This window comes from Ictidomys tridecemlineatus, chromosome 13 (genome assembly GCF_052094955.1).
Source record: "Ictidomys tridecemlineatus isolate mIctTri1 chromosome 13, mIctTri1.hap1, whole genome shotgun sequence".
NCBI lineage: Eukaryota > Metazoa > Chordata > Mammalia > Rodentia > Sciuridae > Ictidomys > Ictidomys tridecemlineatus.
The window spans coordinates 38900997-38973085 of record NC_135489.1 but is presented as its reverse complement, the minus strand read 5'-3'; the positions used below and the strand labels follow the sequence as shown (position 1 = coordinate 38973085).

Sequence of the window (72089 nt, the reverse complement as noted above, 5' to 3'; positions counted from 1 at the left end):
ATCGATAGTATGAGACAAGAGATAGGAACTATGAGCTGGGAATCTGGACTTGGGAGTTTCCTTGGTAGGGAGTCCATGCAGTTAACGCTTTGGAAGTACAAGAAATCACCTGCTGCATTTTGCTCTTTTAATTTAGTTAAAATTCAATGAGATCCTAAATCCAATCTTCATTCCTGCTACTTACATTTCAAACACTTAAGAACCACGTGTGGCCAGTGAACATTCCATCAGACAGCACAGATATTGAATTTTCATCATCAGAGAACATTCTACTGGACACTGTTAGAAAGTGAGTATTGATCAACAGAGGCAGTGGGAAGAACGGAAGAACTTCCTTGATGGCTTATGTACACCAGAGATAAACTATTCTCACCACTTTGGAGGAAATTCTAGCCATAGTTTTCCAGGAAAACTCAGGAGAAATGAAAAAAAACTAACCCCAAAACCAAGAGAGGAAGGAGAAAGCAGGTGCTCAGATGCACAGGGACATTTAATTTTTTCAGTTTTGAGGTGAGAGAAACTTCAAGTTATTGGATGCCTCCCAGGTGCTACATACCAAATAGATGCTTCCCATGTTGCCCTTAATTCCACCAATCTCTGAAAAAAACAGAGTCTGGAAGCCAGTATCACATTCATACCAAACTCAGATAAAGACATATCAAGGAAAGAAAACTATAAACCAACATCCTTGATGAACTTAGGTGGAAAAAATACTTAATAAAAATATTAGCAAATTGTGTTAAACAACATATTGAGAAAACTGTATATCCCAACCAACTTGGTTTTATTCCAGAGATGCAAAAATGATTTACCATAAGCAAAACAACAAATGTCTAATTCATCACATAAATAGAATTAAAAACCACTTCATCATCTCAACAGATTCAGAGAAGGCCTCTGACAAAAGTGAACACCCATCCATCATAAGAACACTGAAGAAATTAGAGACAGAAGGAACCAACCTCAACATCATAAAAACTATATGTGAAAAACCCAAAGCCAACATCATAGTAAATGGGGAAAAACAGAAGCATTTCTTTTAAAATCTGGGACAAGAATGTTCATTCTCATCACTCCTACATACTATGGTGCTAGAAATTCTAGCCATAGCAATTAAGCAAGAGAAGAAAATAAAAGGGATGAAAATAGAAAAGGAGGAGGATCCAAGATGGCAGGCAAGAGGGAGGCAGCATCCTGTCTCGTTCCATGACCTGGAATTCAAGTAGCAGGAATATTACTTCTCTGATAGAGGACCTCCTCACACACATATCTGCTCCCATGCAGGAATCACAGGCTGCCATGCCGGTGAAGGATTCCAGGCCTCTGTGTCAGAGCAGCACCCTGACTACCCTGACTGCCCACGTAGGACTCCCAGATGCCCAAGTGGGACCACTGGCATCAGCACCTGTGCAGGACTCCTGGCCACCCACCTGAGCAGGAATCCCAGATGTGGATCCCACACGGGACACCCAGCCACTACCCATGCTCAGGAACTCTGGTCATCACTCCCGTGTAGACCCCCATCTCCCAATGTGCCCCTTACTCCGTTCACCTCCATCGTGGGACTCTGCAACCACTGCCATAGTCCCCTATGCATGGTAGCCTGCCTGTACCTGGGGCTATCGCACAGGCTCTGAAGACAGTTTACAGCCATAATACTGGATGCCACAGAGCTACATCTCTGAATACATTGCCAATGCCATAGTCCGGTCCCCCTACCCCCCCTCCCCCGACACCTCATCGATGAAATCAGCTGCTTCCATCTTAGGTCAACTTCGTCACCATCTTTAGGTAGGGCAACTCCCAGTTTGGAACACCAGCTGGCAGGTACCACAGTTCCCAACTCCCCCCACCTCCCCACCCCTGCAGGAATCACAGGCTGCCATGCACAGTGACTGCCCAATAGAAACAGCTCTCCAAGTTAAGTGTGAAGTCCCCAGAGTGCAACCCACAAGACCTTGGAAGAGAAAGGTTCCTAATTAGGAGGTAGAAAGGGAGAGGGTGAGTGAGATACAGTCTAGAGACTAATTTAGAAACCAGAAACTGTGAAGTCTGCAGGCAATATAAGGAGACAAGACCAGGCGCCCACATCAAATAAATGGGCCCCAAAGGAGATCCTTGGTGTACAGTTTCCCATTGGGGACCAGCGGGCATCATACCCCACTTCCAGGTGCCCTCCACCCAATACCAATCCTCCAACCCTGGTAACAATCACCATCCTGAGGGTGGAGATACGACTAACAACAGAAAACCCCATACACTGGATAAGAAAGAAAGCAGGAAAGATACTGATCTCCAACCAAAACAATCCTTGTTTCTTCCTTCAAGATTTTTTTTTTCTTTTCTCTCTCTCTGTTCTTGCTCCCTTACATCCCCAACATATGTGAAACCAAGTACTTTGCATGAATTAGGATACAGAGGACTGGGATGTCTGAATAGTATATTACAGTTGTATAGTATATTCTTTTTTCCCTATTTTTACATTTTTAAATTTTTCTTAATATTTATGTGTGTTTGTTTTAAGTATTCTACTGTCTTCCCACTTACTTGTCTACCCAAAATCACTTCCTCTCTTTTCCTGCTACTCACCATCATCTTTAGATTTCTTTCACACTTCCTAAGATATAATAACTCTATATCCTCCCACTCAGCCCCCTCAGCATCTCATCCTACACCTCACCCCTGGTTCTTTGTCCACCATCAGAAAAGGTAAACCCTTTTGCAAACCTACTGTTTAGATTGTAGATAATAATTGAACTCATCATTTCTATATATGGTGACCAAACTGTAAACATCTTAATAGCAACTATTTGGTTTAAGGTTGTATATTGTTTGCTTTGGGAGCTGTTAACATAGTTTTTCCCCTCAGCGAAGAGGTATTGGAACCCTGCAGGGGCACTATAAGCCTACAGGGTAAAAACAGTAATGCAGTGCTAGAAGGGAAGACACACGAACAACATGAAAAAACAAGGGAAGAAAGTGCCCCAAACAAAGCAAGATACTACATTTTTGGAATACTGGCCAGCACAACAGAAGAAATAAGAGAGGAATTCAGGATATACATAATTAAGTGTTCTGTGAACTAAAGAATAATATAAGAGAGCAAATACAAGGCTGGAGTTGTGCCTAGCATGTGTGAGGCACTGGGTTTGATTCTCAGCACTACGTAAAAATAAAATAAAGGTATGTGTCCACCCACAACTAAAAAATAAATGTTTTTTTTAAAAAAAGAAAATACAAGCAACAAAAGAATACTTTGATAGGGAAATAGTGGTTTTGAAAACATACCAAACAGAAATCTTTGAAATGGAAGAAACAATAAACCAAATTAATAAACGATAGAAAGCATCACCAACAAAATGAGACTAATTGGAAGACAGGACCTCAGAAAATGAAGACAAAATATACAATCTTGAGAAGAATGTAGACCACACAGTGAAGATGGTAAGAAACCATGAACAGAACATTCAAGAAATATGAGATACCATAAAAAGACCAAATTTAACGGTTATTGGGATAGAGGAAGGCATAGAGTTCTAAACCAAAGGAATGAACAATCTATTCAATGGAATAATATTAGAAAAATTTCCAAACATGAAGAATAAATTTGAAAACCAAATACAAGAGGCTTACAGGATGCCAAATGTACAAAATCACAACAGATCCACACCAAGACACATTATAATGAAAATGCCTAGCATACAGAATAAGGAAAGAATTTTAAAAGCCACAAGAGAAGGAATGGGATTACATATAGGGGGAAACCAATTAGAATCTCTGCAGATTTTCCCCATACCCTGAAAGCCAGAAGATCCTGGAACAACATATATGAAGCTCTGAAAGAAAATGGATGTCAACCAAGAATCTTATATCAGCAGAATTAAGCTTTAGATTTAGAATATTTCATCCATCAATGAGCAAATACACTTTCTTCTCAGTACCACATGGATCCTTCAATAAGATAGACCATATATTATAAAAAAAAAAACTTTTTTGATAAACACAAGTTAAAAGAATTTACAACTAGAAAACCTGTACTACAAAATATCCTTGGCAAAATATTCCATGAGGAGGAATGAAAAACAACAATGAAAATCAGCAGAGGGAGGGATTATACTAAAGAAAAAAGGAATCAAAGGAGAAACAAAGTTAAGTTAAATAACAAAAATGGCTAAGAACACAAATCATGTCTCAATAACAACCCTGAATATTAATGGCCTAAACTCACCATTCAAAAGACATAGACAGATTGGATTTCAAAAACGGACCCAAGAATATGCTGCCTCTAAGAGACTCATGTCATAGAAAAGACATCCACAGACTGAAGGTGAAAGGTTGGGAAAAATCATACCACTCACATGGACTTCAGAAACAAGCAGGGGTTTCCATCCTCATATTAAATAAAGTAGACTTCAAGCTAAAGTTAATCAAAAGGGATAAAGGACATTTCATACTGCTTAAGGGAATCATACACCAATAAGACATAATGATTATAAATATATATGCCCCAAACAATGGAGCATCTACATTCATCAAACAAACTCTTCTCGAGTTCAAGAGTCAAACAGACCACAACACAATAATTCTGGGTGACTTTTACACATCTCTTTCACCACTGGATAGAGCTTCCAAACAAAAGCTGAATAAAGAAAACTATATAATTTGATAATACAATCTATAACTTGGACTTAACTGACATATAGAATATTTCATCCATCAATGTGCAAACACACTTTCTTCTCAGCAGCACATGGATCCTTCTCTAAGATAGACCATATATTATGCCATAAAGAAACTCTTAGCAAATACAAAAAGTATAGATACTACCCTGCATTCTATCAGATCATAATGGAATGAAATTAGAAATCAATGATAAAATAAAAAATAAAAGCTACTCCAATACCTGCAGACTAAAAAATATGCTATTGAATTAACAATGGGTTGCAAAAGACATCAAAGAGGAGATTAAAAATTCTTAGAGGTAAATGAGAACACTGATACAACATATCTAAATCTCTGGGACATGATGAAGGCAGTACTAAAAGGAAAGTTCACTGCATGGAGTTCATTCCTTGAAAGAAGAAAAAGTCAACAAATAAATGACCTAACACTACATCTCAAAGCCCTAGACAAAGAAGAACAAATCAACACCAAAAGCAGTAGAAGAGAGGAAATAATTAAAATCAGAGCTGATATCAATGAAATTGAAATAAAAGAAACAATTGAAAAAAGTGACAAAACAAAAAAGTTGGCTCTTTGAAAAAAAAAAAAAAAACAAAATTGACTAACCCTTAGCCATGCTAATGAAAAGAAGGAAAGAGAAAACTCAAATCATTAACATCTGTGATGGAAAAGGAAATATCATGACAGACACTACAGAAATAAGAAGATAATTAGAAATTATTTTGAAAATTTTTGTACTCCAATAAAATAGAAAATATCAAAGGCAAATTTCTAGAGTCTTTTGATTTGTCCAAGTTGAATCGAGATGATATACACAATTTAAACAGATCAATTTCAAGCAATGAAATTGAAGATGCCATCAGAAGCCTACCAACCAAGAAAAGCCCAGGACCTGATGGATACACAGCTGAGTTCTACAAGACCTATAAAGAACTAATACCAATATTCTTCAAATTACTTTGTGAAATAAAAAAAGTGGGAGCACTTCCAGACTCATTCTATGAGGCCAATATCATCCTGATTCCAAAACCAGGCAAAGACACATCAAAGAAAGAAAACTTCAGACCAGTATCTCTAATGAACATAGATACAAAAATCCTCAATAAAATTCTGGCAAGTCAAATACAAAAACATATCAAAGAGATAGTGCACCCTACTCAAGTGGAGTTCATCCCAGGGATGCAAGGTTGATGTAATTCATCACATCAATAGACTTAAAGATAAGAATCATATGATCATCTCAATAGATGCAGAAAAAGCATTCAACAAAATACAGCACTCCCTTCATGTTCAAAACACTAGAAAACTAGGGATAACAGGTACTTATCTCAACATATGCTAAGCCCCAGGCCAACATCATTCTAAATGGAATCAAATTGAAAGCATTCCCTCTAAACACTGCAACAAGGCAGGAATATCCTCTTTCACCACTTCTATTTAACAAAGTTCTTGAAACACTGGCTAGAGCAATTAGACAGATGAAATAATTTAAGGAATACAGATAGGACAAGAAGAACTCAAATTATCACTATTTACTGATGATATGATTCTATACATAGAAGACACAAAAAATTTCACCAGAAAATTTCTAATAAATAATAAAAACTAATAAATGAATTCAGCAAAGTAACAGGACATAAAATCAACAACCATAAATCAAAAGCACTTCTGTATATCAGTGACAAATCCACTGAAAGGTAAATGAGGAAAACTACCCCATTTATAATAGCCTCAAAAAAATAAGAATAAAAATATTTGGGAATCAACTTAACAAAAGAGGTGAAAGACCTCTACAATGAAAACTATCGAATGCTAAAGATAGAAATTAAAGAAGACCTTAGAAGATGGGAAAGATCTCCCTTGTTCTTGGATAGGCAGAATTAATATTGTCAAAATGACCATACTACCAAAAGCACTACACAGATTTAATGCAATTCCAATCAAAATCCCAATGACATTCCTCATAGAAATAGAAAAAGCAGTCATGAAATTCATCTGGAAAAATAAGAGACTCAGAATAGCTAAAGCAATCCTTAGCAAGAAGAGTGGCTTCACTATACCAGACCTTAAACTATACTACAGAGCAACAGTAACAAAAATGGCATGATATTGGCACCAAAACAGACTTGTGGACCAATGGTACAGACTAGAGGACACAGAGACAAACCCACATAATTACAGTTATATTAGACAAAGGCGCCAAAAACATACATTGGAGAAAGGATAGCCTCTTCAACAAATGATGCTGGGAAAATTGGAAATCCATATGCAACAAAATGAAATTAAATCCCTCTCTCTTACCATACACAAAACTCAACCCAAAGTGGATCAAGGACCTAGAAATTAAACCAGAGATCCTGTGCCTAATAGAAGAAAAAAAGGCCCAAATCTCCATCTGTCATATTAGGCCCCAAATTGCTTAAAAAGACTCCTAAGAATTAAAATCAAGAATCAATAAATGGGATAGATTCAAACTCAAAAGATTCTTCTCAACAAAAGAAACAATCAGTGAAGTGAATAGAGAGCCTACAGATTAGGAGCAAATTTTTACTACACACATATCAGGTAGAGCACTAATCTCTAGGATATATAAAGAACTCAAAAATCTTAACACCAAAAAAAACAAATAACCCAATCAATAAGTGGGCCAAGGAACTGAACAGTTACTTCTCAGAAGATGATATACAATCAATCAACAAATATATGAAAAATGTTCAACATCTCTAGTGATCCGAGAATTGCAAGTCAAAACTAAGATTTCATCTCAATCCAGTCAGAATGGCAGCTATTAAGAATACAAACAACAATAAGTGTTGGTGAGAAAGTGAGGAGAAAGTCACACTCATACATTGCTAGTGGAACTGCAAATCGGTGCAACCAATATGGAAAGCAGCATGAAGATTGCTTAGAAAACCTGAAATGGAACCCAGTTATCCCACTCCTCGGTTTATACTCAAAGGACTTAAAAACAGCATACTATAGTGATTCAGCCACATCAATGTTTATAGCAGCATAATGCACAATAGCTAATTTGTGAATCCAATCTAGATATCCTTCAGTAGATGAATGGATAAAGAAAATGTGGTATATATACACAATGGAATATTACTCAGCATTAAAAGAGAGTAAAAATCATGGCATTTGCAGGTAAATAGATGGAGATGGCGAATATTATGCTAAGTGAAGCAAGCCAGTCCCCCCCAAAACAAATTCCAAATGTTTTCTCTGATATAAGGATGTTGATTCATAATGGGAATGGGGCTGGGGGAGCATGGGTGGAATAGATGAACGCTAGATAAGGCAAGAGGAGGGAGGGTAAGGGAGGGGGTGTGGGGGTAGGAAAGACAGTGGAATGAGATGAACATCATTACCCTAAGTACACATATGAAGACACGAATGGTGTGACTCTACATTATGTACAACCAGAGATATGAAAAATTGCGCTCTGTATGTGTAATATGAATTGAAATGCATTCTGCTGTCATATATAACAAATTAGAATTAAAAATAGGAAAGGAAGAAGTAAAATCATAACTATTTGTAGATGATATGATCCTACACCTAGAAGGTCCAAAAAAAAAAAAAAAAACTCTATTAAAAGGCTGTCAGAGCTAATAAACAAATTTGGCAAAGCAGAAGTTTACAAAATCAACATACAAAAATCAATAGCTTTCCTATATACCAACAATGAATCTGCCAAGAAAGAAATAAGGAAAACAATTGCATTCACAATAGCCTTTAAAAAAAATTACCTAAGAATAAATCTAACCAAGGAGGTGAAAGACCCCTACAATGAAAACTATGGACACTGAAGAAAGAAATTGAAGGAGACCTCAGAAGACAGAAAGACTTCCCATGTATAGGCAGAATTACATTGTTAAAATAGCTACACTACTAATAGTAATATACAGACTCAATGCCATCTCCATCAAAATACCAATGACATTCTCACAGTCCTAAAATTCATTTGGAAAAATAAAAGACCCAGAGTAGCCAAGTCAACTCTAATTAAAAAAAAAAAAAAAAAAAAAAAGCAGCAGCAGCAGCAGCAATGCTGACTTCAAACTATACTACAGAGCTATAGAAACAAAATCTTAATGGTATTGGCGTAAAAACAGACATGTAGGTCGATGGCACAGAATAGAAGACACAGAGATAAACCCACCAAGAGTTATCTATGTGAAAAGGTGCCAAAACACACACACTGGAGAAATAACAACCTTTTAAACAAATGGTGCTAGGAATACTGGTTATTCTTATGTAAAAGAATGAGATTAGACTCTTATCTCTTACCCTGCACAATAATCAACTCTAAATGGATCAAAGATTTAGAAATTACACCAGAAACTACGCAATTCCTAGAAGAAAATGTAGAGGAAACAGTCTAGCATAGAGGCACAAACAATGACTTTCTCAACAGAATCCCTAAAGCTTAGGAAATAATGCCAAAGAGTTATTCAATGGAATGGCATAAAATTAAAAAGCTTCTTGGGCTGGGGATGTGGCTCAAGCGGTAGCGCACTCGCCTGGCATGTGTGCAGCCCGGGTTCGATCCTCAGCACCACATATAAAGATGTTGTGTCCGCCGAAAAACTAAAAAATAAATATTAAAAAATTCTCTCTCTCTTTAAAAAAAAAAAAAAAAGCTTCTGCACAACAAGAGATACAATTAGGAATGTGAAGAAAGAACCCACAGAATGGGGAAAAATCTTTGCTAGGTACTCTTCTGACACAGGATTTATATCTAGAAAGAAGTCAAAACACCAAACCACCAAGTTAATAAATGAACAAATGAATTAAGCAGACACTTCTCAACAAATGGACAACAAATGCCTGAAAAAAATGTTCAATATCATTGGAAATTAGAGAAATACAAATCAAAACTATAGTGAAATTTCATCTTACACCAGCCAGAAGAGCAGTCATCAAGAATACAAACAATAAAAGCTGAAGAGGATGTGGAGAAAAAGGAACACTTTCAAAAAAAGTTGGTGAGATTATAAATTTGTAAAACCACTAAAGAAATCAGTACAGAGGCTTCTCAAAAGAGTAGGCATGGAACCACCATATGACACCCCAACCCCAATACCACTCCTGGGTGCTTATCCTAAAGAATTAATTATGCATATTCATACTTACAGCAACACGATTCACCATAGCAAAACTATGGAACCAACCCAGATGTCTATCAACAAATGAATGGATAAAGAAAATGTGGTATATATGCACAATAGAGTTTTACTCAGCCATAAAGAAAAACAAAATAATCTTATTTATGTAAAAATGAATGGAACTTGAAAGTATTTTGTTAACCAAAATAAGTCTATCTCAGAGGGTCAAGGGTCATCGTTTTCTCTCATACACAAAAGCTGGAGAATAAAGAGAAAAAGAAAAATGTGTGTATGGAGGAGTCCTCATGAAAATCAAGGGAAGATCAGTAGAGGAAAGGGACCAGAGGTGGGAGGTTTACACGGAGGGGTAAGTTCTGGGGAGTGATATTGGCCAAATTATATTGTTATCTTGTGTGCATATACAAGATATATAAACAAACGTACAATAATGAATCATTCTTATGTACAACTATAACACACCAATAAAACAATGTGGGCAATAATGTCAACTTTGGGATTACAAATGTGTTTGCAAGTCACACAATAAAACTTAACAGGTGAAACTATAAAGAGGGCTGGGGTTGTAGCTCGGTGGTAGAGCACTTGCCTGGCATGTATGAGACACTGGGCTCAATTCTCAGCACCACATATAAATAAATAAATATATATAAAAATGTATTACATCAGGGGCTGGGTGGTGGCTCAGTGGTAGAGCACTTGCCTAACATATGTGAGGCACTGGGTTCAATTCTCAGCACAGCATATAAATAAATAAAGGTCCATTGACAACTAAAAATATTAAGAATATATGTGTGTGTATGTGTATATACATAAAATTAAAGTATCACTGTAGTGACACTTGTATATTCATACTTACAGCAATACAATTCACAATAGCCAAATTATGGAACCAATCCAGATGTCTATCAACAAATGAATGGATAAAGAAAATGTGGTATATATGCACAATAGAGTTTTATTCAGCCATAAAAAAAACCAAAATTATGTTATTTATATAAAAATGGATGGAACTTGAGAGCATATGTATATATGCATATACATATATGTATTATATATATATATATATATACACACACACACATATATATACATATATATATTACATCATTAAGAAAGAAACAAAAGACCCTGATTAATATTTGCCACATTTCTTCTCATTACTATACTGACAAATTTTTAACTATGTACCTTTGCCAGATTTATTGTTTTCATAATTTCATATCATCATCACTGACTCAATTTCCTAGAATTTGAGAATGCAGCATTATTCTTTAAATATTATCCAGAACAATTTGCACAAAAGAAAAGGTGGAAACTAAAGGTGGAAACTGACTTAATATGAACCATGTTTTTGTTCAATATGAGGCACTGTGCTAAGTGTTCGATTAGGGTTACCTTGTTGAATAATTTCAACGATCTTCCAGTTGTTCCTATCAACCTAGATTGAGAGAGCAGGAAACAGAACTATAAAGCTTTCAATTTTTACTAATTTCTCACAGATAATGACAGGGGAATCCCCTGAATTCAATTCAAATCAGTCCAACTCCTAAGTCTTAACTTACTATTCCAACCTCACCTTCCACGGTCCTCCTCAAAGTTTACTGCAAATTGTTAAGGCCCATTGCCAAAAAACATTTCAACTACCCTTCTGAAACATATACCCTTCAGCTATACATTTATAGCTGAGAAATATTACATGCCTGGAGAAAAGCTGTTCAATAAACACTGCATTAGTGAAATACAAAACCGATGTTTTACATGGGACACAAACCAGCACCTCATTAGATGGCATGCAGTTTCCACTCCATAGGTTCTGAAAGAACAAAGGTGGTAAATACCAGTAGATAAGAGTGTTCGATACTGCTTAAGATCCTCCAAAGCACAGAATCTCACTGATAAAACTGGGAAGATTAAATTAGCAATGGATTTCAAGTCTATCAAAATGTTATAGGAATGTGTTAAGAAAGATTCAAGTTTTATTTTTCAAACAATATAATTGCAGAACAGATGAGTGATCACTTTTTTTTTTCCTGAAACTCACTTACATCAAGTAGAATAGCACATGGTCCTTAAGAGCCTTCTCCAAAACACATTTTTGTCTAGAATACACTCACAAACTTTAATACATGTATTTAAAGAATATATGTAAGTGTGTGTGTGTATGTGTGTGTGTGTGTGTGTACATGGTTATTATATTGAGTTAGCCTGTTCCATCAGAGGACATATTAGTACCATAAACAGGAATCTAGGGCAGACTAACCAAATTGAATTTTATGATTTTAAATGATTAAGTGACTGAACTATTATAATTTAACAACTGGCTTTACGTGTGATATATAGTGGTCATATCCTTATAGATCATGCTATGCAAAAAAAATTAATAGTACTTAGAAACAGTAAGTTGATAAAAGTCATGATCTCACAATCTAGCCCAAGTACTCGTCTTTTAAATCTAGTCTCTTAAGTATTTTCAAGATTTGCCTTAAAGATCTTCTTGACTACTGATAGCTGAAAAATGAACTGTCCATAGTTAATGTCAGCTTAGTTTTCTGAAATTCTGCAGGGAGAAGAAAATTTATATTTAAAGTGAATTCTTAAATATTTGCCTTGATATAACAGATTACCAACCGTACTAATGAAAATATTAGTCTTTTTTGACGTACAAGCTATGATGTGATCGCTAAGTGTATTTAACTATGGCTGCTTTATACTCATGTTGCAACCCTAAAGTCAACCAAGACTGTCATCAATAACTCACTGGATATTCAAGAAAACAAACAAAAATCACCAGCTAAGCTGGGGGAAGGGGGAGTTCCTGAGAGAAAATAATTACATCATCACACAAAGTCTGTAGAACATTATATTTCATAAAAGACAATAATAAAAAAGTACAAACATTTCCATGAGAAGCAAAAAAAAAAAGAGTACAAGAAATTAATAGCATTTATTTCAGTGCATTTATGTAGAAGCCTTTTATATCTTAATAAATAATTTTAAGTACACTTCCTCTTTCTGATAAATACCATGGTCACTTGTTCTCTTAGTTGGCATACTTGCAAATCCAAGGCAATAATTCTAGAATACTATTTATTTGAAAAGTACATACAGGAATATAACAGAGACAAGCAAAGGCCAAATAATATGACATTAAATCTGCTTTCACTTATAGGGACTCTCCAAAAGGGGTATATTGCATTGGATACTTTTCCATTTTGTTTTAAAGTGGATATCATTATTGTGGCTTGGACACAAGTGTAAGTTTTTAACACACAAATTTTGTACTTATATAATATTGTTAGTAAGGTTTTTTGAGAGAACATCTTTCACAAAATACAAACAAACAAAAATCTAAATTTAGACTTTAAAAAAATACTTATCATACCCTAGTTTTGGCAAAGAATTAAATTACTATCTTCACTGTGAATTAGATATAACATCACCACTGTGTACACCTTTCCCTTTTCTCTTCTACTGACAAGCCCATTAATTTTGATTCCTCCTCTAGTAAAAGGCACTATATAGTTATACAGTAGTGCCATGGGAACCCTTAATATGTCTATGTCCACAGATAAAGGAAATATAATAGATAAGTTATCAGATGACGTCTTCATAATTTCAGAAATGTTTCAATTTGCTTGACTTGATTTGTTTAGAAATGACATAATACTTTTAAACAGACATACCTAGCATTGCACCCGATACAGAATAGGCAATCAATACATATTCATTAATAAGTCTGCCAAACATACCATATAGAAGAGTGTTTGCATTCATAATTATTTGTTAATCTTTAGGAAATAAATTCATTGTTATACAATGAAGACAACTGGGCAAATCTCTTTCATTCTTTTCATTTATATGGAAAACATATAAAGGTCACTGTTTATAGCCAAAAATAATTTTAGGTCTGTACTTAATATTTACATCCCACTCCTAAACCAATATTAATGTCACAAGAAAATAAGGCAGATAGTATAGAACTGAGTTCTCTAAAAACTGTAAAATAGGCATCAAAATGAAAAGATGTTTTTAGACAGTCACATTAAAATGAGAAAAATGTTTCCCTAATAAGACTCAGAAATTATCTTGATTTTGCCCACCTTTAAAATATTTGAGTATTACTGGGTTATTTATGCTCCTATATTCCTACTATCTTGTTAGTGGTCAGCAAACATTTGTTATCATTACCATTCTGCTTTCATTTCATCCAATTTAAAAAATTATGTTGGCTTGTGGGAAGCAAAATGACCAGATACACAAATTAAATACAAATATCTTAATTTGCAGAAGGTTTGATTTTCACTATTTTGAGTACCACAAAAAACTAAAAGACAAATATCTTGAAAATATTTCTAAGAAATCAATATGGGAAATCTGTTTGGTATCATTCTAGGCTATCAGTTTTCTCAAAGTATAATAATTCTGATTATTTTATGACTTGGCTTGTGATCATTTGTATTACCAAAACTGCCACAGAAAATGACATTTGAAAATTAACTTGCAACCCAAGATAAACAATCATATTTCTGTTTTAGGTGAACAACCCACAAAACTAATATGACCCAAACATTTCTCAAGTGTAGAATTCTATCATTCTTCATTGTTATTGAAAATTCACTTTATAATAGGTACACAACTTTTTGTCTTAAAGTTGTGAAAATACGCAAGCCTGGTGGCACATGTCTCTAATCCGGGGAACTCTGGAGGGCTGAGACAGAAGGAACCAAAGTTTGTGGCCAGCCTCAGCAATTTAGTGAGACCCTCAGCAACTTAGTGAGATCCTGTCTCAAAAATCAAAAAATAAAAAGGACAGGGGATACAGTCCAGTGGTAAAGTTTGACTGGGTTTAATCCAGTAACCCCCCAAATATTGTAGGATATTTTAAAGAACCTACATAACTGATAAGTTTCAAAGTAAAAATATTGTTTGGTTTTTGCCATGGAAAACTCTGCCCAATTTTAAGATAAATATACTTGGTATCAGGTTGTTGGAGCGGTCTTCAGAAGTGTCATATTACAAATAACTGATAATGCATTTTAAGATAACTCTATTAACTTTTACTTTTAACAAGAAAATTTTAGTAATTAACACCCAATTGTTTGAAAATGAAAAAAAAAACAGTTTGAATGAAACCAGCTGACATTAAAAGGGTCCTTTTCAAAAGTGAAATTCTACAAGACTGAGAATTAAAATTTGTTTTTTATCTAGTAAGCATTTATCTTCATAAAAATAGAACATTTAATTTCTTATCTAATAGTATAACTCATTTATATAAGTACTACTGGGTTTTCTGTAGCTCATTCTTGAAAAAGAAAACATTTTTTAAAAAATGAAGATACTGGGGTTTTTTTTGGCTCTTCTGAACTAGAAATAATAAATTGCTATTCATTATGAATTAAAAAAAAATACAGTGTATAAACAACCTTGGAAACATTTTTTGAGGCACAAAATCCCTGACACACCAGAGGTACATGAAAGACATTTAACAAAGAGGTCCTTTATATCATGTCACATCACAACTTTTAAGATTTTCTTGGTAATACTCATGCAATATGCATAAACAATATGGTTGTGATTTAGCAAAATCTGATGAGATTGCAAGCAAGGAAAAAAACAGGTAATCCTGGCAGGAAGAAAAGCTGTTTAAGTCCTTTCTTCTTTCCCTTTAAAGCCCTACGAAAGCTGTGACTTCTTCCATACGAGAGGCTGGAGACCTACAGCTGAAAACTAGTATAACAGTTTACTGTATTAATTTACTGTCAACTATTGACAGTTCCTTCATTTCACACAAGGTTTAACCTTTGTTTAGTGACATCAATTTACAGTGTTTTATTTTTTTTCCATGCAAATAAAAAATGTCTATAAAAGTCCAAGGAAAGCATAACCAATTACATGCAAAATCGTAACACATCTTATTTCTCAACAATTTGAACACATTAATTTACATCACATATGTACAAAGTATGTTTAAACGGAAATAAAAAGCATTCTCTTGAATTAAATTATAGATTTCAGTATAAAAAAAAACTTTCTCTTTGTGGGGAGCTCTCTCAACTTCCAATCTCAAGCAACCGCTCTGGTTTCTGCAGTGCTCGCCATGGGGTGTGTCTTGAAGTAGAGAGGAGGGGCGTGTCTCGAAGTAGAGAGGAGGGGTGTAAGAAGGATGAATGTATGTAATCCCACACTGTAAACATTGAGGACTGCTGGCTCTTCTCAGAGATCAGGGCACTGAGACATCCAATTGCTGACCTCCACTAAGAGTGCACTCCAAGTTTATGATCCAGTACTGTGGTCTACCCTGCCATGACAGCTACTTCTTTTAATAGTCTTCGACTGGAGCTAACTCTGGCATGAGGTTCACAGATATATTTGTATACAACCTATCAACCAGTATTTTTGGCATGTATAATAAATTGTTCAACCCATCGATGTATTGACGCTCCTTAGAATACCTTAGTAATTTATACCTACAGTGTGAAAGGAGAAAAAGAAATAACAGAAATATGTTCAAAAATGGAAAGCTGATGTAAAATATAATTCTAGGTTAACTTACAATTAAAGCTCTTTATAATTTCAAGTTTTTATGAATAATTAAAAATCTCTAAAACACTATTCTAAATTAGTATTTTTACTGGACCAAAAAAAAAAAAAAAGCCACCTAAAAAAATTATTTTGCAATCTTACAACTTAGACATCCCTGAAATAAAATGTGTTATTTTATGAAATGGAAACACTTTTAAAAAAAATAGTTAACTTAATTCCTAAATATAACATATCTGGGTTCTTTAATATAATGTAAAAATATGTGTGTATGTATAATTTCTTTTCAAAACAAGCACAAAAAGTGCTTTCCTTCCATAGAGAATATTCTCTTTGGCAAATTTTTAACCTGCCAAATGTTAATGTTAACTTCATACATTAAATACCTTTAAAATGTTGGTATCCAAAGATGACAATTAACTTACCGTCCTAAAAACTGGACTTCCCCTCGATGGTGATGAGGAATAGACTTGTATTTTCCTAGGTCTCCCTCTGGTCTGGTTACATTATATCCAGCATAATGAACTCTATAGTACAATATAAAAATGCATAAAAATACACTTTGTGAGTTCAATTTCAAAATAAAAAATATGCTGTAATGTATACACTACCTTAATTTCAGAAGGTACTCTTAATGAAATAAGGGAAGAAATGCAAAATATGATTTAAGAACTTCAAAATTTTTCCATCCCAAAGAATTCTTTCTTGAAGCAAACAAATATGATTTACCTAATAAAAATGAAATTTAGAAATTCTATTATCAAGGAATTTGTACCTCAACATACCTGTTCCAAAGGTCATCATCTTCTCCTCCCCATCCCCAGAAGGCATTAGGAAAACCATTGATCTTTCTAAACTGTTCCACTGTCAGTCCACTTACACCACCAAAAAACTCTTTATATGGCAGACTAAAAAAGAAAGCAGAACACAGCATTCTATAAATGAAATCATAAGAGTTTATCAGATGAGATCAAATTTTCAGTCTTTCATGTGTTTCACAAAATGTACCTGTATCTTCCAAATAAACAAATAGGCAGATGAAATTGTATTCTGGAAAATGTAAACTAATGAAATAAGAACATGTGTTATGTTAAACACCAAATAAAACATTTGTGGCAACTGAAATTCAACATTTAGTATCATTACTTTATATGATTCAAAACTGTGTTCAAAAAATGCATGATATTTTCACAAAAGCAAACTTGATTAAATACATTCATAACTGTCAATGCAATGTTACATCTTTCGAAACTAGTAACACTTTAAAAGTTAACTGAATTTATTAAAAATACATTATAAGTAAATAATTTATCATATAGAACAGCATAAATATAAATTTTAAAAAACTCTTCCAGAGATACCCCAAGACAGTAAGAACAACACTAACCCTAAAGACACTACCTCAGGAGACCCTACAAGGCCCCCACAAGAGCTCAGGGTGTCTTGAAATAATGCTGGTAGGAGTTCCACAGAGCCAATGTCCAAGCAGTGCTGTCTTCTCCATACCACTTGGACTGTTCTTGCCCAGCTAGTGGTTTGGAGAAAGCCAAAATCATTGAATCTAATATGTGTATGCTTACTGACATGTATAAATCAGCAAGCATATCAATTCTATTAGCTGTTCTGCTGGAGTGGAAATACGCAATTGCATTACATACACAATGGGTAAAGATTCGAGAAAATGAGGGTAAAACAGAAAAACTAAAGGCAGAAAATGGAGCGACATTTTTGTAGTATTTATCTTAAACTATCCAAAGTGGGAGAGGTTCTAAATATGGAGGACCTAAGTTTTAAGTTCAGTAGGACCAGAGTGTGATCAGCACTGTGGGCAGGGATGCTGCCTCAGGCTTCTCTACAATGACTGTAGTCTATACATATCCAGCCCAGGCCTGGACCTGCCACCACCTTCCCTATGCTACTTTCCAAGGGATAGGAATATTTTGTTTATCAGCAATTGATATTTTCAAGTATTAAAAAATAATTTAGAATTTTTAGCTTATATGACTTTTACGGTATTTTATAGTGAAAACAGTTATCCTGGAACCCATCTGATTCTAGCAGGCTAACCAAATTCAAGTTTTCCGAAGAGCCAAGAACCAGATCATCAACTCTGATGGCCTCTCCCAAGGTTACCCAGAACCTGAAGTTTAGATATAGCACTAAGAAGGAAAAGGTGTTTCTAATGACAGTGGGAGGGAGAGAGGGAAATCTTTCTGTTCTGATGCCAATCCATAGGCTTGTGTCATTGAGACTTTGTGCCTCTCTTTATTCTGTAGGTTGGACACCAGCCAAAGCTATGATGCAGGCAATATCTTCCCTGCTCCAGGCAACAGACTTCTATTTTCTCCATTTTTATTAGCCAGTGAATATTATGATCTATTTCCCAGATTAGACTTGGTTTCTTTGATGTCAATTTAAGTTACTCTCACAGCTCTAAAAAAATAACTTCACATTTTAAGGTATCTCCAATCAGAAAATGAAAAGATTTGTTTCTTATTATTAAAAAAACTAGTCAAGAATCCGTGATTTAAGAAGAAGATACACTGCAGAAGAAAGAACTGTCACAAGAGGGAGGTGAAGCAGAGGCCAGCATGCCACACCTAAATGGGGCAGGCTCTGGGCATGTGTGATTCCACAGAACAGCCCTACAGACAGCTGTTCCAATGAAAGGGAAACCAAACTTCAGAGGTCCAGGTAACTAACCAAGTCCTGCAAGTCTGAGAACCTAAATTTAAATCTACATGTGCCTGACTGCTAGGCTCTCCTTTCCCCCACACAGCATTCAAACTTCTACGTAAGGGAGGTGCCCAGATAGATGACAAACTACTCTACATCCTGGTTCCCTAAGAGGACAGGCTGGAGTTAAAGATGTTATTCTCAAGCTCTCTGATTTAGGTGCCTAATGCTGCTACCATTTCAATGCAACAACTGATACGGGGAAGAGTGCACACTACTTACATATACATGTATTTATCCAGCTTTGCTGCAAAGTGACGAGGCATTTCACCACATCCATAATAGTTTCGGTCATTTTCAGGTAGATGATCCACATCATGGAAGATCACGCAGTCCCAGACGTTGTCTTTCATGGCCTCCTTGAAGCCCACGTTGAAAAGCATTGCACGATTAAAAGGTTGTGTGCCAGTCTTGAGAGAGCAGAGAGGAAAGCAGAAATGTACTAAGGCTTTGTCATCTTTTTCCTACAGTTTTCTAATTTGTTGACTCGTAGGCAAATAACAATAATAATCAGGCCCCAACCAAATAGATAAGTCACGATCATACATCAGGATTTTTAAACAAAGCTAAAAGTCATGTTACAATGGAGATACATTCTGAGAAATGTATCATTAGATGATTTCATTGTTGTATGAATATTGCAGTGTACACACAGGAACCAAGCCAGCTATGATGTCACCAGGCATGTAACCTTAGGGACTGTCCCTGTGACCTGCTGCTGACTGAAGGAGCACTACATAGTATATGACTTACAAGATTATTTTATACTTTGGTAACAATACTTAAATAACTGTTATGATCTAGCCTATTGGTTCAATGTCATATTTATAATATAATATACATTTCTGCTTTACACCAAACATATTGAGTCACAGATTATGACCAAAAAAAAAAACTTATGTTTTATTTTTTTAGTGACACTTTCCATATGCCATCAATACTAAGGCAGGAAAGTGAAAGCAACTCAAAAGGCAGTAACCTTTCTTTTCTCCCTATATCAAAAGCCAGTGAGGTCAAACTCTGCATTACTAATGCTTACAATAGAACCAAGATCATTTTAGAGACAAAAACATCATAATGTACTACATAAACCCAGCTTCCTTTATTACAAACATTTTCCTTTATTAGAAAAAACAATAAAGTACATAGGCAAGAGTTTATTTTTTTATTATTCTTACTTATATAAAAAACAAGAGCATTTTAATGGATAAAATATAGATTTATTACACAAAACCCAACTTCGTATATTATGACCATTTTCCTTCACTTAGTAGTGAAAATATATTGAAATGTACTGGCAATAAAAAAAGGTATTATCAGCATCTAAAGAAAACTAGGGTGCATTTATTAATGTCTTAACATTTCTCAATTCTCCAAAATATAAAAAGAAGGTTATGACAGAAGTGAATGAGACATGAAAACAGAAAGGAGATCAGCAGAGTTAGTGAAGGAAACTGGGTGGAGAGAGGAAGGAAGGTTGTAAAGGGGGAGGTGCTGACAAACAGACACTGACCAAATTAAACTGTTAAATTGTGTGCATGTGCAAATATGTAACAACAAATTCCGCTGTTATATGTAATTATAATGTACCAAATAAAAAGGAAAATAAAGAAATAAAAGAATTGATCATAATGACACACACTATTGCAGTGACTCGAGACTGGGAAATTACTCATTTTTAGTCCTGGTTCTTGCACCAACTTGAGGTCACAGTAATCACTGTATTGGGCCCTAGGTGCAGTGGTGCATACCTGTAATCCTGGTTCTGAGACAGAAGGATCAACAGTTCAAAGCCAGCCTCAGCAACTAAGCGAGGCCCTAAGCAACTCAATGAGATGCTGTCTCTAAATAAGATATAAAAATGGGCTAGGATGTGGCTCAGTGGTTAAGCACCCCTGGGTTTAATCCCTGGTACCAAAAAAAAAAAAAAAAAAAGAAAGAAAGAAAGAAAAAGAAATCACTTCTTGAAGCCTCTTTTTCATCAGTGAAATGAAGAAAATAAAAGGGAGATAATTTATAACATTACTTGTACTGGTACCTCAACGTTGGCTTTAAACTATTTTCCTTCAAGATTTAAAATTTTGTTTTTATTAAATGTTGGCATAATACTTTAAAACGCTTATAATAAAAATAAGTTCCATGTTTAACCCATCTTCATCAGCCAAGAGTAATACATTTCAGTTCTTCTAGCTGTTTATTCTGGTATTCATCTCCATATTCTGAGGTAATAAGAAATGTGGCTATTTCTTGCCTTCTTACCATGGAAGTAGAGGAGGTAAACACCAGGACTGCTGTCCCTCCCTCCAGTCTCCCACTACAGTTAGAGCACAATTTTTTGTTAAATCATGAGTTTACTACTAATTAAAACAAATTTAAAAAATTGTAAGTTGAAAAAAAAGCTTACTTTATTAGAACTATGTAAATATTTCTTTGGTAATGAGTAAGTTGTTCTCTTTGTTAAGCTAAGATTAACTACTATTTTCTTTATAAAAGGCCCCCATAGATATGCCCTACACTTATTAATAAGTGATGCAATCACAGAAACACATCAGATTATCTCTCAGCTCCTCTCTCTCTCCCAAGCTCAACTCTACTACCGTCATTTCTTGCTGGAAGTTGGACTAGGACCATGTGTGACTACCATCTGGGGCTTCTCCTTCATGCCCTAGATCATGCACATCTTTTACTCGGTTTGCTTAATTTGCTGAGGCACAATGTATAGTAACTTTCTAAGTAAGAGAGCTTGGGCAGGGGGTAAAAAATGTGTGTTTGTGTGTGTGTGTGTGTGTGTGTCTAGCCAAACAGTGATTGAAAATGACACTGTCTACCCTCACACCTGAGTTGGCATTTTGGGTAAAAACTTCTAGGTTGACAGCATGTGCAAGGTCCTAGGCTTAACCCCCAATATCACCCCCACCCCAACCCCCAAAAAAAAGAAAGAAAGAAAAAAATTAGGTCAAAAATTACTTTGCCCTAGAATTTAAAAAGCATGACTCCATAATCTTTTAGCTGTCAGCATTGAGAATTGTGGATCAGTGGCAGTCTGTTCACCTACCATGCATGAGGTACTGGGTTCAATCCTAAGCACCACATGAAAAAATAAAATAAAGATATTGTGTCTACCTATAACTAAAAGTGAATTTAAAAAAAGGAAAATTCCTACATTTCTGATTGATTTGTCATTTTTCCTATAGAACCTTTTAAATATCTTCCTTTTCATTTTTATTCTAAAATTTCAAAATAACATGTTTCATAATGGATCTACACTTCATTCATAAGTGCGTGTGGGGTCTCTAAAATCTAGCTTTCACGTCAGGAAAATTTTCTCATTTTTTTTTCTTTGATCACTTCCTTCTACTACCAAAAAATTTCTTTCTGCTATAGTTTTTCCAGAATTCTGATCAGTGAGTGCATAATTATCTCGATCTATTACAAATCACAGCAAAACTTAGGGGCTTAAAAATGCCAGAGGCTATGGCTAGAGCTCAGTGGTAGAATGCTTGCCTAACATGCATGAGGCCCTGGGTCCATCCCTCCAGCACAGGGTCGGGGGCACAGTCATTTATTATGCTGACTACTTCTCTAGAGAGAGAATTCTGGGAGCAGAGAAGAGAGCCGCATCTCTACTCCCAAGTGCTCAGGGATTCAGCGGGAAGACTTGACTCAGGCAGGAGGATCCACTTCTGAGGCGGCTCACTCACATGGCTGGCGCCAGGTTGCAGGCAGGTCATTTCTTCTTCAGATTATCTGAGCACCTTCATGACATAACAGCTGGCTTCTCCGAGAGCAAGTGATCCAAGACAGCAAGACACAAGCAGTGCCGTCTTTTATGACCTCCCCTCAAAACCCACTTCCACAGAATGTGGTTCCTCAAGCAATTCACTCTTACTCCCAGACCCTCTTAGAGGACAGTTATCCCCAAAATATACAGGTACTCTTAGATCCTCCTCTTTTCTTACCTTTGGGTTCAATCTTAAGCATTATTTTATCTTCCAGCTATTCTGTTCAAAGTTTTTGGTTTTTTTTTTTATCACATCTTTTATCTTCAAAAATACTCTTACTCTGATTGTTCTTTATGATGTCCTGTTTTTGATTAAGATTATCTTTCATTATCTTTCCTTTGGTCTCTGTAGATTCTAACTATGAGTTGTGTTGACCCTCCCACCACCTTAAGGATCTTTTCTGATTATCTCTATTTTCCATGCTCCCTTTTATTGGTTGGTTTTGTCTCTGTAGTGGAAGATTTCTTCAAAAACTGGGACCCTTGGCTGCCTAATCATGTTGGAAACTAAGGCACTGCAAAACTAACAGAATCTCCACTTATGTACCCAAGAATTGTTTGCAACCCCACTTGACCAACACCACATACACCCCTAAACCAAACTAAAACAATTAATCTCCACTGCCCTTCTTCCAGCATCCTTCACATCTGCTGCTCAGCAAACAGCAATGTCCTTCCCTGTGCAAGACAAAACCTGGGCATCATGTCTGACGGTCCATCACTCACACTTCATGTCTAACTTATCAGCAAATAATAACACTTTTAAACCAACACAGCCCAAACCTGACTGCTGCTCACCACTACCACAAGAGCCCAAGTCATCATCATCTCTCCTACCTGGATGACTACTCAAGTTTTCTCACTCCTCTCCTTGTTTCTGCCCCGTCCCATTCGTAGCTTATTCTCTACACAACACGCAGTGTCAGTATTTAAAAACACTAGTTCAATCATGTCATTTCTTCACTCATAGCCCACGGCATCTTATACCTCACACAGAATAATTAAAGTCCTCACCCTGACCTGATTATTAAGCCCTTCCCTAAGAGCTTTTCACCCACTTTTCTGACATCACTGGATGCTACGGTGACACTGACCTCCCAGAGCAATCCACATGCTAAGCTTCCTCCAGCCCTTACCTGCTCCTTTACTTTGTATTATTCAGGACGCTCTGAGCTCACCTTCTCAAAACTCTCTCGATAAGGACACACCTCTCCCTACTCTCCTGCGCCCTCCATCCACCTGACACAAAATTATCTACTCTTTCCTCACCAACAGAATGGGACCTTATCTGGTGTGAGCACCGCAGTACCCTCTTTGTTGAATGAAGGAGAACGGGCTGCAGGGAGGTGACAGTGATGAGCTGTCCTGTTCCTTTGGAGACCTCCAAATTTTAGATCTGGAATCTTCTTCCTGGGCCTAATCTATTTCTCTGATGAAGTCACCACCACCCATGGCCTGCCCCAGTTGAAGGGTAGAGGAATTCCTACCCGAGAGCTGGCTTAAAAAGTTAAGACAGGGGAAAGACCTGAGGGTCCCTGGCATCAGCCTGCAGACTGACTGACCACTGTGTTTAGGCCCCACAACACAGCTGTGTCAACAGTCAGGAGCTGCTCATATCTCCAGAGGATAAACTCCTCATTTTGTATAGAATATAAGAGAGTAAACACCTAGCACTGAAAGCAAAGCCAGGAAACTGGGGATTCTCACTGTTTTGTAATCAGACTTCTAAACCATCTCCTCTCGCCACAGCCCAGGACTTCAGCCTATTTCTCAAGAGCAAAGGTTTGACTCCATTCTGGTCACAATCGCCCCCTACAAGAACCTGGTTCTCAACATTCTCTGCTTCTGGGGAAGCAGTCAGTTCCATCACCTACTCCCAATCTCTCTGCCCCTGTGGTTTAAAACATTTTTTTTCTTTCACTTCCATTTTTGGAGTCTGGAAAGGAGAAGAGGTAAACCCATTCACAATCCTCCTTATTTAACTCGGGTTTCTGAGCTGCTCTTCAATTTCTTAGCACTTCTCCTGGGCATCCATCCAGCAAAAATAAAAAAATAAAAAAAATATTCTTCTACTTCATGCGTAGATATGTGAAGATATTTCTAGTCAGAACCACACATTATCAAACATGTGGTCCCGAATTAATATTGATCAAGGCTGAGATTCAGGCTTAGCTTTGAAGTAAAAGTATAGATCTTAGCTGTTTTGCAAAGATGTCTTCCTTGCATACACAAAATACACCAAGTAATGATGAATATGCCTTGAAAAACACAAAGACATCTATGTTCTGTCCAAGTACATGATGGGGAATATAAAGTTAAAAAAAGGATGGGGGGACTCACAATTGGTAACACTGACCTAGAAATCCACAACTAAGGCTGACAAAAAAAGTAGAGGAAAATTCTGACTTTTTATCAAGAAGTTAAATTTTCATAGATGGGTTGTTACATTAAAAAGTACCCAGGGGGCTGGGGCTGTAGCTCAGTGATAGAATGCTTACCTAGCATGTGAGAGGCACTGTCTTCATTTCTCAGCACTCAACATATAAATAAATAAAAAAGTTCTACCAACAACTAAAAAAATATGTTTAAAAATTTAAAAAGTACCCAGACATGATATACAACATTATACACAAATGGAAGAAAACTTAAGGATGATTTCCATACACAAAAATATGTTACACTAAATACCAACTACTCCAGAGAAGAAAAGCAGTGGAAAAAAGTTGGGGAAGTTGGGGGGGGGGATTTGGAATCAACCAATAAAACACAAAGGAGGTGGGCTGGGATTGTGGCTCAGTGGTAGAATGCTTGATTAGCACGGGCGGGACTGGGGTTTGATCCTCAGTACCACATAAAAATAAAGGCATTGTTTTGTGACCATCTACACCCTAATAAATAAATAATTAAATATTTTTTTAAACACAAAGAGGAAAAACTAACTTAGGAATAAAAATTTGAGTATCTGCTAATAAAAAGAAAAAAATAGCAATATCACTAGACTACTTTGTCTATTATTCTATTATTTACCTATAGAAAAACAGGAAAATAAATCCTAGCAGGTCCCTTTGACAAGCAGATTCAAGAGAACCGAACAGAGAGATCAGAAAATAGACCTCACAGATGATACATGTATGTTAACTCATTTTCAACAAAGGTGCCAATGAGAAAAAGCTAATCTTTTCTGATAAACAGTGATAAAATAACTAAATAGCCATATATTAAAAAATATGGGGTTTGGGGATGTGGCTCAAGTGGTAGCACACTCGCCTAGCATGCATGAGGCACTGGGTTCGATTCTCAGCACCACATAAAAATAAAAATAAAGATATTGTTTCCACCTAAAACTAAAAAATAAATATTAAAAAATGGATTACCATATATAAAGATTAACTCAAAATGGAGTAGTCTAATTCAAAGAGCTACAACTATAAACTTCAGGAAGAAAACACAGAAAATCTTAGAACACAATTTCACAAATACAAAACAAAAAGCATAAGTTATAAAAAAAAATTGAACTGGACTTCATCAAAATTAAAATCTTTTACTTTTCACAAGACACTGTCAAGAAAATAAAAGGCCAAGCCACAGACTAAAGATAAATAATTGCAAAACTATGTCTTACAAAAGACAGTTGAAAACACAAGGAGTTCTTACAAACTCAATCAGAGGACAATCCAATTTTAAAATAGGCACAGATTTAAAAAGAAACTTTCCAAGAAATATACCCAGATAACAAATAAGTATATGAAAAGGTGATCGACGTCATGAGGGAAACACTAATTAAAACTTCAATAAGTTACTACTACATGTACTCTAACGTGCCAAGTGCTGGCAATGACATAGAGCAATTCAAAAGGTCAGTGTACATGAATATAAATTCTGATGCATCACACACAGACGAGGTAACAATGTTAAAAGTGGTATAAGCTGGCAAAGAGACATGGTCTTCAAGTGTTATCACACCTTTTTTTAGATTTTTGAAACATGATTTTATGCACATTTAAGAGGAACACAGATTAACTAAATTCTTTCATTATGCTTATAATTCACAGCCTTTAAACAAAGACACAGACTATAAAATCAGGTCAAGGTCATTTCAATTCCGTGTAAACCATGTTAAGGGAATATTATTTACTTAGCTTTAATAATATCTGTTCAAAACATTTAGAATAAACTTTTTTGGTTTTGCCATTATTTGCTAAATCCACTCTCTTCTGGTTATTTCTATTTCTAAAAGAATCATGGAATCTCTGAATTGGAAGTAATCCTGGGCATCACATGGTTTGGACCTCTATGCAATGTGTGGCTTTTTGACCTGTCAGTTCACTGGATGCCTATTTACTTGTCAGCTATTGAGATGTGTCTATCCACTGGAAAGGCTAGTGCTCTGCTGCTAACGCCAGGCTAAGCAAGGTTAGCAAATTAAATATGTATGGCTCCAACAGAGACAGACCAAATTCCTCTACTAGGAAAGATGACTTTCAAACAATACAAAAACAGAACAGCAAATGTTCAATGTATACCACTTTTTTTAAGGATTAGTACCTGACTTTCATTCAGGTACCCTTGATTACCTAATAAAGTTGATTCATTAATTTTCAGGGTTAGTCAACAACTACTCCACAAAAATCACAATAAAAGACCTTATCCTTCATTTTCTGTATTTAAATTCAGAAAGCAGAAATGCTCTTTCAAAATTAAATACTATGACTGCATCTCAGGTGATCCTAGAGTGCCTCAGTACAATGTGGAACAGGACTTTGAGTTACATTCCAGTGTGCACCCACTGAGTCCAGAAGCAATACACAAGTTAAGCACTCATGAACAGTTTGCATCAAAAAATAAGCCATTTCTCAATTATGTGAAACTCCACAAAGTTTTCAGGAATAAACAAAAATCATAAACCTAATGAACACATAAAACTGGACAATAGTATGAGTCAAAGGAATATTAATCCTACAAAAATCAGCTATATAGTTATTTGAAAATAATGGTATGATAATACAATATTTATAATGTCATTAAAATATACCATAGCTATCATACTAAAGTCAAACATAACTGCTTGTCAATTCATCTGATGTTAAAATTATTACAAGAAAATTATAATAATTACAAGAGAAAAAAATCCAAAATATAATTTTATTTAACTATGAGACCAAATTATTTGTACTACCTCATTAATCATAGCTAAACATTTTTAATCAAGCCATATCTAAGAGTTTAAGTTTTGAAAAATATTAACATTTTGGCTATTTTGAAAAATATTCTCACCTGTTCAATGACATAAAAGGCAAATTCCAGGCGCTGTTTCTGAAGCATTGGAATCAGGTGTAAGAAAAAAATTGGAAGATGTTCATGGCGATTACGGAAAGGAATGAGAACTGCCACCTTTAAAACAAAAGAGTCACAATTGTAAATAAATACAGCAGCAAATCCTGAAGGTAAAGATAAAACAGATCCTTAAAATTTTCTGATGGCTGGGCTGGGGTTGTGGCTCAATGGTAGAGCACTCACCTAGCACATGCGAGGCCCTGGGTTCAATCCTCAGCCCCACAAAAAATAAATAAATAAATAAAATAAAGGTATTGTGTCTGACTACAACTAAAAAATAAATACTTTAAAAAAAAATTCTGATGGCTTCAGACTCATACCCTCGTGAATGTTCTCACCAGACAGAAGAGTGAGCACACACACTCACCTCATGCTACTTATGGTTTTAGGAAGCCGGGAGGTACAGATGGGCTCTAAAGCCATTCTGTCCTACAACATCACAGAAAATTATTGAAAGATTTTAAGAGAGTGAAAAATTCAATTTTGTCGTTACCAAGACTCCTGCAGTGGCAGCATAAGGAGCAGACTGGAGAAAACCAAAGCCGGACTCAGGGAGCCGGTTAAGAAATGAATGCAACAGCTGAGGCAAGAGGGAATGGCAGCTTGAACTAAGGTGAGGGAGGAGGAGAGGAGAGGTACGTGAGTTCTCAAAACATTTAAGAGATAAATTAAGAGGATTCAGTTATGTTGCACATGAGGAGTGAAGGAACGGGGATGTGGCAAGAGTGACTTTGAGGTCTTCAAGTTCATAAACAAAAAAATCCTGTGAAGGACATTATGTGAAGTGAAAAATGCCAGGCACAGAAGAAAAAAATCTCATGTTCTCATATGTGGAGCCTGAAAATGTTGATCTCAAAGAAGAAAGAACAGTGGTTACTAAAAGTTAGGAAGTGCAGGGGATAGAGAGAGGTTAGAAATGGGTACCAAGTACACTTAGATAAGAGGAAGGAGATTTATTGTTCTAGAGTGTAGCAGGATGACTATAGTTTGAAACAATCAATCATGTATTTTATGATGAACTGGGGAAAAGGAGTTTCTAGTCTCTAAATACTAAGAAACAACAAACCTATAAGGATATAGAAATGCTAATTATCCTGATTTGATCTTATGTATTGCATACATATTGAATCTTCACGCCATACCCCATAAATATGTACAGTGCACTACAGAACTCAACCATATCTAATAGGACCACAAAATATACATTGAGTTTGACAATTACTATTTTTCACTTAATCAAAAGGCACAAATTAAGCTTTTGATATATTTGTAAATTTATTTTAGTGGTAGCATCAACAGTTTAAAATGCAATTAAAATTATGTTAAAATGTTAAGCTTAACAAAAAGGATCTGACACCCTGTACAAAAAATAAAGAAGTCTGTCCTGTATAAACCAAAGAAATTTGCGCTCACCCAAAAAGTAGAAGAAAAAAACATGCATATGAAAACACAAATGGTTTCTAAGTACATCAGTCTTTCCTTTAATATGAAAAAAATGAGCTGGAGATTTAGCTTAGTGGTTGAATGCCTGCACATCATGAGCAAGGCTCTGGGCTGGAGCCCCAGGACTACCAAAAAAAAATTAAAAATAAAGTAAATTACTTGGAATCCATAAAAAAAAGTCACCTACATAAAAGGTGTTAACTACTACATGAGAGTAAGTTAAAAAATATCAAACATCACTTACTCAAATCCTCTCTCTTGGACCCAACCTTCGTCATACAAGTTTTTTTTTTTTTTTACAGTTTTTTTTTTACAGTTCAGATTTTCCCCCTTGAAAAAAAGCTAAAATGTTTTCTAAGTTACTTTCCTTAGCAATTTCTGAGCTAGGTTAGTTTTACTAAAATCTGTGAATTTTCTAATAAAATTTGGAATTAAAACAAATTTTCTATAGATTATAAATTCTGAAATTATTAGCTTTTCAAAGAATCTAACAGTAAATTATAAGTAACTAAGATACCACAGTATCACTCTATATTCTGGATTTTTTAATACAATCTAAACTGATTATACTGGAAAATTATATAAGAACATTAAATCTAGAATTGATTAAAATTTTCCCATAACTAATTAAATTTTACTAATGAATGAACACATGAAAATAATTGAGAATTCCTAAGTTTACAGAACCCTACTTATAAAATCAGGGCAACATTAGATATCATCAACCAAAAACAGTAACATTGAGGCTGGGGGTATATAGCTCAAGGTAGAGAGAGTACATTCTTAGCATGCACTACAAGGCTCAGGGTTCAATCCCCAGCACCAAAAAGGAAAAAAGAAAAACAGTGATATTTATCCATCATTCTGTATTATCAGAATCATAAATGGGCCAAAATTCTAAAAAAAGGATCAGGGCTGCTTGGACACTAATGTTCTCTTGTTTATATGATTTTTTATTGGGTAGGTAGTAGGAACTAAAAAGATTCTAATATTTGGGGCTGGGGATGTGGCTCAAGCGGTAGCGCGCTCGCCTGGCATGCGTGCAGCCCAGGTTCGATCCTCAGCACCAGATACAAAGATGTTGTGTCTGCCAAAAACTGAAAAATAAATATTAAAAAAATTCTCTCTCTCCCTCTCTCTCAAAAAAAAAAAAGATTCTAATATATGTCCCTGCCAGCACTATTGTGGTTTCCACTCCTATTATATATCCAATTATGTATATCTTAGCTCAGGAGACTATGGACCTTGAGAGACTGCTACAGCAATATTGGCCCAATATCCAAGACACCAGCTCTGTCCCCTCTGTATGGCTGCCTGGACTTGCTAATGTGCTTAAGTGTAGTTGGAATATTCAAGGGATTCCTAAATCAGTTCAGAGGCTACTCTTAATACAGGAAATGATTAGTAAAATAAGGGAAGAGCTTGCCCTTCCTGATTTTGTTCTTGGCCACAAGTTGGCTGCCTACGACATAATGTGAATGGGCTATAAAAGTGCTTAAGGCAAATTACAGCTATTGAAAGGAAGCTACCAAATGGCCACAATCTGTATTAATTAAATACAATTAGGCTAACTGGTAAGTTGAACGTAAGAATCAACAAAGGCAAAGTTGTAATCCTTAATACAGTAAATTCCTCAATGAAGCACTTAAAGTACCAAGAACTTTTTTTTTTTTTTAAATCTTAGAAGTTAACTGAGATAGAGAAAGAAATTACAAATGTCTTGGCAAATTCAAATAAGCTAAATTGATATTTAATAGTAAATAAGTGTCCAAATTATAATGAGATGCCAAAGACTATAAACAATATGCCTAAAGCTAAGATTTTTTTTATTAAAATAAAGCCAGATAGTATCTTAAAAATTCATTTGGCATGCCCCTCGTAGCTGTGCAATGACATTCTCAACAGTTTACAAATTCATTATCTAGAAAAAGACCTCAGTGTTCTGGGATCATTTATTTTAAGGTTTAATAGCCTTTCTTTCAGGACATTCATCCTTCTCTGTGCCCTAATTTGCTGTGTGAGCCATTCTGTTGATACAACCCCAGCGGAGGTAGAGAACATCTGGTCATTGTCTTCTGTAAGAACATCATTTCATCCTCCCAAAACTTTCCTCACCACCTCTTGTTCAAGCATGATTATCCCATTCAGTTTGTTCCCACCTTCAAACCACTAATCTTACTGAATTTATGCACTGATTTTATCCTTTCTTATTTTCTCCCAAACATGCTATGAAGAGGTAAGAAAGGTGTCTACCACATAAATTTCTTCCACCAAGTTTTTGTCCCACTTTCAAAACTTAAAGCACATGACCAACTATGTGCCCTTAAACAACGTGGTTTTAGATGAGGTTAGTTTAGGGCACATCTAGCTATTTGCCACTGAGTTAGACTAGAGAAAGGGATACCCTCATTCTCCTGTGGTATTTTCAGTTCTGCCTGCCTCTTCCTCCTTGTTTCTAATACCTACAGGAACAGTTCCCAAACTGGTAGCACTGATTTTAAAATGCAGGTTCTTGCCACTACTAGAGTCAGAGTATCTCAGGACTAAGTTCAAGAACCTGGATTTTCACTGAATGCCTTGGGGAGTTCTGAAACAGATGGCTTGGAACCATCCTTAAGGGACCTTGGACTAAAAGTTATATTCCTGGTCTCTGTATAGGTAAGCAGCACCAAACAGTTATCTGGTTCTTTATGCCTGTAAGTGTTATAAAATTTAAAATCTATCTGGTATGGACCATAGGCAAAAGGACAATAAATCTCAAGTTTTCCAATCCCCAATTATCACACTAATATGATATACAGTGCCCACCAGAAGGGTACATTATAAATCTTATTCATGTCTCAACATCAACCCTCATGGCATTCCAAATCCTTGATAATTGGGTGTTTTTTATTCCATTAGCATTCAATATATACACTCATGACTCAAGTAATAAAAACATTTTTTTTTGCCTAGAACATTTTAAAAAAGTGGAATGTATGTAAATTAGGCTATATTTCATACAGTCAATGAATCTGATCTTGGAAAATGGCATGAGGCAATTATAAAAATAGAATACTTTGCAAAAAAAAAATTGTACTGAAATCCATTTAAGCAGATTCACAACTTGTTTGAGGCAATGAGAAAGGGGAGCATTTATTTAATCACTTGTAGCAAAGCCAGAGAGGCATTTATTAGTCTCATGAAGTCAATGCAATAAAACTGTTTCGCTTCTACCTTGTACAAAACAATATGGTCTGCATTAGGGATGCAGATATAAATTTTATGCATTCCTAGACACAAAGAGTTCAAGGTCAATGAAGACAGAGGATCTTTTTCATGAGTCTAACAACAAATAATTCTATCAATACCAGTGACTTTTGGGGGCAGGGGTTGGGGGTAGGGACTAACATTCAAATGTTAGAATTCTAATATACAACCAGATATATGAAAAACTGTGCTATATATGTGTAATAAGAATTGTAATGCAAAAAAAAAGAATACGAATAACAATAAATGTTGGCAAGGATGTTGTGGGGGGGAATAAATAAAACTTGCTTTCTGAAAAAAAAATGATAGAATTCTATTAATATTTTAAAAGAGAAGCTGAAAACTATTCCCAGACTAAGGTTATAGCACATTCTTTTAGGATATAATTTGACTTAATAACCTGTAGTTCTCATATGAATTACACAAGTGCCATTTCCTACTGAAACATAACAACAATTTCACAGTATTGAGAGAAATCCTAAATCAGGGTTTTCAAAAATTTTAAGAGCAGAAGAGGCAGACCTATCCCCTTACAGATTTTCAAACAAAACATTAAATAGAATTCTGACATATCAAAAAACCAAATGCTTGTTCTCTATCTTCTGAAACAAGTGAAGAACCCAAAGTCCTCCCTTTCAAGTTCTGCAGTGACCTACGAGTGGCCTCCTTGGGATTAAGGACTCTGAGAAACAACTTGGCAATGCTGGACACAACTGAAAATCAGGATATTCATATCCTCCCAGTGAGTTCTCATAGATCCAGGAGTTGGTGGGGCTATGCTTGCAGGTCTATAGTTATTAGGGGCACCTGCAGGAGGCAGAGAACTCAGCCTCCCTTCCAAACAGAAAGGAAAAAAAAAAAAAAAGAACCAACCAAAAAGGAGGGAAAAAATCTGTCTTCCAAGTCAAATTCAAGTGATGTATTTTTTTTACTGTGGACTCCTAGGGACTGAACACATAAGCATATGTTTTATATGTGCACAGGAACATTTACAGTCTTCACAAGTAACATTGTTATATCACAGTGGAACCGTAAATGCCTATGCATTAAACACTGAATTTATCAACAGTTAATGATATTCTACTATATATTTTGAACCAAGTGCAAATTTTTTCAAATACATAGTAATAATTACATTATTTTTAAAAAAACAAAAACAAAAACTCACCTTCCATCTGGGTTTACAGTCCTTTGGCCTCCAGTGACCTCCTGGCTCAATATCCAAATCCTTAGAGAACAACTGGTGAACTTCATCAAAACTGACTTCACTTACATTGACACTGAGGAATCCCCCTAGAAGTCAAAAACATGAAAAATGATTTTAATATATATTTTTGCCTCTAAGATGCACATAGGACAAACAATGATGGTATAATCTAGTTACTAACACAGTAAGGTCTACTACTGTTTTCACCACATAATTATTAGTAGCACCTTTCACTTTCAGCTGACAATTCATATGGCCACCCCAAAGAAAGTCAAGTTCTTTATCTAACCTTTTGCTTTTAAGTAATATACTGGATATTTAGTATTTTTTTTTAAAAATGTTTTCATGTTGTTATAGCATATTGTTGCAATTTAACAACCATTCAAGTGTTTTAGAACTATTTTTAGGTGTAGCCTTTTCAGCATAGGGGACACAAATGAAACAGTACTTGAGAGTTAAATAAGTAGTCAGATTGAGAGCTGAATCCCAGCTTCTACTGGGACAATAACTTAATATTTCTGCCTGGGCTTCTTCCTCTGTCAGGGAGTGCAGGGATGCCTGTCTCCCACTGTGGTTATATCCATTACGTTAAATACAGCTGGCCCTCTGTATCAGCCAGGTTTCACAGCCACAGATTCAATAATCTTAAACATTTAAACATTACAGGGGAAAAAAAAGAATTGCATCTGCACTGATCATGCACAGACTTTTTTTCCCTTGTAATTATTCCCTAAACGATACAGCATGACAACCATCTACAGAGCATTTCCATTATTTTTAGTATGATATGTAATCTTGTTTTGGTATATATAAAGAGAATGTGTGTACATTACAAGCAAATACTATACCATTTCTATAGAAGGATTTTCATATTTTGGATAGGGATGTTCCTGAAACCACTCCCCTCAGATACTGAGAGAGGACTGTGATCTGTGAGATCAAGTACAGTGCCAGGTAAAAATCAATAAATGTTAGCAATTGTCACAATTATCTACTGACATTTCTTTTATTTATTTATTTGGTGCTGGGGATTTAATTCAGGGCCTCTTGCATGCTAAACATATGCTCTACTACTGAGGTATACCCCTGCTACTGACATTTCTTAAGAGGAGATATTTGCAAATACCACTTATTTTGAGTATCAGTCCTCTTGGTCCCCAAAACTGAAAAACCAGGGACTTCTAGATGTTCCTGGTCTAACTAGTACTCACTCACCAAATTAACAAATATATATTACTGGAGATTCTTTTCACTAATAGTGCTCTAATGTACCCCTTTGAAACAGGAATGAATCTTGATGGAAAAATTTTTTCCTTCCACTCAGTCAAAAACTGATACAGGAAGCTCTGTATATTTGCCTGAGCATTAAAACAGCTGCATGATCACTATGCCCCTTCAAAGCAATACTGTCCATGGTGTTTCCAATGAAGGCTAGGTAGGATAAAAACCACAATAGTCTTTTTACAGCCAAACTGTTAATGCCCACATAGGTACAAATTGCTCTAGAATTCCCTCTGGGCCAAATTCTTCCATCCAAGTTCCTCATCTCATAAAATACAAACCAACCAATGTTGAGGTTTCCCGTGTCAAGTCTTCTGAGCCTCTTGTGGCCATGGTTTCACACAAAAAACACTCAGTTCCTCTCCAGAGAGCCCCTTCCCTCCTGCTACGGTACATTCTACAATGTTTTTATAATGGCCTCTCTTCCCATTCCATTTCCTTCTGATTAGGCAGGACCATCAGTAGCACGGAGGCATGCCAGAGAGAAGTGATTTTAGTTGCAAATGCCTATGATTCCAAGAGTAAGCTCGGAAAAAAAATAACTGCAATCTGCTAATGTTTGCCTGTTCTGCTGACAAATTTACGGTCCTATATGAAATACCACCCCTGAGTGTAACAAGATATATACAAACTAGCTAATCTTGGAAAGGTCGAATTTACGTAATGGAATGAGACCTATGAACTTGGAAAGAAAGGGAAAGTTAAATATAAGAGTGATCAGTCAACACAAATACAGACTACCATGACTCAGCTGACAAAAACAGAATCTAGCACTGTAATCAAATAAAATTCACGCAAATAAATCTGATGCATTTAATAGTATGCATGATTGCTAAAATGATAGTGATTAGGCTAAATAATAAGCAGTTCATGTAAGTAACTGAAGCTGGCAATCTTTATGCACTGTTAATCCAAATTTTTTTTTTCTTTTTTCCAGCTTTATTGCTTCAACAGCTGTAATCATCATTGTCAGCAGTTTTCTCCAGCATCATCTGCAGTTTAATTACCATCTTCAATGCACAGGCACTGCCAAATTGAGGGGCCTTTTATCTTTCTCCTCAACAGAGAGGGCTTCCTGTGTCCCTCGCTATTCCTGACGCCTGAGGTGCCTAAGTTCACCTTCCCTATGACAGCCTCCCCATCCATACCCCTCAGAGTCTGACAGCAGTGTCTACGGGCTTGTTGCTCCTTGCTCTGAGCCCTCACATTCTGCTGGGTGAACACCAACAATGACCCAGTGGCACTGGGGTGGTCCTTCCAGTGGTAACAGCAACATCGCTATGCTGGGGAGGAAGTGGGGGAAGAAAGCAGACTTCCCAAGACAAGCACGGCCACCACTAGGTATTTAACTCAAGGGTTAAATAAGCAGTCAGACTGACTGGAAGCTGAATCCCAGCTTCTACTGGGACAATTACTTAATCTTCCTCTGTCTTGGCTTCCTCCACTGTCCGAGGGCTGTGATGCCTGTCTCCCATGGTGGTTATATTCATACATGAAATACAGTTGGCCTTCTGTATCAGCAGCAACTCAAAAGAGGAGATCCTGTGCATGGCCAGGGAAGGGAAGAGGGTATGCTACAAGAGGGGGCCAAGAAGCAGTACTCAGCAGATAAGCTAGTGGTTATGTGCTATCCCCAAACTGCCTTCAGTAGGAAAAAAAATCTCTCCTGGGAAGTCTGTGAGGCTCGGGGGACTTAGGTCCCCCACCAAGGCCACTTTCACCTCTCTTACAGATTGGATATCCCCTCGGGTTGAAGTGTGTCAGTGCTTTAAGAAAGCATTTGAAAGCAACTGCTGTGAATGAAGCAGGAGAACATACACCCTTCTTTAAGGTACTTGGAAAGAAAGCCACTTGCCTAGCCAGCCCCCTGATTTCACTAGCTGAGGTTTCAAGGGCAACTAAAGAGGGAGCATCCGCTGGGCTCCATAGGGCTCCTTCTCTCCCATCTTCACAGTCCACCTGTGCTAAATCTGACAGCTTCAGCCAGGAAGAAGTGCTTTCTTCCTTCCTTTGGAGATTTAAAGTTCAAAAATAAATATATTGACTGAAAGCTGTTTTACCTGGTAGTGTGACCAATCTGTAAATAATATAATTTACTGGACTAAATTTCACTATTTGGAAGGTGGTGCTGGGGTCAGAAAGGAAAGAGCACGAGAACTGAGAGTCTGGAGAGTCGGGGAGCTGCAGCCTCTCTGGAGGGTAAAGGTGCAGAACAGGGATTCCCACACAAGGTTAGGCAACCTGTTAGTCAGGTAGCCAAGCCAACCTGCTTTACTGCTGTTCCATGAGCAAATAATGTGCTATGCTACTGGTTATGTGGGAACATTTATTATTATAATTTCCTAATTCTGAATTTGTAAGACATGAAATGATAATGGCCTTGGGCCTGTTAGGTATACATGGGCCCAAGTGGCAGGCTTACTGAGGTGTGGATTAAAATGTGTCACATGACATGATTCAGGATTTTTCTATTAAAATACTATTCTTAAAATAACAAATCCTCAATACACACAAATTGCCTATACTTTGTACATTTTCAAGTAAAATTTAAGGCATATAACATGTAGGCAAAGAGTTCTTTTCTCTATAAATCAGCAGTTTTAAATGGCTTCTTCACTCAATCTAGGGCCTGTATTTTTTGTTATCAAAAGCCTAATTCTTTGGCCTATGTCACTGTTTTGCCCTCAGGGTTTTAAATGTGCACAGCCCAAAGCTCTGGTGACAGCATGAAAGACCTGACTATCCCCCAGAAATGTCCCTTCAGATGAATTCCTCTCCAAAGTCAGAGCTGAATTTTTATGATAAGATGTCATGTTCCCTCCCCCATCTCCACGCTACCTCCTGGGTAGAGCTCTGAGGCAGAACAGTTATGAATCATCCTGCCATTGGTCACCTACTGTACTCTTTGAAGCCAACATTAGCAACTATCTATTTCAAATGCTTTACTTATGCCTCTCCATTTCTAGAATTTTAAGCTTCTGCTTAACAAATGATTTCTTACTCAACTATTCTTTAAATGACCAACCTCCAAGCATTCTAAACTTGAGACAGTGATGGCTTTAGTAACACAGGCTGTGCCAAGTGCAGGCCTGGGCACAGGGTGAGTGGGAACAGCAAAGCTGGCCATGTCCATTCCTTTCCAAACTCTACCCTCCTCCCTACATTTCTATTCCTTGTATCAGTTGCTAAAATGTGTCTTTTAAGGCACTTGTGCAAAAGGTGTTCTATGTGTAGGTGACTCCAAATAACAGCCCCAAACTGCCCAGACTCTTGTCTCCTAACCTGACCACAGCACACAGTTCCTAACACCTGTTTTCCTCCCTTCCTTGTGGTTCTCCTTGATTTACTCTGAATGACTAACTGTTCCTTGGAGTCAACGGTCTTTGCTCTCTGTCTGCCTTACAATCTAACCAATGAGCCCTTGGTCCACTCCTGGAGGCCTCAAACCCTTCATTAAACTTATTCAAATTGTTTTCCTACTCTCTCTAATAAAACTGACAATCTCCTTCAAAGTCATAATCCAGATTTCTACCCTCTCTGATTTCTGAGACACATCCATTCATGTTTTAGCATGCTAACACAGAGACATACCCTGTAATGTGTGCATGAAATGTGCTGCTTCGTTCTTGTTCCCAAATAGCTATTATAAAATTAACAACGTGTCTTTCAAGAAAATACAGTTTATCATCGACTCCTACTGCCTTTCCAAATGTGTTTTTGAACCACTTAATTGCCAAGAAATTTCCATATGTTGCCCCTCAACGTTCCTTCAGGAATGCCCTCTCAAGTTCTTCATCTTAAGGATACCATATTCTTCCCTTTTAATGTGTGCTCAGTGAAAGGTGCTCCCGTTCCCAGGTCTATAATTTTGAAGGCTGCCACAAAATACGTATTTACACAGACTCATACCTGCACTTTACAAATCATCATTTACTTCCTTCCTCCATAAATTCACCCTCTTTTAAAGTTTGTGCCTGTAGTCACACCACCTTCCCCATGTAGCTGTTTCCTGACAGGTAACCTTCTCGTCCTGTGCACCACCCCTGAGCAGCACCTCTGCTTCTATATAGTAACAATCACCGTTGCCTGGCACCAACTGCCTCTCAATTCTGCCACCACTACACCCTCTCATAAACCTTTCCTTTCACTTGCCCACCACTTGCCTTCCATGAGATTCCTTCTGCAGCCTTATGGAGATAGAGGCCTTTCTGCTTTATCTCCATCTTTTTCTCTCTACCTATTCTCCAAATAAAGTGGTTTGCTTACTGGTGTGTGTGGGGGGGGGATGCTTGTTTAAAATGTAGATCCCCAGCCTCATCAGCACCTGTGTCAGTAGATGCCCAGGGTCATGTCTGCAGCCATCAGCTTGAACTGGGTACATTTCAGCTACTTGAACTGCTGATGCAAGTCCTGCCTGCCAGACGAAGACACCATAACCCATTCTCCAAGCCCCTCTGGCAGGAACTCATGAGGCCATGCATATCCAATGTGCAGCAGGAAATGGCATGAGGACAGGGGCAGTTTGCAACTCTATCTTTCAGGAGAACTGGAGGCAGAAGCATGTGCCTTTAGGGGCACCAGATGGTGGCACTTCTATCTCCAGACCTGAACACTGCTGGTGGGAGCCATGAGTTCTATCAAGGGACAGAAGAGACACTTCACAAGGTGGCTTAGGCCTTGTTTCAGCTGCTCAAATTCTGAACCTAACTTTCCAGGCAGTTTTTCAATAGGTTCCTTATATTCATAAATCACATAAAGTATATTCCATGGTGTGCAACCAAGAACTAAGACTTTTGCTATAGGTGTGGGGTTTGGCTGTTAGAAGCCTGCTTTTTTTTTTTTTTTTTTTTTTTTTTTTAGTTGGGGGCTGGGTAGGGGAAGAGTGGCAGGTAGCGGGATTGAACTCAGGGGCACGAGCCCTGAGCCACATCTCCAGCCCTATTTTGTATTTTAGAGACAGAGTCTCTCACCGAGTTGATTAGCCCCTCACTTTTGCTGAGGCTGGCTTTGAACTTGCCATCCTCCTGCCTTAGCCCCCCAAGCCGCTGGGATTACAGGCATGCACCACTGTGCCCAGCTTAGAAGCCAGAATTTTTAACAAGCAACCCAGCTGATCTGGGTACAGGTCACCTCTGAACCACCCTCCAAGAAACAAAGCTCTATGACCTTCACTCTGTCATAGCACCCACATACTTACCATCACCCTAAACGCCCTCTTTTCCAGACCTGCCACACAGGGGTTGCAATCCTACCCTGGAGCATATACTTTCCATTCTTATATTCTCTACCTAAAAAACAGCACTGAGGAAAACCACATTAGCACAATTTTAACCTCATCCTTAGAGTGAGATACTTCATGTATGGCCACACACATAGCAAATGTTCAACAAAAACAAGTGTCACACCATGTGTGCCTTTGGTCCTCCATGGGGGCTTTCTGACTCCCCTTTTCTTTTCTATCAAAACTTTCTCAATATTTGTTCCTCCCTCCTTGGCTGCTTCTGCATATGCGCAGTGGCACCGCCCGCTTCCTCAGAGGGGGAAGCAACACCTCCTCCACTGCACTGCCATGTGGCCTGGGGGGGGGGGGCTTCCACCTTCTCCCACAGGGAAAGCTTCACCCTCAGGGAGCTTCTGTTTTCCTGTCACGTTCTCTAGGGACTCCCCATCTGCCACTCTCCCTTATCCTTCTCATCCCTCTTCTCCCAATATTTTCTCTCCATAAAGTCTACAACCCACGCTCCTCTACCTCTTCCTGAGGAATCCTTCCCTGAGCCCCACCTCCCAGGTTCCTTACCCTCATTCCCTTTCCTACCAAACTTTTTTTTCAACTAGTTGTTACATACATCTGATCATTTTTCAGGACTAAATACTTGACTTTTTACCCCAGTGGACTAAACAAAATTGCTTGCATTAGCTTCCTACTTGCCTTTCCACAGTTGCTCATTCTACCTGCTTCTTTGAAGAAGAAACAATCTCTCCTTGAAATGCTTTTCTCAGTGGCTCCTGGGACACTGTTCTCTGACTTCTCTCTGTCTTGATGGTTTTCTCTCCTGAACAAGACTCGGCCCCAGGAGTGCTGTTCCTCCTAGGGCCCCACTCTTCGCCTTCTTCCAGTTGCACTTCCTCTTGTCTGCAGTCCAGATCTCGCCCATGAAATTCAGACCCCAAGTTAATTTTCCTGAACTTCAAACAAAACATGCCCAACCAAACTCATTAACTTCCTCATTCTATTCCTGTGATGTTTACCCTGGGCTGCTTCTTTCAGTCAACCATCACCAAGTCAGGAAGCGAGAAATCAACCCCAGTCCCCCAGTCAGTCTTGACATCTAGCCCTGGGCACCCTGAAGCTCCTTTCTTGTGCCTCTTCCTCTCCAACACCACAGCCTTAGCTCACGCCCTTGTCCTTTCCTCTCTAACCTCTGCAGGAAGTTCCTCACTGGTGTCCCTGATTCCAGAATTTCCCCACACTCATCCACTGTTCAGTTCTCATCTGAATCATCTTTCTGAAGCACATTCCTAGTCCATCATTCATGTGCCTAAAGCCTTTGTTGGTTTTCCATTCCCCTACAACAGTGTTTTTGCTTTGAGTTTTGTTCCACCTTTTTTGCCCCAGACCCTTTGAAAACTGTGTGCTCTCATCTGAGAGAAATGCACACAGGCTCATAAATCAACCCTGCATACAAGCTCAGGGCTCCGCTCCCCCTGAAGCCCAGCTCATGGACACCGAGGGATGCCTTTACACAGTGCTTTGCACAGGGCATTGCACTTCCCTGAGCAGTGTGGCCTCCTGCACACCCCACTTACACACCCCACTCTGGCTGCAGCACGCTCCCTGTTGCAGGAACACACATAGCCCCCTCAGGTACTGATGGCCTTCACAGCTACCCACTGAGCTATCTTGAAGACCCAGCTCCAGTATCCCTCTCTTACTGCTGTCTTCCTTGAGCCTCATCTATTACCTTCCCAGTGGCAGCTGCCCTTCTCAGTGTGTTGCCTGTTTCTAGCCAGCACCCTGAGGATCCTACCCGGCTTTGTTTCTCCTCTGCCTGCCCCTGTGAATACCCAGAATGGCTGGGTGGCTGCTGTTCAGCCATCATTTCTTTACTCTAAAATAGCTCACATCTGTTTTTTTACAATAAGCATACGCATGATGGCTTGTCATATGAAGCAGTAGTTGAATTTTCTGAAGTTTGCCCATTTTTCCCCTCTTTGATGATTTGCATTTGAATTATTTAAATTCACCTTAAAAAGCCCTTGTACCTTTTGTTATATACAGAAGCTAAGCAACTACAGGAACTATCAGGTTAAACCATAAAGGCAACTATTGCACAAACAGCAGGAACAGCATATATAAATGTCATTGCAAATGTAATTTGTTGGAATAAGATTTAGAAGACAGGAAAACGTAAGGGAAGCCTATATATTTTAATGCAGAGCACACAGCTAACACCATCTATTTCTACCTTACCCCAACAAATCAAACTCAAACTTCCTTGCAAAGCACTTAATGTTTTTTGCTCTAAATAGGATGAAATTTCTATTTTACTTGGTTGGAATAGTCTTACATACAGTCAATAAAGCTGAAAGTGGATTTTCCCTCTAGAGAATCTGCAAATAATATTAGTTAATGAAGTATTCACTCATACTCTTCATATAAGTAATACACATTAAAATAGATTTCACAGTGTAACTAATACTAAATATCAAACGGTTGAAATCCATGAAAAGCTTTTATTCTTAATTTCAATTTGAAAAACTCAAACTGAATGGAAAACCAGTGCTGGTAGTCCCAATGCTACACAGAAAAATCATGAAGGATTGACAGCTAGATCCTCAAGCACTTTAAGTTAACTTCCCTTTTGGTAATTATATGTAAATTAAATATCACTCATACTTGAATGCTTTTCATCCAACTGGATCTCATTCTTTACATAAATTCCCTCTCCTATTTGAGAAGGTATTACATTCAGTTATTGTGTGTGATACAACATTTTACATTAGGTATTTTATTATGTTTTCTATTATCAACGGGAAATATCCTGTTAATTAAAGAAAATACTAAGGATGCTCAGTTAACTGTAAAAACAACTCTACACATTTCTCCTTGGTTTCCAATTCCTTTCATGGTAAAATCTAGATCCATCATTCAAAGAAGAAGGAAAAGGGATTATTAAATGAATGTCAACCAAGCTTCAGGTACTGTGCTTTATCCAAGCACTCTAAAGATGGCATTATAATCTCAGACTTTACAGACAGGTAAAAACTGAGGCTCCCCTTTGCACAGGTCACATGACCAGTGAAGGGGCTCTCTCTCCTAGGTGGCTTATGCAAAAAAAATTTGGCAGAATCCTCATTATGCTGGTTGTACCCATGGTCCCTTTCTCAAGTGTTACCTATGTATCGACTTATTTTCTACCAAATAACCCAGTCTCCTGGCCACCACTACCTGGACATGAGATTGATTGGGGTTGGACCCAAAGCTAGTAGCCTGAAAGAAAGCCTGCCTTGAAAAAGTGGCTGCCAAACCAGTGTGATCTTCCTTGTGAAAGAATGCAAGACTTTAAGGACGGCAGAAGAAAGCAGTTACAGCACCAAGTCGGCAGAAAGGCAGCCACAGCAGCCCTGAAGCAATCCCCGGAGCTCCAGGGCAGAGGTACTTACAATAAGCTGCAGGACTAGAAGAGTGGAATGCTAGCACCAGGGGGCTGGCAGGCAGACACTTTACAGCTGTTTAATTAGCACTCATAAAGCACTAATTAAGAAAATGGTAACTAAACCAAAGACAGAAAGATTTCCTAAAACCATAAATCCCTGAATATGCATATTATGAAGAAGAAATTACTGTAATCAATATTTCAACAGAACATTACCCAGTGGTTTCAGTACTGCAGACAGAAACACTCATTTTTTTTAGGAAAACAAGGCTGTAATAACAAAGTTATGAAAAACATATGGCCACAAAAATCTCTGTCAGCAGAGTTGGCAAGGTCAGAATCACTCAAGAATTTGTTCTTTAGAACAAGTGCCTAGGCCTCAGGTTAGATTAACAAAATCAGAAATTTACAGGTTGGGCCCATGAATAGTAAAAGCTCCCCAGGCAATTCTATCAGATAGCCAGAAATGAGAGTCACTACCTTAGATGAGGTGGTGACAGGGCAGTCAAAGTGTGGCTCAGGGATCATCAGCATTAAATATGTTAGAATGAAAATTCTCAGCACCACCTTGGACCTACTGAAACTGAAATTCAATCTGGCACTTTTACAAGATCATTAAGGTGATTCCGAGATAACCTCCAGTTGGAAAATCATGGTCTTAGATGACATAGAAAGGTAAATTTTTTTTTTTTTTTTTTTTTTTTTTTTTAGGCTGGCTTTGAATTTATGATCCTCCTGCTTTGGCCTCCTAAGGCACTGGGATTGCAGGAGTGTGCCACCACATCCAATCACTTTCCTCTTAATTTTGAAAAAATATAAGTTTAAAGTATACAATATCTAGGTCACTACCACATATTATACGCAGAAGTTAACAACAAAATATTAAAATTATTAGGAAGGGATAAAGGTATTTGTATAGCCTTGGAATAAGAAAAAGCCAAAAACATTGCAGTGACTGACACACTTGAAAATCATAATTTTAAACATTTATAAAATAAAAGACTCCATCAACAAAAAGAAAAGACAAGTCCAGTTTTGTAAAAAAAAAAAAAAGATACTTCAACACACAGAGAAGACAACAGATCACTGCAGGAATATAAAGAATCCTCCAAATCAATACAAATACCTAATAACCAACAAGGAACCAATAAAGCCCAAGCAAGTCACATGGGAGAAAATTCAAAAACAAATATAAAAATTTACTTAAGCCTATTAGTAATAATGAAAGTAAAAACTAAAACATTTGTTAATCTATCAGATTAGCAAAAATTAAAAAGTCCATCAATATCAAATTGGTACATTTATGGAAATATGGTATAGCTGCTTAGAACAATTTGAAAAAATATGGAAAAATCAAGCCAGCAGAGCCAGTAATTCCACCTCAAGCACGAATGCATATATATATGCACAGGAAAATTGGAACCACGCACAGATCTATATTTTATTCATTATTATTGTACTATTTTGTAATACCAAAAACATAAAAACAACCTAAATGTGTATTAGCTGGTAAACAGGTAAATTAAATATGGTACATTTATACAAAAACATACTCTTCAACAGTTAAGCAATTAAGAGAAATACTTTATATCTATATGTAACAACATGGATAGTTCTCAAAAAAAGTAACTAAAGAAAGCAAGTCAGAGTCAAATATAATTTATAAGACCATTTTTATAAATTATTAAACTTTCGAAACTGAATATTTTTCATGTATCCAGCATCTACCTAAGTTTTAAAAATTTTTGAAGAGCCTACAGGAATACACACAAAAGAAGTGAGGTGCCTTCTGAGGGAGAAGATGGAAAAACAGCATCAGAATAGTGATCCAAAAGGACTTTAGCTTAATCTGTAATGTTCTAATATATCCAATAGGAAACTGAGACTATTATTACTCTCACAAAAGCTTTGAGAAGTAAGCAAGCCAAATTATAGTTTTTAAATATGGATGGTAGGAATACGGGTATTCGTCATTTTCTCTTTTGTTATTTTTCTTCCACTTTTCAATCACTACCATCCAAAAAGTTGCTCTCCCTTGCAAAAAAAAAAAAAAAAATTACATGCTGCATAATATGAACATTATCACCCACAGTTGTAATGTGCTCAAATCATGTGGCTTTTTTCTTTTTGTAATAACACAAGTAAACAGATAAGTCAAAATTAGCTCACACTTACGCATGTAAGGCAGTTTTTCTGGGCAGGGAAGGAATGGTGAATATGTGAAGTTTTCCGGGAGATACGTTGTTGTTTGCACAAGATAGTCACTTGAATTATTGCCTTCAGGATAATCTTGGAGAGAGAGAAGAAAGTTATAACCAAAAAAAAAAATTGCCTTCTGCTTTGCTTCTAGTATAAAATGTCACTGTCAATGGGATGACTACAACAGGTAATCCACAGAAGTACTTTAAAGCAATTATCTAGAAAGAACTAGAGAAAAGCAAATTGCTGATGGAACAGACACTCGGCAAGATTTCCCAAGAGACGTCTAGAAAGCAGCTTGGCCCCACCCTTTCACACAAACAGCAGTACCATTTGCAACCCATTGGCTGGGCCAGATCTAGAGGGAGTACGGAGATGCACCAGGGAATTCTGTCCACTATCTCACAGCCACACTCAACCCAGCACACTGCTACTAGCATCCAAAGAACAGAGGGGTGGGACTAATGTTTTCTTAACACCTCACAGTAAGAAAGAAAGATTCACCCACTCAACTTACTTCTCTAACTCAGCCTACTCTACACCTTTAAGTCATTCTCAGCCTTCCCGCATCTGCTCCTAGGGAGCCCTGAGGCTATTATTACAGTTTGGTCCATTCTCCTTAGAGTCACCAAGTTATGCTATACATAGGGCAGTGGTTCTGAGCACCAAGTTCAAATCCTTGTGTTCAAACTCTTGCTCTAACATATACTAGTTTTCAGGGTAGGACACTATTCACTTTCTCATCTCTGCCTGCCTGCTATTGTCATTTTCAGATTTCTGATAAACTGCAGTACATAAAGAGCTCAGAATACTTCTGGGCCTATAAAAATACCCAATAGTTACTGCTATGAGTGACTGGTTTAGACATGAGCACCTGACCCAGCGTGAGACAATCAGAACCTTAAGATTCTTAAATGTGGAACCAAAGAGATCACGTTTCAATCGCTCTTTGGAACAAAGTTCTGAAATGCAAATCTAAGAACCACAACTTGTCTGTTTCCTGCTATGAAGATTAAGAGAATACAGTGCATACGAGATAAAAGATGGAAGCCGCTGATTAAACTACTGTCTGTTAGGGCTGGGGTTGTGGCTCAGTGGTAGAGTGCTCCCCTAGCATGTGAGAGATGCTGGGTTCGATGTCAGCACCACATAAAAAATAAATAAAATAAAGGTATTGTGTCCAACTACAATTGCAAAAAAAAAAAAAAAAAACTGTCTCCTGGATCCAACCAGATACCACAGAAAATGAAGCTCTAACAAACACTTTAGGAAAATGGGAAGATATTCTTTCAATCTTCAGTGATCAGCTCCAATGAAAGAGGTAAAAGCCAGACCCTCAGACCCATGGGAAAATGGCAGAACTATACTTATGAGGTATGTGAATAGAGTCACAGCAAACTAAATGTGTCCCCTGAATAAATATTCATTCATTATCAAAACTGAGTTGATAGGGCTACAGCTGGGAGCCAGAAGAGCATTTCAGGACAGAAATACACCCCACCTCCAGGTCCATCTATGAAACAGGGCCCTTCTAAGACTGCCACATGGAGGTTGTTGGACAAAGGCTCCAGACCTCTCTACCAAGGAAGAGACAGAAGCCAGAGGAGAAGGTCCAACCAATTTCAAAAGCTGCATGGAAAGCTCCGTTATTAACTTGACAGGTCATCAATAAGGCATTAAGTGTATTGCCAGAAAAAGCGAAAACGATAGAGAACCATGCTGGTACAGTTGCTAAGGACAATTCCACCAGGGAGTAGGAAAACCCCAGTAAGAGAATTCCCCCAGCCCTCTCCAGAAGTCCTGGAAAGCATCTGACAAGGAAGATCCTGCAGGCTCTAGAGGCAGGAGAGATTCAATGGGCATGGTTTTGTGTGCCCAGGGACAAAGTGGGGTCATAGAAACTCCTCCTGGGGCCCACGTTATGCATCCCACCCACACTTATCTATAAGACTGAGAGATACTGGACAAACATAAAACAAGTGTAAGGCAGTCTTACAAGGTTCTGATTCTTTCCTTAAGGTGCTTTTAAAAAATGTAGGTATATCTATTTCAAGTCCTATTTTTTTTTTATTTATATCTTACATACATGACAATAGTGGAGTGCATTACATTCAAATTATCCATTCACAGCACAATTTTTCGTAATTTAAAGATGGTTTCACCTCTACAGGGACTCTTATTTTGCTAGTGGTAAGCATAAGTTAGATTTCTGCCACCTCAACAAAAAATAGCTAAGATTATTACTGTTGAACTTTGCAGTATCTTTTGGTCAAACTCCTTGATTCATACCTAAGAGTTATTTATATCTCCAATCAACAAATAGATTTTACTGCTTGTAACTTAAACTTTATTTTGCATTCCTATTTCAGGTACATAGGAAGAAAAAAAAATCACATATAAAGAATATTCTTAAAAATTACAAGTTTGTCAAAATTTGAAAAATTAAATCAAAGGATTATAATAAAGTCAAAGTAATCCCCCAAAATCTAGAAAGAAAAAAAAAACAAAAAAAGAAAAGATGATAAACTTAGATGATTCTTTCAGAAGCCACAAATCCAAATAGTTCCAAAAAGAAGGCGGGGTGAGGAGCAGGAAGGCAAATAATCAAAGAAATAATAGAGGAATATTTTGTAGAATCAAAGGACAAGAGGTTCCATATTGATAGGCCCATTGTACCCAGAGAGAAAAGAAAAACAAAGCTCCAAGATGTTCCTTGTAAAATTTCACTATCAGGAAAAAAAAAAAAACTACAAGTCTGCAGAAAGAAAAAAACTCATCTACATCTAGTAACTGTGATCAGAGAAAACAATGACATGGGAATATGAAATCCTCTTAAGTGTGGTCAATTCATGTTCCCAAACTGCTCAGGAAAAAAAAAAAAAAACAGTAAGAGATGCATAGAAAGCTTAGCAAATGGAGGGGCAGGGGCCAGGGGGACAAGTATCATTAGTAAAAATAAAAAGATCCACAAAAGCATGTCTACTACTTCACTTAAGAAATCAAACTACCCTTAGTTACATACATTTGTCTTACTTCCATGACAGAAACAGTCACAATTGATAATAAAGAAACAGCAAAATAAGGGTGGGAGTGTAGCCCAGTGTAGAGGGTATGCATGTTTAACATGCTCAGAGCAGGGGGTTCAATCTAGGAGGGAGGGAAGAACAGCACAATAGAAGGAACTTATACACAGAGTAAGTTGTTAAAAATCAAAAGTCGCTCTCTTGGAGGATTAGGACTCAGGAAGAATGTGACAGGAGACTGCTGTTTCTGTTTGATCATGGCTGGGTGATCTATAATCCCAGCAATTTGGTAGGCCGAAGCAGGAGCATCCCAAGTTCAAGGCCAGCCTCAGCCAGTTAGTGAGACCCTGTCTCAAAATAAAAAATTAAAAAGGGCTGGGGATGTAGCTCAATGACAAACAGCCTCTAGGTTCAATCTCCAGTACCAAAAAATAAAATATATGTGTGTGTACTACTTAAAATTTAAGTAATTTATATAATTTGCTTTTCAATATGAATACATGAATGGTTGAAACAATAACTACAGAACAGAAAGTTCTTCTGCACAAGTTACACAGCTTTCGCACTCACAAGCTCTCTTATACTCAGACACAAAGTTCATTTACAGATTTTATTTTTGCATATGCCACCAGAACAGATGGACTAGCTACATAAATATGATGCTTTTTCTTAATCTTTTCAGTCAATTTTTCTTAAGTACCTAGTATATAATACACATTTGTAGCAGCTGGAAATGGAGGTTAAATAATGTTTTCCCTAGGGTCACTGCCTTTTTCTATTTCAAAAACTCAGTTTCTTATAATGCTAAGGCAGAAAAATATTAACATTCTCATGTATCCTCAAATGATTTATTAATGTTGTATAGGAACTTTAAATCAGAATATTTACTCTTCATAATTTACTAATTTTGTCATTAATACTGGGGCCCCTCTTCTTATCCACATACTATAATTCCATAGGCCCGCATCCAACTCACTGAAATTTCAAGCTCTCTAGACATTTCCACAAAACAAACTGTTAAAGTCACTCCCTCTGGGGAGTGTGGTGACAAGAAAACCAGAGAGAACTGTTTCACTTAGTTTATTCTAATGCTAGAGTAACTGAATCTTCATAAAAGAATACATTCATAAATAATTTTTTTAAAAAAGACATGCAACATTATCTTCATTTCCTTTCAATACAGTTCTAGAGCTAAACATGTTATTTAGCTACATCATTATAAATGATCATAAGGGCTGTAACACTTACAGAAATGTCTCCACAATCCGGAGCACTTTGTCCAGTGGTATTTACCTCATTCCAATGTATGATAATATATAACTCTATCCACTACCTGGGTCCTTTGTCTGTATACCCCTTTTAATTGAAATTCAATTATATATTTGATTTCTACCATCCAATAAAGTTGTAGGGCACAACAGGAACATGCTGCAAATAAACCCTTTACAATTGATAATAAAGCCAATGATGATTTAAGCTCTTGGAGATTATACTGTAATAAACCCATAAAAATCATGATTCCTACACAAGTGGTTAGGTGAGCCATGTCCATCAAATATAACCACTGCTTTCAAACTAGGTGACAGTTTTAAAAGGTTATGCATGCCAGAAGCACTTGAGGTCCGCCACAATGCTGTTAAGAGGCAGACATTATTTCATCTAATGAATGAATGAAAATGAAACAAGTTCTAGGCCCTTTCCTCTTTCTTCCCATCCAGAACCACACCCAAAGAAAAAGGAAACAAAATGAAAACCTCTGGACAGGTCCCCTACTCCACTCTCACTGAACCTTATCACTTAATGGAAAAGAAGAATGGGACCAAAGGACACCTCTTAAATGGCTTTATTTCTTCTACAAAGGGCACCTTAAAAGGGTGGCAGAAACCCCTTGAGTTCTTTTCTGTTCAACACCAACTTACCCCATCAGGCAGGACATGCCTGAGGGTCTCGAAGCATATATCCACTAAGAAAGCATACAAGGTTACCTCTAACCAACCCACCAACCCTGACACAGCATGACCCCATCACCTACTTCAGTAATTATTCAATGAGTAAATCTTGTTTTCTTAATTTGACTGGCTCTGCAGGCATCATTAAAGTATGACATGATTTCTGCACAAAAATATATACCTATTTACATTTGATGCCACATAAAGTCACGTAGGGTGTTTAAAACTTCTTTTTGAAATCAAATGTACTCATAAATATAACAAGCTATGTACCCTTTATTATTAAAATTTAAATGAGCCACCATGTATTATTAGTCAATTCTCCTCTAGGGCTCAATTAAGCCCTTGGTACACCGTATTGACCATTATCTCCTTTTTGCAAAATTTTATATGTATTTGTCTGTGCAGAAATAATAACTGCATTGTAAATAACTATATTTTCATATCTCAAGCCTACAGAAAGCTGTGTGTAAAGGGAGAATGTTTTTCCTAATCTACGTCTTCCACATCGAGTTGAGTATACAAACTATACTAACTGTTCAATAAATGCTAACTAATGAACCTGGCAGAGCCTCAGGACTGACTACTTTAACTCCTCTCTCCTTAGGTAACAGAACCCTGATTTCATTCTAGCACCAGTGTTCCCAGCTCCATGACTTCATTTCCTAGTATACTTATATGTGCCCATGCGATTAAGTTCTGGCCGGAGAGATGTATGAAGAAATACTGGGTGGGACTTTTGGGAAGGCTCCTTAAAAGGGGGCACCCAATTTGTTCTTCTTCCTTTCATTCCTCCTTCCTATTGAGTCAAGTACAAATACAAAGAACAGAGCCCCAGCAGCCACCGCAGGCTGCGAGTTCACTGTGATGTTATGTGGCAGAGTAGAAGACAAAAAGCATGGGATGACTTATGAAGAAATCTCCATAACAGCCACAGATGACCAACTTCCAGGCTTTTACATGAGAACAAAAAAGCTTTGTAGCTAAGCCATCACCTCTAGGCATCTGTTAGAACCAAACCCATTCCTGTCTCTAAGGACAGTTTTCCCATTAGTAAAAAAACCATATGAAAGGTTTTCAAAGGTACATAAAACTAAGCAAACGTCAAAGTATGCACTGGTTGCTTTGTCATTATTGAAACTAATGGAAGAATGGATTTCTTTTTTTTTCTTTTTCTTTTTTGCATACTGCTAAAGGAAAGTTTGCCTTGCTCAGGTAATTATTTCTCCTAATTGAACTCAACATCCACACATAACTTATTCATGTCTCAGGAAAAAAACTATAATATACACACTTTTACTTTTCATACAAATACAGTAATCTTAACCTAATATTTCTTTTCAGTTTAACAGACTTGTAGCAAACACTTTGACACTGGGTGCAGTGGCACATGCCTATAATCTCAGTGACTCAGGAAACTGAGGCTCTAAACAACTTAATCAAACCCTATCTCAAAATAAAAAATTTTAAAAGGGCTGGGGATGTGGCTCAGTGGTTAAGTACCCTTGGGTTCAATTCCTGGTACCAAAATAAAAAACAAACATCTTTTAAACATCTCCTAAAATTGACCTACTATTCAGTAGGCCTACTGCATCAATGCAGAAAACAGTTAATGAGATTTTTACTGTACTGTACTATTAAAATGTCCACTATGTTGAGAGTCTTTCTAAAGGAAATGAAGGCTAAAAAATTAAAGGAAAACAAGAGTGTTTTGATTAGTAGCGTCAAAAGCAAATTAGGCAAATGACTAGAATGGATTTTGTAAAAGTATGTGTGACATTAAATTGCAAACTGGTATGCAATTGGTAGTCTTGCATTTTTTAGCAGGATCTAAAACTACATATGCCTTAACATACTTTTAAGAAAGAACATTTATGGCTGGGAGGTAGAAATTCTATTGAGAGGAGGAAACTGAGACAGCAGAAAAGTGACTGCAGGTCTACAGTGACCCAAGCACCCATCAACACACATTAAATCTTTATTTTCAATTATTTAAAATGAGAACACAGAGCATACAACAACTGACGATCAATCCCATGAATCCCTTTAAAGTAGCACCTACAATACTTGGGAAACACTGCGGGAAGACCTCTTCCACAGTAGGAAACCCATTCACACCACATTCATGTTCACAGCACCAAATCATTATTAGCTTAGCCTATTAGATCTTAACTTTTTGTGACTCTAATGCAGATTCTACTTCCAGATAACATTTTGAAAAGAGCAACTACTGATTTCCAACTTTATAAAACTTCTCCTCTAGTCCCTGAAAAAGGTCATAAAGTTAAGAATATCCTATAATGTAAAACAACTAAGTATGGGGCCAAAGTAGTTGGAAAAACATTTTAGAAATAAGAATAGATATAAACAGTAGCACGGCTCATTGAGATGAATAAATTATTCTTTGTGGTTAATTTAAATACAATAGATGAACTGAAAAAGCAGAAGCTGTTCTGTATAGTTTATGTTTGCAGGAGTGAACTTTTAAGTATCTTTACACCAAATACCATCACCCTTGAAACCAAAGCTTTATATATCCTAAAATATGAAACAGACCTGATTTGCACAATAAATTAACCTACCAGTGCACTTAGTAGGAGAAGTCTTCATCTCTAACAGGGAGTCACTGGGAGGCAAAATTAGAGTTTCAAAGATCTGGTCAAATGTTCTATGCCTATAAGGGTAAGAAGCAGAAGCCAAGAAAAGCTGAGAGGAAGTTGTCTTACCTGTGCCATTGAGGGTGGCGTTTTTATTTGTGTACAGCCTGATCATATGTCCTATTGTTTTCACATTTTCTCTCAACATTATACCTCGAGCTTGTACCATAAAGAGGTATGTGTTGGCTACAAAAAAAAAAGGAGGGGGGGATGTCATTAATATGATAAGCTTATTTAATAATATTCAGAATTAGCCAATAAACAAAGATGAACTCCATTATCATGCCCAAAAGGAAGAAGAAATGTAAGATGACTATTGCCTACTTTTTAAAGGTACAAAAACAGATTTATTAAAAATGAAAAAATTAAAACGGTAATATCCATCTACCAAATAGACTAAATGAACAAACTGAAATACCACAACAAACTCTTTATCAAATTATTTTCTACTATTAAATGTATAAAGTTATTTCAAAAAGTTACCTTGTTTTAAATTCCCAAACCAAGTCATAAAACTCTTTTTCTAATTCTACATTAATTCCCTCAAACCAAAAATTCAACAAATATAAGGATTCTTTACTTAATGATTCAGTATACATGAAGATCTTGCAATGGATCCTGTATATTCTTCATGCGTTTGGGAGAGAGGGCTGTTCTAGAATCAATATCTATTTTGTTAATTTCTGTCCAAGAGTTAATTACTTCCCTTTCCATCACAAATATACCCACCACGATCGTGAAAATAGATGAGCTTAAAAAAAATTAATGTATATTTTTTATAATTTGTCACCTTAGTTCTTTGTAAAAAGTGCTTTAAAAACAAGCCCTCAGTTTCCTCCTGGGGTGAAATGGGTAACTATAAACCCAGGGAACTAAAAACCCAGATTCCCTGCTGGTCCACATTCTGCTACTTTAGTACCTGCCTGGGACACTCACTGGAGCCCAGTTTCCTTACTTTTACAGAGTCACCCCTGCACCAGGTGCCCTCCAAAGCCTATTCCATTCTCAATTCTGGAGTCACAAAGCCAGGGAGTCAGAACTCCACTCAAGACAAGAGGCAGAAGCTCATCCCTGGGCAAAATCAAGACTTAGCAAGGGTCACTTAGCGATTCTTCCAATGTTAAGAGAAGTTGTCACTGAGCACAGTAATGACACTCTTCAGAAAATGAATGCTGAATGAAAAAGCTAAGAAGCTCAACTAACTTTCTGGGCTCTGCTCTACTCTCTCCAGGTGGCAGGGAGATGAGAAAAACATGACATTTACTACCTCTCTTCCCATTTTTATGTAAATGTGAACTTGTCCAACTACAAACAACACAGTGTGAAATAAAATGAGTAGAGAAGCAGAGTGATTTTTTTCTTTCACCTACAACCCATAAAGGATAAACAGAAACATCCAGGTTTTACATAAGCTTTACCAAAACCATTTTTTAAGAATACATCTACCCACTTACTAGAAAGCAGTCTTATAATCAGATTTTACTTGTTTAGAGTTGATTTTATTATACTAGGCTATAAATATCACGAAATTTTATTATATTTTTCCACTTGAATGGACATGAAAAAAGAGAGAGAGACAAAGAGAAATAAGAAAACTAAAATAACAGCCATTCAAAAATGTACGAAAACTTTTGATTAAAAAAAAAATCAAACTAACGTTAATAATTCTACTTAAACCAGGATCTAAAGTTCAACTGAACGAGGTGGGGAAGGGCATCAAACAGATCATAAACAACAACTGATTGACAGCACCTGGACTTTTATTTATTTATTTATTTTTTGTATGTGTGTGGTGCTAGGGATTGAACCCAGGGTCTTGTGCATGTGAGGCATCCCCAGCCCTGGAATTTTTTTTTTTTTTACTCAAAACTGCATATGACGTTTGTTACCAGTGATATAAATACCTTATATTTGTCCTACATCAAACCATACAAAGGCCACCACAGAGTAGCAGAACTGAGCCAAGGGTGAAAAAACAAACTTCCAGAAACGATACCGGCCTAAGCAAGGAATGCTAGTGAGAACATCTGTGCATTAGTGTGTGTCTTGTAAACATTATTTTACAAAATTATACAGCTGGAGAGTTGCAGGGAGGTCAGGCCACAGCTATGCGGACAACCAGGGCACAGCAGAATGGAGTAAAGGTAGAAGATTCCCTGTCAGTGGGGGATACAAGAGCAGGAACACTGTGCATGGAGGACAAACTGTCGGACATGTCATGCAGATGCAGGACAATGGAGGGCATAGGATTCTAAAGAGAAGGAAATGAATTAGCATTTACTGAGTACCAACTTTGGTCAGCACTTGAGCTAAAGACTGTAACTAAATATATGTTCATATACACATAATTACATTTCATGTAGTTCTTGTAACTGCCTGCAGCAGGGTAAATGGGAGTCTCTAAAAGGATAGTCCACATCCTAATTCCCAGAACCTGTGAATGTTACCACATTTGGATAAAAGTCCTAGCAGATGTATTCCAGCTAAGGATTTTGAGATGAAGAGATCATTCTGGATTATCTGGGTGAGCCCTAAATCCGAGGCAATTGCTCTTACAAGAGAAAGGGAGAAGAGGATTTTTCACACACAAAGGCACACGCACATGAAGGGCAAAGTTAAGATAGAGTAGAACACTGCAATGTGGCCACACCCATGCAAGCGGACCAGCATGTGACCCTAGAAAAGGCAAGAAGTTCACTCCAAGAGCTGCCTGAGTAAACGTCCTACCAGCCTTCATTTCAGACTTCCAGCCTCCACAACTGTGAGAAAGTAAACTTGGACTGTTTTAAGCCACTCACTGTGTGGCAAGGAGCTTCGCAGACCTGGGAAACTGATACACCATCCTTTGATAGATATGATGAAAAGAAAAAACTCAAAAGTAAATTATACAAGTAGAATCAGAAACTCAGGATTTAAGCACAGATCTGAATGAGGAGAGGGGAGAGTGAGCTAGAAGAAGCAAAGGTTCAAAGTCACAAAGGACATGGAAAGACAAGGAGAAAGAGAAACCTGTAATGTAAAAAGTCATGAGGGAAGTGACAATATGAGGAATAAATCAGACTTCAATTAATATGAGCAGGAGAAAGCCAGAAGAGACATTTAAAAGTTATAGGAGAGGACAGGGGATGTTGCTCCGTGGTAGAGTGCATGTCTAGCATGCATGAGGCACTGGGTTCGATCCTCAGCACCACATAAAAATAAAGTTATTGTGTTCACCTAAAACTAAATAAGTATTTTTTTAACAGTTATAGGAGAGAAACAGAGTTGCCAGTTTAACTACTGAAAATATAAATAAGTATAAAAAAGCAAAATACCTTATGTCTTTACCCCTTACTATTTCCTACAGACATCAGCAATCTTCTTCATATGGATCATATGCTGAAAAGTTATCTTCTTTCTACATTCAGGGGCATGTTCAATAAATCCCCAGACATTACTCATCCATGTTGGTAAAGGAAAAGATTATTACCTCTACTGATAGTGGTATAAGCCCCAGGATTAGACCAGACTAAATATGAAATGCTGTTTATACTTTGCCTAGGACTAAGGTATTGCTTAGATTAAAAAAACAAAAACAAAAAACTTTGACATTGTTCCAGGCTATTAAAAAAACAACTCCTTTTATGTCAAAATTCTATTTAAACAGAGACTATCTGACCATTGTCATTCCAATGCAAGTCAGGTTTTGACTCAAGATCATCTGTTGTACAATTACCAGCCTATATTGTCCTCCTCTCCACCTTGCAAAGAAGTCATGAGCTGTGTTCAGAGTTCTATTTTATCAGGCAGATAACAAATAACAATGATCACAAACAGTACAGATCTATTTCAAATCTTAGCCAACAGCTCAAACTTTGCTGCTGTAGACACTAAAAATTAGACAACAGGTCTCTATCCCTTCATTTTGCAGTTGACAGTTTTAAATTGTCTGAAGATTATCTGCGCTTGAATACTGATCGTGGTTAAACATTCTCATATAAAAATGGATTGTTCCAATGGCTTTACATTACAGATGCTGAGGCTGGAGAGGAGTTCACCCAACAGATATTTATTGAATGTCTACTATTTACCAAGAAGAGCTAGGAAGTAAGGGGTCCTGTGGATTCCTGCCGAAATAGTCAAGCTCCTAAGAGGCACAGACTGCCTAAAACATCAGAAGTTCCTTTGCAACAGATCATGAGTTCGGCCTACTCTGTACATAGTTGATAATTCAAAAAGTAGACCCAAAAAGGGCTCATTCAAACCTATGAGCCCTTCTGTTGATTCACTGTGGTACTCATATAAAATAATGTGTGGCTTCTTTAAAGTTTAATGGGAGCCCAAGAGAGTTAATGAACCACATTGGGGAAAAAAAAAAAAAACACACAATCAGGAGGAAATGAGGGAATCAGAGAAGGAAACGTGTAGGCAATTAAACAGATTTTTAAAAATCTAATCAGGAAACCCAACCACATTACAGACCGAAAAAAAACAAACCATAAGTAAACATGCCTAGGAAACATTATAAAATTGTTCAAAATCAGTAGTTTCAGAGTAAAGAAGATGAATGTGAAACAAATCTCCCTACCCACTTGGGAATTCTATTGACATAAGAAAAAAAATAAAGTGAGAACTATTTGAATTATGTTTTACAACTATCCCCAATCTCCTGGTGTTTTCATGATTATAAAACGCCTTTTAGAATTTCACCCTACTTAGTCATGAAAGAAAAACAAGAAGCAGAGAAGGGGATGCTGGACAGGAAATTAACTTCAAAGAATTCCAAATCCAGAGCCCATTTTTGAATCAGTAAACAAGGCACCTTATAATTCTCTACCTCAGTCTCCAGATTCAAAAGAAAAGTCCAATTTCTCTTCTGTGACTCAAACTTGAAACTGCATTCTAATTAGAAATTGTAATTTTCTTTTTTCTTTTTTTTTTTTTCCTTTCTTGAGACCCAGTCTCACTATGTTGTCCAGAGTGGCCTGGGCTGAAGAGATCCTCCTGGTTCAGCCTTCCAAGCAGCTGGCACTGTAAGTATGCCCCACCACCAGATTAATTTAATTATCAAAAGACCATATATATAATATGATTTCAGTAAACTCACACTAACATTAACAAACCTCAAATACATAAAAAGGTTCAAAAACAAGACAGACTATTTTAATCATGATATGTTATAGTAACAAACTTGATACAGTTATATAGCAAAAACTCTCATAAAGATACTAAAAAAAGAATTTTCTAGCCAAATACTGGGAAATGTTATGTTGAAATTACTTCCACTGGGTAACCTGTAATGCTATACACTTTGAGAACTTTATTAATCGTTTCAAATGAATCACAACATATCTTTCTAATAATTATAAACACCAGATAACACATTGAGGATCAACCTATAATCCAAACCCCTACTCACTGCCGTCTCATAAGGGAGCACAAGATTCTAGCTATCTTAAGCAATTTATCTGTCCTTTTCCCTTCTGGAAGAAAAAACCCTCACCATGATTTATAGCTACTCCTATCTTAGAACAAGTTAACCTGGTTTTCAAAATGAAAGATTCTCTCTATAAAAGACCAAATGGCATGAGGATGATCAATTGAGAAAAGTAAACCTAGCTAGCACTTAATTTCCCCACCACCACCACCATTTGGGGTGTTTTTCAGAAACATAGTTCCAAGACTGAAGAATTACCTGAGACACATTCAAAAATAAATCAGAATTGCACTCAGAATCTCTGGTGGAATTCCTGGGAAATGAGGTTATTAAAGCAGACCACCCTAACTATGGCTTAAGCACATTAATATTTGAAAAAAATCACTGTTCATAGTAATTCTCTAAACATAGTTAATAACATTTATAATAAGCCAAACAGGAATTTTTCCTTCTATATTAGTTAAACTTATACATCCTCCTTTGCACAGCTTTCTGAGGCATGCACAATTCATTCAGATCCTGGAGAGTCCATCTGCGTCCCTAATAAACACACAACAACAAGGATTTGGTGGAGACAAAAACTTTTACTAACTCAACTAATTAACCTACAAAACAAAGATCCAAGCAAAAGGTCCTATTTGTTACACTCCCAGAGAAGGGGGAAAAAAGGTGAATTAATTAATTTAAGATTTAACATTACTAAGTTTACCTTCCTAAACATTTTACTGGGCCACAAAGCCAAAAAACATGACTACTGACAAGCGAACTCCCATTTCAACTAACCAGGGTTTTGTTGTAGCTTACACCAAACTCTGACAACTTTTTTCTATGACCAAAAGCATGTATGCCCACGGGAATGTGACCATGAAATATAACACATTGAATGGTCCCATTAAGTATATTTTATATCTAGAAAAGAGTAAAACTGGGATGCTCCCTTTCACTCCCTAGTGAGGCAAGAAATTAGGTAAAAATGCCTTGTTACAAGTAGAGGAAATGCTTAGTTTTCGAAAGGCATGTTAATAGCATTGTAAGTACCTTCAGAAGCGTCTGCTTTCAACCTTCAATTGACCTGATCTCCAATTTAAATCACATTTATTACTTGCACATTATTCTCTTTATTATCCTGACAAAAGTCAGAAATGGAAGGAAAAAATCTTTTAAATATTAAATCACAGCACTGTCCACAAATTAAAAATAACAAGAGGGAGCAAGCAGAGAAAGGAAAGAGAGGAACGAATCCACAGGACAGAATGCTCTGCTCAAATGGGCCAACTGCCAGCTCAGGCAATGGTGACAAAAGCCAGGCTGGTCCAAGGCGCCAGGACAAAACTGTAAACACTCAAGGCCTGAGGAACACCCAGATGCAACCTAGGAGCCAACGAGTCTCTTAGGACTCTGCCCTTGGACTTCCCACCCACCTCCACAGTTTTGGCCCAACACAAACAGGAAATGCAGGCTTGAAAGGAAAGAGGAGTCCAGGAAGGCCCCTGTGGGTGGAGAAGGGACAGGTGGCTGGGAGGCCACGGGTGCATGGAATGGAGAGCACACAGTCAACACAGCACAGAGCTAAAGCCATGTTGGTGATCTGTCCTGCCTCAAGCAAAGCATCCTCGCCAGCCCTAACGGGTGGTCATTTACCCTCACTTGAAAACATGCAGGGACAGCTGGACTCACAAGGCCTCTTATTACACTGAGTTCAGGTCCGTTAGTAATTAGTGTGCATGTCCGTGTTTCTTAACAATAACCCTAAAAGCAGTCACTCTCCTGAGGCCATGTAAGGAAAGTTTCATCATGATTATCCCTTCAAATGGAGTTCATATTTTCTCCAAATGTTCAATTTTCCAGAGCAGAATACGTCAGTTCTTTCAACTCAGGAACAGGGGAATCCAGAATACTAAAGGGTACATTTCAGCTCTTCCACCAAGCTGGGTGAGACTTTGGGCAAGTACCCAGACAGTCTGTTTTTTCTTCTTTCTTCACACAAAGGCTAGCCCTACTGGCTATAGCACTACCATACAAAGCGCCAGCTACCTTTGGGGTTTTGCTCCTGGGGCTTCCCTATCTACAACTCTGGCACCAGAAACACTAATGCCTCTGTGTCCAGGATTCTCATGGCCTTGGCCCTTGCAGAGAGAAGCAAAAACAGGGATTGTGATGAGGAATGTAGTCGTCACAGCTGGAACCACCAGAGCATGAAGCTTAAAAGTACTAGTGCCCCCGAGAAGCCTTGTAGCACATTCTATGCTAAACAGGCTTCTGCCAGGATGCTTATGTTAAAAATGAATCAGAACCAAGATTTCTGGGACTTGGGAAAGATGCTCATTAAAGCATACCACCTCAAATAAGGCTTGGAAGGGTAGGAAATTAACCACCATATTATAACACTGCCTCAAAAGGAAAATAAATGCATTTTCTTCCCAACCAAATTCCAAACGGCGTTTGAAATCCTGTTATGTTGTAAAGATGAGGTGTCCCTTCCAAAGTTCCTGCACTGATACAGGAATGTTCAGAGGTGAAATGATTGCACTGTCAGAGCTGTAACCTAATCAGTTCATCCTACTGTGAATGAACTGGGGGAATGAACTGCAGGCTGCCGGGGCACTGCTGGAGCTGGTGGGTCACTGGTGGGTCACATGGTTCATCTTCCCTGTGGTCCCTTCCCGGCTTTCCTCTCTGCTTCCTGGTCAGCCATGAACACAGCAGCACTTCTTCACCATGGCTTTTGGCCATAACATCCTGCCTCATCTTGGGCTAAAATGCAATGAACTCAGCTAACCACAGACTAAACTTCTGGAACTATAACCAAAATAAGGTTTCCCTCCTCGGGTATTTTGGTCCCAGTAACAAAAAGTTGACTAACACGAATACTTATCATATACAAAGACTACAAAGCTAGGTTAGGAGTTTCCCTTTTAAAGGTATCCACAGATGTAGCTATTCTTCTCTTTAGCAAACAAGAAAAGGGAGAAATGATAGACGCTGCTACAGATAAACATATTACTACTTCTTTCTGCCACAATGCTTACTAGATCTCATATTATTCATAAAAGACTAAGGTGCTAAACGGTATTTAGCAGTGCCAGATTTCAATGAGTCAATAAATTTTCCTAATTTCCCCCAAGACCATAGGATTTGGATTAATTTACACTGACACTACAGAGCTGGGTTACAAGCATTACTCAAGAACAGTAATCTGAATGTAGAAGGCCATCCCTAAAAGGGCCTCCAGTCCCCTTGAGTGTGGACTGGATCCTTTGTTTTTGTGGTGCTGGGGAATCAAACCCAGGGCTTTGCACATGCTAGGCAAGGGCTCTAACACTGAGTTACCTCCCCAGCCCCGACTCCTTTCTCACAAGACAGGAGAATAAAAAAAGGTAACAGCATCTCCTGGGATACTTCCATACTACACTTGGGCCTCCTCCATATTCTGATTTAGCGCCTATGATTCCATGTTGAAGAGTAACTAACTTAGTGAGTCACTTCCACTTGCAGTAGTGAGTTTATTACTCAGGTGTGCTGGGGGAGAAATAGATAAATGTCACCCACCCATGGGCTAAAGACACTCCAATCTCTCTTCTGGGCTCCACGCCCATACTTCCATCTGCCGACCTACTGACACAATCCTTCCTGGATGCCCCACAGGCACCCCAACTCAATCTCTCTAAAAATCAAAACAGCCCAATCAAAACATGTCTTTCTACACTCCCGCATACTAGTTACCTGGTTGTCTAAGTCAGAATCTGAGGATCATCTTGAAGCCACTTCCTTTTCTTCAACCGCACTATTCACATACTTAGTTCTTCCTGGGGCAACTATCAAGTCTGATCCAGATGGAACCTTCTATTGCTTGACCAACTGCAATGACTTCTCATCTGCTGTTCCTGTCCCTGGCTCTGTCCTCTATACCCCATCTCTCATGCTAGAACTATTACTCTGAAATAAAGATTGCATTATTTCCCTTTTCAAACCTTCAGTTACTCACAGCACAAAACCAGCATGGGATGTGAGGCCAGTAGGGAGGCCCAGAGAATAAATATGACCAACACCATGGCCTAATGCAGAAGAACCCCATGAAAGAGCAATGCAGGTCAGAGCATCTGGTGAGGAAAAACCCAAAGAGCTTTTGCAATGCAACACAGACCAAAATAGCTCAAATTAATCTCCAGGATATACAAAGAACTAAAAAAACTTAACACCAAAAAACAACAACAACAACAAAAAAAACACAAATAACTCAATCAATAAATAGGCAAAGGAACTGAACAGGCACTCACAGAAGAAGAAACATAAATAGTCCACATATATATTTAAAAAAAAAAATGTTCAACAACTCTAGCAATTAGAGAAATGAAAATTAAAACTACACTGAGATTCCATCTCACTCCAGTCAGAATGACAATTATCAAGAATACAAGTAGCAGCCAGGAGAGGTGGCACACACATGTAATTGGGAGGCTGAGGCAGAAGGATCAAGAGTCCAAAGCAAGCCTCAGCAATTTAGCAAGATACTAAGTAATTCAGTGAGACCCTCTCTCTAAATAAAATACAAAATAGGGCTGGGGATGTGGTTCAGTGGTCGAGTACCCCTGAGTTCAATCCCCAGTACCCCGCCCCGCAAAAATACAAGTTAACAATAAATGTTTCCCCACATAAATAAGGGGGTAAAGGTTCACTCATATACTGCTAGTAGAGCTGCAAATTGGTGCAAACACTCTAGAAAGCAGTATGAAGATTCCTCAGAAAACTTGGAATGGAATCACCATTTGACCCCTAGTATAAATCCAAAGGACTTAAAATAAGTATATACAGTGACACGGCCACATTATTATTTATAGCAGCTCAATTCACAATAGCGAAGCAATAAAACCAACCTAGGTGCCCTCAACAGATGAATGGATAAAGAAAATATACACAATGGAATATTATTCACCCCATAAAGAAGAATGAAATTATGGCATTTGCTGGTAAATGGATGGAACTGAAGACTATCATGTTAAATGAAATAAGCCAATTCCGAAAAACCAAAGGCTGAGTGTTCTCTGTGATATGTGGATGCTAAAACATAATAAGGGGAGGGGCATTGGGAAGAATAGAAGTTCACTGGATTACACAAGGGGAATGAAAGGGAAGGGAGGAGGATGGGAACAGGAAAGACAGTAGAAACCAGACATAACTTTCCTCATATATGCTCATATATGAATACACAACCAGTGAAACTCCACATCACGTACAACCATAAGAATGAGATCCTAAGTTACACTCCATGGATGTATAATATGTCAAAATATACCCTACTGCCTTATACAAAACAAAACAAATAAAAATAATAAAACAGCTTAAGAACAGAGAGAGCCAGGCTAGTCTAGCCAGGGCCAGGAGGCTAAAGGGCTATGATAAGAAACCTGCAGGGCAAATAGCAACTTTCTGAGAAGCCCAAAGAAAAGCTCAATCAAAATGACAGGTGAGGGTTGAAGGTGTAGCTTTTTGACACATAACACCTGTCCAGCAATGCAAAAGGCCCTGGATTTGATCCCCAGCACTGAAAGGGAAAAAGGAAAAGAAAAAGGTCAAGGGGGCTTTGAGCAAGGACCTGACTAAGCCACCTCTCCCAGAATACATATGCCTGCACCCTACCACCCAGGACCACCAACTCCACCACTCCCAGTAGGATACAAACCCTGTGGTGGCCCAAATAACCTAACACTTGGTCAGGTAATTCCTCAAAATGGCCCACAGGAATTCAGACCAAAGTGGCCCAGTTAGATTCCACCACTACCCAAAATACCAAACAGCCTCTCACTAGTCTAGGAAAAGTCAGGGATGCTAGTGAGTCAATGGACTATGAAATTCCCACTCCCAGGGAGATTATTCAGTCTCCCCCTTGATATTGCCTCACTGATTACAGGCCCACTGATTTCTTAATAGACAGCTTAGATAAAGCTGTGTGAGCCCAGAAACCTTTCTCAATCTGACCCATCTACCACCCCACACCCTGAGTTGTAGCCAGATGGAACTAGAGTACTCCCACTTTCTGGAAGCTTACTCATGCTGTTCATTCTGACCAGAAACCCTTTGCTCAGTCTGGAAAAAGTCCTAGTGATGGCCCACTCCAGCCACTAGCTGAAATACTTAACCAGTGCTACTCTCCACCACATGCTTTCCAAGGACTGGCTGTAGCTCCTTCCCCAGGCTCATCCTCATTGATGACTGCTTCTGCCATCTATCTTTGGTATCTCAATATCTAGCTTCTCTCAGGTGCTCCATTTGTATTTGTTGAATGGATTTTTTAAGCTAGTTCATCTTCTCCTCTGATATGACAGCAGGAAAATAACTGGATTATGTTGGAAGTTATATTAGAAATAGCTTCCTATTCTAGTCTCAATCCCACCAGGTAAAAACCTTGGAGGGAAACTGCACTCATCTCTTTGCAATCATGCACAAAGGCCAACATAGGATGAAAAACAATTCATGGCTCCCACCTCTTCTGGGTGGTGTAGGGCAGTGTGTCTGTGGACTTCTTATGGGGTGGCCAGGGGGAAGGTGCCTACATCTCCCTTAAGTTACCCTTAGCACTAGAGTTAAAGACTATCCTTGTGTTTCCTGAATGAATCAGAAATGTCAGGGGGAAAAAAAAGTCTCAAGTTATTCCTAAAACAATGAGCTTAAAGTTCTATGGAACTCATTGTACATTAAGACCCAAATAACCCAGAAAATGCTAAGCAACATTGACAACCAGTGGAAACTAAACAGAGTATGCCATCTGCAACCAGCACACTACAATCAGGTAGTGTATCAGCTCACAAAGGAGAAAGGAGGGGAGACAGGAACGCAGGCAAAGGAGATCAAAGAAGAGTAACTAAAATGAAAAGTCCTGTCTGAGAAGGGCACCTGGCAAACACAGATGTTGACATAATGTAACTGACACCTACCAAGCAGGTTGATGTGGTAGGATTAACAAGGACGGCTTAACAGAAAAGATTCGAAACATTTATTTAAAATCAATAAAGAGTTCTACAACATATATCTCAGTCTTAAGAAAATTTAGCCCCCAAGAGGCAATTCAGGCTAAAATATGATGCATTTCATGAAGAAATTTCTATAGGTCTAATGAAAACGCTAAGAAATCCAGGACAGAATGGGGAGTACAGGTAAAGCACTTCTGCTGCCTAACAAAGTACTGTGGCTGTCTCAACCCAAAGCGTGTGTGCAGAGAATGGATTGTCGCACTGTGAACTCAACTAGCCACATTTTTCATAGGACATCATGTTTACTTGTGGGAACTACAGACACACCATGATTAGACTTGTGTGTCTGACCTATATTTCCTCAAATATGAAGAAACGGATCCAGACACTTAAAAAAAAAAAAAAGACAACATTTGTTGCCAATGATAAGAAGTTGAACATTCAAGCAAAATATCTGAATTTTGCAAAACTGTTTCCCAATACTTAAGATATACAGATAAGTAGGAAGGTTTTGTGGGTTTTGGTGGGGGAAGGGGGTTGCTTTCCTTTTTTTTGTTTGTTGCTAGATGGCACAGGATTTTGAACCAGAGTCAGTTTAACAAATTTATGGTATTTTATAAGCTTGGTTAAGTTACTTTTCTTACTAGCTTTAATGGGTTTTTGTTGTTTTTTAAATAAAATTCAAGACAGTAGTTTAAATTATGTCAACCTAATTGCTTGCAAGAAAATTGCCCAAATTTTTATGATATTAATGATTGTTCTATGGGAAACATTAAACATTCAGATATAAAAGATATATTAGTATTTCACATCAATTGAATTTTAAGAATCTGCAGATAGTATATTAACACACCAACCAAAAAATTAAAAACAAATGGATGACATCAAATAAAAGTTGGAATTCTGATTTCCTTTGGTTAACTTTTCTTCCCCCACTCGCCACCCCCCTCTGATCAACTGAACCCAAGGATGCTTTACCACTGAGCCACATCTCAAGTCCTTTTTATTTTGAGACAGAGTCTTGCTAAGTTGCTCAGTCTCATCAAATTGCTGAGGCTGGCCTCGAACTTGAAATCCTCCTGCCTCAGCCTCCTGAATCACTGGGGATCACAGCCATGGGCCACCACACCTAGTTCTTCAGTTAACTTTTTGAGTAATATGACTTTAACAAGTTAAATACAAAGTAATAAGTTAAATACAAAGTAAGAACATTGTTATCTAAGAGCAAACCAAAAGGGAAAAAAAATCCAAAAAACCCTTCTCCAAAATCAAAGTTAAATGTCTAGTAAAATAACATCCCATTGGGATATCCAAATTCTAAGAAGCTACATGAGAAAGTAAAAGAAAAAAAAAAAAAAAGCCATACAATTAGGAGTTAATGTGTAGACTTCCAAAATGGCAAAAATAAATAAATAACAAACCTTAAGGAAAGTCTTTGCTGAACATGTTGGATAACATCAAGCCAACTGAGTGATAGGAAAGATTGACATCTACCAAACTAGCCAATATGGTAAGATGAATAGGGGCTTCTTAATAGAAGAGATTTGAAACTTAATATTTGGGACCAATAAAAGGCATTCCTACACATATATATTTTAGCCATAAGAGAGTTTGGCTCCAAGATGTAATTCAGGCTAAAATATGAACTACTATCAGTATTACAGGCTTCAAGGAGGTGTTGTTTGCTGTTGCTATTGTACAAAGAAACTGCATCTATGGAAAATAATATTAAAATATCCATGCTTCTACAAACTTCACCCTAAAACTTCTATTTTGAGATACATCAAGGTGTCAGCAATTTATCTTCTTCTCAAGCATCATCATCTGAGTGTATTTCTTTTTTTTTTTTTTTTTTTTTTTTGGTACTAGGGATTAACCCAGAGGTGCTTTGCCACTAAGCTCTATCCCCAGTGCTTTGTGTTTTTTATGTTGAGACAGGTCTCACTAAGTTGCTTAAGGCCTTGCTAAATTGCTGAGGCTGGCCTGGAACTTGTGATCCTCTGGCCTGGGCCTCCCATGTCACTGGGATTACAGGCTTCCACCACCTCACCTGGTTCTGAGTGTATATTTCTTACTTCAATCCAAAACCTTAATAAAGAAAAAGCCACATAGTGATTTTTCTTTAAGAAGTCAAACAGTCTAGATGAGGCTTGCTTCTCCCTTCTCCCAAACAATTCATAACAATATCTATTACACCCAAGATGATGCCCAGATAAGAATTCCATCTCAAAATTCTGCAGGTGTTTTCACTCTGTAATAGTATCACATTTTTAACCAACTTAGTGTCTAACGAAAAATGGTAGGAGATGCACACTGTTACTAACAGTTTAACATTAAAAACACAATAACCAAGGAAAATTCAGAAAAGTTTTGAAAATAACGATGTATTTTCATATCCATGTGAAATTCTTATTATTCATTCATTAGAATAATTCCAGGTTGGTGGTTTACCAACAGAAGTGGGGATGAGGAATTAAGAAAGAAGCCAGTTCTGTATTTCAGACCAAAGGCCTAATATGCTAAACAGAAGTTTAAAATTTAAAACTACAAATTGCCTTACATAATTATTTTAATCACTATTTTATCTTCGAAGTCTTCCTAACAGGTAGCTGAGGCAACCTGCCCTTGAAAAGCAGATGCACGCATACCAAATAATGGAGCACTGTTTTTTACAAGACAAGTCAGACCCTAAAAATTCCTGAAGTATATCACAAATGTTCATTGACCCCATTCTAAAAAAGTGACCTAGAACACTAGAATAGGTACACTCTTGACCTCGATCACATTCCCTGCTGCCGGTTTCTCCATTATAATTTTACAACCAGTTATTATATCTGAGGATGTTTGAATAAAACTACCATTCAGCTTAAGATTTGACATTAAATGGATAAAGCGGGTTATGAATACTTCAGAACGCGTCCAGAGCATCCTGGGCCATCACACCTACACCTACTATGTCCATTTAATGCAATGCTTTAAGTTATTTAAACATACATTAACAAAATTCACGTAGCAAAGCCATGCCCGCAGGCAGTTTGACACGTCTGAAATAACAGTGCAAATAAAATGCTTTCTGGGGGCCCCCGTTTGCACAGCCTCCAAATCCCACAAGTAACATCCTTAACGTTGGGCATTTTCTCGGTTGTGATCGTGGGAGGTGAGGGTGTGTCCCGGTACTTACCGATGCCCGGAGCCACATAGATGAAGTAAAGACAAGACGAGGACAGGGAGAAGAAGAAGATGAAGGCGAGGAGGGAGCGATTGGAGACCCGCATCATTCGCCTGAGCACAGACATCTTCCTCTTCCCAGCCTGCAGCTCGGGCTGCGCTCTCAGGCCGGATTCGGGGCCACCGTCCAGGCCCTAAACTTCCATGGATGTGCTATGAACCCCGAGAATACCGAGGGTTCCGTGCAGAGAGGCTCTGGGAATAGGGCCCCAGCGGGAAGGAGAAAAGAGGAGGAAGCGCACGGAATGAATGGGAGGCCAGGGAGCCTGGGAGGAGAGGCGCGGGAGGGCTAAGGGGAAGGGTGGAGGAAGAGGAGAGTCCGGGTGGGGGTCCCGAGGACCAGAGAACCTGGAGAGGCAGAGGAAGGGCGAGGACGCGCGTTTCCTCCGCCAGGCAGCGGCGGGAGGAGGGGCTGCAGGTGGGGAGAGGCGCAGGCTGCGCGCCGCGGCGCCCTGCGGAGAGGGGCAGTTAACTGCAGCACACCGGGGTTGCCCGCGGCTCCAGGTATCCGCCCAGGACGGAGCCCAGAACTCAGGGTCCCGCCGCCCGCGATCGCTCGGCGGGCCTGCGCCTCCTTCTCCGGGTCCCGGCGTCTCGTGCCTGCGCCGGGCTAGCGTGGGCGCCGGGGCCGCAGCCTGCTCACGCGACGCGCTAGGGCCCGCGGGGGCCCTGGGGGCCGAAGAGCTGGGCGCTCGCCGGCGCGCAACCTCCACCTCATGCCGCGCCGGACCCCGGCGCCCTGCGGCCGCCGCGGGAGCCAAGCGCAGGCCAGGGCGGCGTCCCGGCCAGCGGCGAGCACGCTCCGGCTCTGGTTCCAGCCGCTGCCAGCTGCCCGTCCGGCCGCAAGGGCGGCAAAGGCCGCGGCATTACCGCCGCCGGCAGGGGTGAGGCGCCCCCGCCGGCGCCGCCCCCGGGACACCAGGCAAAGACCCGCTCCGGCGAAGCGCGTGGCCAGCCGAGGTGGAGAGCACGAAGAGAAGGAGGCCGCAAGCCGTCGGAGCCCCTTCTGGGCCGGAGAAGGGGGTGGACCTGGAAAGGCGGGGGCGCCTCGGAGGAAAATCCGGACTGGCAGGCGCGCCCGGAGACCCCCGCAGGCTCCGCCCGCTCGCTCCAAACTCGGCAGGCGGCGCTGCGCCGGGACCCGAGGAAACCTGGAGCCCCCGCCCTCCCCTCGCCAGAAACACCGCGCGTCCTCATTGGCCCGCGCCGCACAACGCGTGCTACCCCCTCCGCGCCGCGGGACCCGGGCTCCCGTCGCCTCCTGCGTCACCGCGGCCCCCGCCTCCTGGGGACCCTGCGCTCCCCTCGTCGCACTGGGCTAAAGAACGCGTCGCCTCCCGGCATGCGTTCCACTTTAGGAATCGATCATGAAGGATGATATACCTGGCGAGGAAGGGCATCTCGAGAAGGGATGTCATTTCCTCCCCCCAATACTCGGAGAACAAGATGTATTTTCTACCTGGATTAATAATTCCGCCCTCACCCCCATCCCGTCCTTCCTATAGAAACACTGTCGGAGTGCGATGTGTGCTTTATGTTAGGACTTGCCTTCACTTCTGAAGGTGGACACTGGGGTAGTCCCCCTGTAGCTTTGTGCACTCTGTAGGCCCCTGAGCGCAGCCGCCCATCCAGCTTCAATGGACAAGCTGTTCGGTGTTTTAATGGACCTTCTAGGCCATGGGCTACCATTCTTCAAATGTTCCTTCCTGCTAGATAATTTAGTCCTTAGCTGTATCACTTTTTTTTTTTTCCAACAAATGTGTGCAGGCATAATTTACTTTCTCAGTAATAAAAATAGAACACCATTAATTATGACAACCTAATGTTTTAACCAGCTATTTAAGAGTATGGAGACTCGCTCTAGTGGACTAAAATAATAAAAGAAATGTATTGTGTAACAAATTTAGAACAAAGCTACTGCCATTATTTGCTCCGTATTCTCAGATTGAACTATCCCTGGATCGCCAGCAAGTTTGGTACCTTCTTACCAAGATTCTCTTAAATAGTCTCAGTGCTATGCAAGTTGAAGCCTGAACCACCTCGGCTTATAAAGCCTCGCCTGCCTTTTATAAGCTTCTACCCTCCTTGAGACTCTCTTAGTCCTCAAACGGTGGGTGTAATACCCACTGTGTGATTAAGTGGGATAACTTAAAATACTAAGCATAGTATCTGACACAGAAAACATTGCCTTACATCCCATTAGTTCCCTGGATGGACTCATCAAGTTCAAACTCATTTTCAATATTTTTTCTTTTGGAGTACTTTAACAATTACTCAAGCTAATTTGATATTTAATGTGAAATGTAACATTTTTAGATGTTACATTTAAGGGGAGTTGAAATGCAAAGTGGAGCAACATATTAAATAAAACACTTGGAAAAAAACTAAGCAAAAGAAATTTGAATGATGAGGAAGCAAAAATTGTGGTATTGACTACCCCTTGACATTTCATCTCTCTTTAGTTACACCAGTTCAACTGATAGTTTACAAAGTTAATTCCACCAAATCATTAGTTTAGATAGGGCTCTATACCCTTTCTTACCTACCAATAGACCATTGATCCTAGGCAAGGTTGGCTTTTGAAGATAAGTTTACAACTAAGAGAG

General features: G+C 38.2%; 1 protein-coding gene across 1 annotated transcript; it reads right to left on the bottom strand.

The window, feature by feature from the left end:
* Positions 1-12662: 12662 nt before the first annotated feature.
* Positions 12663-70148, bottom strand: B4galt6 (beta-1,4-galactosyltransferase 6). The gene is made up of 9 exons (XM_005337458.5): positions 69437-70148; positions 53941-54057; positions 46219-46332; positions 34067-34191; positions 28147-28263; positions 19314-19501; positions 17141-17263; positions 16781-16882; positions 12663-16282 (listed from the first exon to the last, which is right to left on the bottom strand). The coding sequence occupies exons 1-9, from the start codon at positions 69549-69551 to the stop codon at positions 16135-16137; spliced, it is 1149 nt and encodes a 382-aa protein (XP_005337515.1). The 5' UTR covers positions 69552-70148; the 3' UTR covers positions 12663-16134.
* Positions 70149-72089: the final 1941 nt, after the last annotated feature.

Excerpts from the sequence above, each read along its gene's own strand:
- B4galt6 (XM_005337458.5), bottom strand. The coding sequence starts at position 69,551 with ATGTCTGTGCTCAGGCGAATGATGCGGGTCTCCAATCGCTCCCTCCTC. Across the intron at positions 46,333-53,940 it reads CGCCACCCTCAATGGCACAG|ATTATCCTGAAGGCAATAAT; the intron begins GTAAGACAACTT and ends TCTCTCTCCAAG. Across the intron at positions 28,264-34,066 it reads ACTGTAAACCCAGATGGAAG|GTGGCAGTTCTCATTCCTTT; the intron begins GTGAGTTTTTGT and ends TTTGTTTTAAAG.